This window comes from Halichoerus grypus, chromosome 1, assembly GCF_964656455.1.
Source record: "Halichoerus grypus chromosome 1, mHalGry1.hap1.1, whole genome shotgun sequence".
Classification (NCBI taxonomy): domain Eukaryota; kingdom Metazoa; phylum Chordata; class Mammalia; order Carnivora; family Phocidae; genus Halichoerus; species Halichoerus grypus.
Window position 1 is genome coordinate 201826087 of NC_135712.1, and position 71095 is coordinate 201897181.

At 48.2% G+C, this 71095-nt stretch overlaps 1 protein-coding gene and 3 long non-coding RNA genes across 5 annotated transcripts; 1 reads left to right on the forward strand and 3 right to left on the reverse strand.

Moving 5' to 3' along the window:
* Nucleotides 1-1347: 1347 nt before the first annotated feature.
* On the reverse strand, nt 1348-7947 carry LOC144380071 (uncharacterized). 2 transcript variants are annotated; one of them, XR_013443839.1, is made up of 3 exons: nt 7626-7947; nt 4164-4306; nt 1348-1539 (listed from the first exon to the last, which is right to left on the reverse strand). It is a non-coding gene; the product is annotated as an uncharacterized LOC144380071 (long non-coding RNA). The 2 variants fall into 2 exon arrangements; XR_013443840.1 differs by lacking the exon at nt 7626-7947 and having other exon boundaries at nt 4164-4431.
* A 121-nt stretch (nt 7948-8068) lies between these two features.
* Nucleotides 8069-14441, reverse strand: LOC144382864 (uncharacterized). The gene is made up of 3 exons (XR_013450353.1): nt 14287-14441; nt 11835-11982; nt 8069-9070 (listed from the first exon to the last, which is right to left on the reverse strand). It is a non-coding gene; the product is annotated as an uncharacterized LOC144382864 (long non-coding RNA).
* A 796-nt stretch (nt 14442-15237) lies between these two features.
* On the reverse strand, nt 15238-27888 carry LOC118538064 (uncharacterized). Its single transcript, XR_013450352.1, has 4 exons — nt 27830-27888; nt 26975-27572; nt 26600-26692; nt 15238-15714 (listed from the first exon to the last, which is right to left on the reverse strand). It is a non-coding gene; the product is annotated as an uncharacterized LOC118538064 (long non-coding RNA).
* A 67-nt stretch (nt 27889-27955) lies between these two features.
* On the forward strand, nt 27956-29795 carry TMEM158 (transmembrane protein 158). The gene has a single exon (XM_036095898.2). The coding sequence runs from the start codon at nt 28258-28260 to the stop codon at nt 29146-29148; it is 891 nt and encodes a 296-aa protein (XP_035951791.2). The 5' UTR covers nt 27956-28257; the 3' UTR covers nt 29149-29795.
* Nucleotides 29796-71095: the final 41300 nt, after the last annotated feature.

A 71095-nucleotide genomic window follows, 5' to 3' on the forward strand; every position in this document is an offset into this window, starting at 1 on the left:
AGTCTGGGAAATCTGGGGATTCAATAGTATTGATTCAACACCCATGAATAACAGCTGCTAAATAGACAGGGTGATCCAGCTGTCTGGATGTCAGGCTCGTTCTATCCCTGATTTAAGTACTTTGTGGGTACTATTTTCCCCAATTGAAAAAAAGAAAAAGAAACCAATTTGTCACCACTCTATGTGGGAAAGAAGAATGCCAGCAACACAAGGAGACAGAATTGCCACTCTCTCCTCTTCTCACAAAAGCCTATTGTCTCCACATCCTACTGCCACTTTTCCCAGCACCCTCCCTAGGCCTTATTTCCTAATTACAATCAATATTTTAGTTGAAAAGGAGACTTAATCATGGGAATAGAGCATGCATCTCTCTAGCTGTACTTACCAAGACAAGTTAATGGCATAATCTTCTGCTGGGTGGTTCATGGAAAAATGAATAAAAATAAGTTAATAACTGGGGCTTTTTCTGCCATGGTCCCAGTTGCCTGGCATGTCCAGGCTGGAAAGACAGTGGACACAGCTGGCAGAGTAACAAGCACCAAAGCTGTGGGGGGTTGCCACAAACCTGTCTGATGACCTGTTTCCAGAATGCATGAGGGTGTTGGGTTGGCGGCATGACCTGCACTTAGACTCAGCTTTGTCAAGAACTGACCATGACTTGGGCTGGCTCTTATTCTCCTCCACCCTGTTTTCACCTCTGTAAAATGGGAATAACAAAGCTTGCCTTGTCTATTAATGCATTCAACTAGTAAATATGTGCCAGCTGCCAGGGATAGCCCTTGAACAGACAGAGGCCATCTCTAGCTTCACAGAGCAAGCAACCTGGTTGGGGAGTTGGACATTAGAATCAGAAAGTTACACATGATATGTTTCATGATAGGGAAGTACATAGAATGATGGGAACCCAGAGGAAGGGCACTTAAACAGGTGGAAAGGTCAGGAAGGACCCCATCTAACCAGCCCCCCCCCACAAAAGTGAAGAAATTGATCAGCCAAGGACATATGAGAAGAGCATTCTGGGCTGGGAAGCATGTGTGTGTGGAGGAAGGACCTTGGCAAGAGAAATGCAGAGTGTATTAAGGAAGCTAAGGCTTTCAACCGACCCGGAAAGCATAGTGGGCAGAGAAAAAGAGGTGTTAGAGAGAACTGAGACTTTGAGACCACGTGGAGCAGAGACAACTTGCCCTTACTATGTCCTGTTCAAATTCCTGACCCAAAGAATCCGTGAGTGTAATAACAAATGGTTCTTGTGTGTCACTAAGTTTTGGAGCGATGTATTATGAAGCAATGGGAGCAAAGTATATAAGTTATTTTAATGAAGTTCAGGAAAAAAGTTATTTTTTTAAAGAGGTTATTTATTTATTTATTTATTTTATTTATTTGAGAGAGAGTTAGGGAGAGAGAGCACAAGCAGGGGGGAGAGGGAGAAGCAGACCCCCTGTTGAGCAGGGAGCTTGATGTGGGGCTTGATCCCAGGACCCCAAGATCATGACCTGAGCTGAAGGCAGATGCTCAACTGACTGAGCCACCCAGGCTCCCCTGGAAAAAAAGTTATTTTAATGAAGTTCAGGAAGTTAAACAGAGCAAAGGAATTGCAATACTTACAAAGCATTCATCCCTCTTGCCCTATGTCCCAAACACTCATAGTGGTGGTGTCCTAAAAGACTTCACTTCAGCTTGGTAGGACACAAATTTTAATTTTAATGCTTGTTTCTTTCACAGATACCAGGGAATCCTATTTAGGCCATAACAACTCATTAAATTCTTCTGCTCTCAACTCTCTAGTACCCTAAAACTCCTAAAACTTTCTCATTCTTCTGCTCCAACAGAACTCTTTCATCCAGGCTGCCTTTTCCCACCATCTTGGTCCCTTGAACTCTTCTCTACAAATGCATTTCCACCCAACATGCTCGTTTTACCTTGCATAGTCCTGTTGTACTAAGCAACTTTAGGAATTCCTATTATGCCATGGTTGCCTTTCTTTTGATAGACAACCCATATACTTTCGGTTTTGATCTTTAAAGCTGGAGAAGGGGAAAAAGTGATCTAAGAAGAAACAAAATCTGAATAGACCTATACCTATAAGATTATTGAATTTATACTTAAGGGGAGAAAAGGGGGTTTACTAGAAGAAAGCTGTAGGCTTACTGGTGAAGTCCAGCAAACATTTGAGGAAGGAATAATATGAATCTTACATAAACTCTTTCAAGAAATAGAGGAGGAAAGATTTCATTTCCTGAGGCCAGCATAGCTCTAATATCAAAAGCTGACAAAGACATTACAAAAGAAATACAGACCAATATCCCTCATCAGCCTGGACACAAAAATCTTTAAAAAATATTACTAAGTCAAATCCAAGAAGGTATAAAAGGAAAATATATCATGACCAAATGGAATTTAACCCAAGAACGCAAGATTTATTTAGCATTCAAAAAGTAGTTGATGTATATATTAGTTATCTCTTGCTGCATAAAGAAATAACCCCCAAAATTTAGCATCCTAAAGCAATGAACATTTATTCTCTCACTGTCTGTGGGTGCGGAATCCAGGTGCCTTTTTTTTTTTTTTTAAAGATTTTATTTATTTATTTGACAGAGAGAGACACAGCGAGAGAGGGAACACAAGCAGGGGGAGTGGGAGAGGGAGAAGCAGGCTTCCCGCGGAGCAGAGAGCCTGATGCGGGGCTCGATCCCAGGACCCTGGGATCATGACCTGAGCCGAAGGCAGACGCTTAACGACTGAGCCACCCAGGCGCCCAATCCAGGTGCCTTTTAATGGGTTCTCTGGCACAGAGTCTCTCATGAGGTTATAGTCAAAAGGTCAGCCAAGGTGGTGGTCTCATCTGAAGATCTAACTGAGAAAGGATTTGCTCCCAAAGTCACCCATGTGGTTACTCGCAAGATTCAATTCCTTATGGGTTCTTGGACTGAAGCCCTCAGTTCCTCTCTAGCTCTTGGCCAAAGCTCCTTCTATTCCGTGCCATGTGGACATCTCCACGGTTAGCTCACAACATGGCAGCTGGCTTTCCTCAGAGCAGATGAGTGAGGGAAGTCACCCAAGAGGGAAGCCCCAGTCTTTTTATAACCTAATCTCAGAAGTCCTGTGCCCCCAGCTCTCCTGCATTATATTCATTATAAAGCAAATCACTAAGGCCAGGTAATTCTCAGGAGAGGGAATTACACAAAGGCATGAATACCAGGTGGAGAGGGTTTCTGGGGACCATCTTAGAGGCTGCAGACCACATTGTAATTCACTCCCATTAACAGGATAAAAGAATTATGCCTCATTAATGAAGAAAAACTATTTGACAGAATTCAACACCCATTCAAAATAAAAACTTCCAGCAAATAATGACTAGAAGGCAAATTTCTCAACCTGATAAAGGGCATCTATGAAAAACCTAAAGTTTACATGGTACTTAGTGATGAAAAATAAATACTTTTCCCCCCCTAAGAGCAGGAACAAGGCAAGGATATGAACTCTTACCACTTCTATCCATCATTGTTTAAGAAATCATAGCAATTTCAATAAAGCAAGAAAAATCAAAAGGCATAAACACTGGCCAGGAAGAAGTAAAACCATCCCTGTTTGTAGACTCTATGATTGTGTATATAGAAAATCCTAAGGAATCTTCGAAAAAATTACTAAAACTAATCAGTGAGCTTAGCAAAGCCACAGAATGCAAGGTCAATATATAAGAATCAACATTCTTGGCATATACTGTCACAAATAATTAGAAAATAAATAATTTTTAGGATACCATTTATAATAGTATCAAAAAACAAAACATTTAGGTATAAATTTAATGAAAAATGTGCAAGACCTCTGCTAAAAAGCTATCAAAATTTTCATAGCAAATCAAAGACTAATAGATTAAAGGAGAAAAGTAATCACATGATCATTTCAATAAAGGCAGAAAAGATCATTTAACAAATTTCAACTCCTATTTATGGTCAAAAACCTAGAAAATTGGAGTAAAAGGGAACCCCCTTAAACATAGCTGCCAAAAGCATATGGTAAACATTCAGTTATGTACTGCTGGATGACAAACCACCCCAAAACATCATGGCTTAGAACCACAGCAATGCAAATTTTTCATGATTCTGTGAATATGGGCAGTGTTCTTCTGCTCCATGTGGCACTAGTTGGGGTCACTCACTCACCTGCTTCCAGACGGGGTGGGAAGGTCCCAGAAGAGTCTGGTACGTCAAGCTCCTCTGCATGTCCTGTCCTTCTCCATGTGCCTTCTCATCCAGTAACCTATCCCGAGCTGCTTTACACTGCCTCCTAAAGACTGGGCCTAGAACTGGCACAGTGTCACTTCTAGCATATTCCATTGATCAAAGGAAGTCCCAAAACAGCCTCTCCACAGCATCGAGGGGAGGGGAAAATAAACCCAGCACTTGATGGAAAGAGTGGCATGTTTGTACAGGGAGGGCAGGTGTGATATTGTGATTTATAATAAGAAATATATATTTGGTCTCTGTCTTTGCTTTTGGCCCAGAAACCAAAAAAGTCTTGGAATTTCCTAAGTGCTGATAGCTATTAAGGTGCCTTTTGTTATGTTAACAAGGTGACTTTTGGACCACACCTAAGGGTGGGGGAGGGGAGCTGGTTGCCATGAGAACCGACCATGTGATTAGAAGGTTGGAACTTTCAGTCCCAAGCGGGGCTGGAGGCTGAATCAATGACCAGTGGCCAATGATCTCATCAATCATGCCTATGCAGTGAAGCCTCTATAAAAACCCCAAAGGACAGGTTCAAAGAGCTTCCAGACGGTGAACCAGAACACTTCCACTTGCCACCCTGAGGGACCCCAAACTCTACAAGGACAGAAACTCCTTTGTTTGGGACCTCACCCTATGTATCTCTTCATCTGGCTGTTGATTTGCATCCTTTAATATCCTTTTTATTTTTTAAAGATTTTATTTATTTATTTGACAGAGAGAGACACAGCAAGAGAGGGAACACAAGCAGGGGGAGTGGGAGAGGGAGAAGCAGGCTTCCCGAGGCGCAGGGAGCCCAACACGGGGCTCAATCCCAGGACCCTGGGATCATGACCTGAGCCGAAGGCAGACGTTAATGACTGAGCCACCCAGGCGCCCTTTAATATCCTTTAAAATAAACCAGTAATTTAGTGAGCAGACGGGTCTCCTGAGTTCTGTGAGCTGCCCTAGTAAATTAACCCAAGTCAAGGAAGGGGTCATGGGAACCTCCAACATGGACTTCCCATTGACAGCTGCAGTGGAGGTGGTCTTGTAGGGCCAAACCCTCACCTGTGCAATCTGTGCATCTCACCCCAATGCCTTGGGGTAGAATACTGTCAGACCTGGGTCAAGCTGTAGGATACCCAGCCAGTACGGGGGAATTGCTTGTTGGGGTGAGGAATCCCCCCCTTTCCCATGCATTCACGCATTGAAATTGCAGAGCCCATTAGTAGGAATTGGCGGTGTCCATCTTGGAAAGCAATCTGCCACAACTGATGGATGAAAAGATGAATGAATAGATGAGAAAATAAGCCAATTGCCATTCTGATTAAAGAAAGGAGAGAACTAAACCCCACACTCCTCTTTCCTTTAAGCAGAGCATAACCTGGGACAGGTTCTTTATGTATTTCCTGGTCTGTATAAACTCCAGTATGGCATTAGCTTAATGTAAAATGGCTGACAACCTTTAGCATCTTCCTTTAGTGTCCTCTTGGTTCCGGCTGCCCCCTTCTTGCCCTCTGCTCCCATTTCATTTCTTAGTAACCCTCTTCTCCAAAGTTCAAATCTAAGGCTAGACTCTCTCATTTGTGGGCAAGGAGGCTATTTCCACTACGCCTACCTTAGGGGACCCAAAAAAATGAACTTCTAGTAGTAAAAAGTCACCAGTCTGGGAAAATTGTTTTTGAGAACTGGGTCCTTCCCACAGAGCCCTAAAATTTTATCCCACTGACAGCCCCACATCCTCCATTCAAAAGGCAAGTTCTGGGTCAACCCCAATTATTATGTGGAGTGCTGAGCCTCAAGCTTCAATAGTTATTCTTCAGTTTGACTTGAATCCCCTGACCATTCTTGTGTAGCTCTGGAGTTAAAATATAGTCGAGGTTTTATGCTATCTGATAAACCAAAAGCCCCTTTCTGACTAACAAGCCAGGAGCACACAGTATAAACACACTCACAGGAGGAGAGTCTGGGAGAACCAAGGGTCCCTTCTTTCACATATAAAAGGACAGAGCCTGGTCCAGGAACCCAGTGACTCAGAGCCATGGCACAAACCGATGTAGGAGTTTCTGTCCACGTATAGGATTTTCTTCCTTAAAAGGTGGTGTATGAAAGGGAACACGGAACAAACTAGCAATATTTCCTGGTATTTGGAGCCCAGACAATACCTCAGTGTTTTTTGTCCCGAGCATTCTGGAAAAAGATACACTGAGCGGACTCTCAGTATTGGATGACAGGAAGAGATGCCATGTGAGTCCTGCCTGCCCACAACATTTTCGACAGATGCCAGAGACTGGCCACACCAATGTTCATATATTTCACCGGAGAGAATGTGTGTGTGCCTCAGTGCCGGGGCTTTAATAATGTCCTCATTCCTTCCCCTTCTAGAAGAGAGAAATAATACATCATTTTAGAGCTAGAAGAGATGCTGAAGATTACAGTCCCTCATTAACAAGTGAGTTAATAGAGGCCCAGAGAAACATAGTGATTCACCTGAGGTCACATAGCTAATTTGAAACAGGGCAACAACTACAAGGCCAGTCTTCTAACTATAGAAATTGTGCACCACCTAAATATAAGTGGACACCTGCTAACACATTACTATGTATTAGGGCACAGAGAATTTGATTAAAATAAGCTTAAGTTGGGGCACCTAGGTGGCTCAGTCATTAAGTGTCTGCCTTCGGCTCAGGTCATGATCTCAGGGCCCTGGGATCGAGCCCCTCATTGAGCTCCCTGCTCGGCAGGAAGCCTGCTTCTCCCTCTCCCACTCCCCCTGCTTATGTTCCCTCTCTCGCTGTGTCTGTCTCTGTCAAATAAATAAAATCTTTTTAAAAAAAAATGAGCTTAAGCATACAGGGTCCAGAACTATGGTGCCCCATACATTTAGTCACTTGAAATGTGGTTACCATGATTAAGGAACTGGATTTTTAATTTTATTGAACTTGATCCATTTAATTGTAAATGTGAAAACTGCTACTTGATTCAGCTATTGGGAAACTTTTAGTCTATTTGGAACAACTTGGGCATGTATATCTATGTTTTTCAATATAAATTTTATAACTACAAATGCAGATCAAGTATTTCCAATGAAAATATAGTGATTGAATTGAGATATACTCAATGTGTAAGTATAAAGGTCACCCTGGATTTCAAAGACTTAGTATTAAAAAATGTAAAAGATCTCATTAATAATTCGTAGATTGAGGGGCGTCTGACTGGCTCAGTGGGTGGAGTGTGCAACTCCTGATCTTGGGTTTGTAAGTTCGAGCCCCACATTGGATATAGAGATTGCTTTAAAAAAAAAAAAAAGAAACAATCTTTAAAAAAAAAAAAGTAATTCATAGATTGACAGCATGTTGAAATAATCTTTTGGATACATGGGTTAGATAAAATATATTAATATCACCTGTTTTTTACTTTTTAAACATAGCTACATTTAAAGTGCATACGTAGCTTGCATTATATTTCTATTGGACAGTCCAGAGTCACATTTAAATCTCCACTCCACTATAGCACCAGCTCTGTGGCCTCAGGCAAATTCTCAGGCAGCTTTGAGAAGAGATTGTCTTCTCTGAAAAATAAGAGAGAGAAAGGTGTGAGGATTTCTGTCCCCTTTCTTTTCCTGTTTCTGTACCTCACTGTGTGATGACATGGCATCTGGGGCCATGGCAGCCATTTCTGATGGTGGAAAGAATCGTGTCCAATATACAAAGCATGGTAAGGAACGTACAAGGAAGGAAAGGGCCTGGATCCTCGATGCAGGACGGAATGGCTAAACTAGCCCTGGAATTGCCAACCACGAAACTTCTCATTAAGTAGGGAAACGAATTCCCTAATTATTTAAGTCACTATTCTTGTAGATGAAAGCACGTGACACAACAGATGTGTAAAATCATTGTGCAGTTAGGCACCTTGGGGATAAGATAAGAGCATGTAGATGCCACCATGATGTCTGAAGCAAAGGTGGGTCAATTCTGCATGGGTTAGAGCAACTGGAAATCAGAATATATGATGCCTGGGCTGAGAAAAGTTATGGGGCGGACATTTCAGCAAAGATGGCAGAGGGAGGGAAATCAGAGAGACAGGCAAGACCTCCACATCTCTCTGCATGGGGCTCATGCTTGGTTTCAGTGAGGAAGGACAGCTCTGTCTGCTACAGGCCAGGACCCATAGCTGGCCATTGTTTTATTAACCTCCCTAAGGCCTAATGAGATGTGGGCATTCAATTCAATGTCAGGACACCCTGTGATTAATTTCCTAAGAGTGAAATTGCCGCTTTGGGATGGAGGAAAGCAGAAAGCTGGATAAGGAGTAGGGAAATGTAGGTTTCAGTATGGTCTTTTACTACTTAATAGCTGGGTGACCACAAGCAATTCACTTAACCTCTGAGTCCCAAGCGTCTGAGTCCCCCTCATCCGGCATTTAGGATGCTTTGGGCTGCAAGTAACAGGAAACGCTAAGCAACACAGAAAATCATTCCTTCACATAACTGGAGGTCCAGAGGTCGGGTGCCAGTCAGCATACTCAGAAACTCCACCGTGTCACTCAGGATCCAGGTCCTTTCCATCACTGCACTCTGTGGTCTTAAGGGGTTTCATTATTGGGTTAGGAGCAAGATCACAGCAGCAGTGGCCAGAGTCATTTTCAGACACAGAAATTTCCAAGTCGACTCAGGAACAAAACAAAGTCTCCTGGAGACACGCAGCAAATTTCCTCTCCCTTCTCATCGGCTAAAATAGAGGCATGTGCCATTAACTAAGCAATCATTGGGAAGGATACGGGTTATCAAATCAGGATCTATCCTGGAAGCTGGAGATAGGAGTAAGACTCTTCTTCTGAGTCATATGAGGCAGAGGTAGATACTGAGAAAAAAAATAAACTTTTGTTAAAAGGCAAGAAGGTCACTATGAATATATCTTCTACAATACGTATAGTAAATGGAGACAGTATCGCCCTGGATGTTACATACAGAATGCTCTTGACTATCAGAAGGAAATAAATATTCTTTTCAAGTTCTGCAGAATGTAAAAGCCAAGGAATGAACAATGATAGGCCCAGAGGAAACCATCTGGGGACGTCACCCAGCTGGGATTGGACATTAGCCCAAAGCCTGCCCTTTGGCTGGGTTTAAATTTCCCCTTCACTTCACTGGAATGGAATGTGAGTAGACGACCTTGAGCTCCCTATTAGACTATCTCTACCCTGCGTCCACCTTACCCGGATTTCATCAAAATCCAAGACAACAGAGTCCTTGGAGCTGTGCCTCTTTACATTTTCAGCCCTAGGAAAGTTTTTTCCTTCTTCTTGAGATTTTACAAAATTCTGGATTCTGGCTTGAATCCATTACATTTTCAGTGTTCTCAGAAGAGAATTACTAATTTTTTCTTGAGAAAAATTCATCTGTCTCCAATTTGCACGCCTTACGCAGGCTGGAATGAGCCATCAGACACACCTCTTCTTTCACCCTGTGCTTTTAAGCAGGCCTAGACCTCCTTTTTGGGGTGGTTGCACCTTTAAGACTGTTTGCCCCAGGGATTTGTTTTCATGGTTGTGGTCCCTGAAGGTTCTGGACTAGTTTCCAGAAAAGAGAGGCCCATCTGGCCCAGAGAATACTAGGTGATGTCACTGTTCTTCTCTGGCCAAGCTCAGATGGGCACATTTTAATTGAAGATTATAAAAGTCACAAATACTCTCTCTGAGGCAGATTTCAATAATTGGGGATAAAGGTGGTGTTAAAAAGAAAACCACGGGGCCATAATGGAGCTAATTAAGCTGAAGCCCAACGTCACTAAACCAAGATTTAACACCTAGCTTAACTGCAGTTTCAACCCCCTCCGGAATGTAACCCTTACCCAGACACACTGGAATTTCTCGCAGGCAATCCTCCGAAAGACCCGCTACCCCCTTAGGACGGTGGTCTTGCCTAAACAACGCAGCCCTTGCTAATAAATTCCTTTTTGTAATGCTTTCTCTCTGCCTTTAAAATCCTTGCCTTTCCTGGTGCTCCCCTCTACTTGCTAGCTGAGCTGCTGTCTGGATCATGAATCGTTTAATAAAGCAGATTAGGGGGTGCCTGGGTGGCTCAGTCGTTAAGCGTCTGCCTTAGGCTCAGATTATAATCCCGGGGTCCTGGGATCGAGCCCCACATTGGGCTCCCTGCTCGGCGGGAAGCCTGCTTCTCCCTTTCCCATTCCCCCTGCTTGTGTTCCCTCTCTCGCTGTGTCTCTCTGTCAAATAAATAAAATCTTAAAAAAAAAAAAGTTTAAAAATAAATAAATAAAAAATAAAGCAGATTAGATCAACAAATTTACTTGGTTGGGTTGTTTTTTTTTTGTTTTTCATTTTTTAACAATGATGACATTTGATTGAACAATCACAATGTTCCCATTGCCATGCTAAATGGCTTACATGCCTTTCCTTGTTTAGTGCTTCCAGGAAACCTGTGGGTTAATATTATCTCCCATTTTATAGATGAAAAAACAGCCTCAGAGATACTAAGCAACGTTTCCCAGGCCACATGATTTTCACCCTCCTCTTCCTCCCCCCACCCATCGTCATCACAACAATCTCAGTCTAGAGGGGCCTGGGCTGTCACTGGAGGAGAGTAGAGAAGTGACCTCTTCTCTGGGTCTGCACTGAACTCAACATCTTGGTAGCAAATGCATCATATGCTTCCTCCCTGGAGTCACCCAGAACTTTCTCTACCCAGATCCATACCCTTGACTAAAAAAGTGTCCTTGACCAAACTACAGTCAGGCTCCTGTGAATCTTCTTTCCATTGAGGCCTCAACTTTTGGACTTCTGTGTCTATCTTTGCATGGCCCAAGCATTAAAAAGAATGCTATGAAGATAGTTTAGCTAGACTCCCCCACCCTCAACTTCTGATCACCCTTGAACCTTGATCCAATTCCTTGTCTAATAAAGTAGTGTCTGATCACCCGGACCTGCCTTCAGCAAGAATCGTATTAGGTCAGTTGAGCAAGGAATTACCCTACACTTTTAGTAATTTTCCAACTACTGACCCTTTCCACCCTGCTCCTTGGCTGTAAGTCCCCACTTTTCCTGATTGTATTCAGACTTGAGCCCCCTCTCTCTACCCTACTGCAAGACCCCGTTGCAGTGGTCCCACTGAATTAAGTCTGCCTTCCCATCTTTAACAAGTGTCAGAACAGGTGTTTTCTTTCACACCCTACAGGTCAACTCTGAGAATAGAAAAGCCCCAAATTATCTAAGTTGAACCATCAGAACCTCTGGGGAGAGACCCCCTAGCATCAATATTTTTTAAAGCTCTCCAGGGGGTTTCCATGCGCAGCCAAGGTTGAGAATCAATAATCTAAGGCCGAAGGCAATGCAAGATGGTCCTGTTTCATAAAAACTCAGTTGGTGATTCCTTGCTAGGCTGTCTGCAACATGGGCCATTTTCCAGGACCCTAAATGAATCTCTAATCCTGAATGACATGTTCAGTGTTATGAAACCTTAGTGTGCACAAGGCTCAGGTCCAAGGACAATTAATCCAATTACAAAAGACTTCACCAGAAGTTTCCTTTAAATTACAAGTAACCCCGACCGAAGCCTATCATTTACTTTACAGGACTCAAGTTTATAATCTTCCTTTCAGAACGTACCTGTGTGATTCCTTTATATCATGCACAAGGGCAGGCCAAGCTGATCTTTGCTGTTGCAAGTCAGGAGGAGCTCAGGCTGGTTGTGCAGTGACGGGAAGGAGGCAGGAGGGAGCTCCTGGGGGAGCTGGTCATGTTCTGTTTTCTTTCCCTGAGTGCTGTTGCATGGGCCTGCTCAGCTCTGAGTATGTTAGCTTTAACCAAAAGTTGACACATTGAACAGCGTGTAACTCAGAGTATTCTGGGATGTGTTCTCCTCAAACAAGGCAGAGGCTCCCACCTCTACCTCAGCTGGACATTTGAAAGCGCCTTTCCTGGCCAGTCTTTCCAAAGGAAGATGGCCAGGGAAAGCCACAGACTTCAGGTCAGGTAGCTCTCGGATCAAGACCAACCATAGGCTCTTGTTGTTATTGTTGTTGTTGTTGTTGTTTTAAAAATTTTTTTTTTTAATTTAAATTCAATTTAGTTAACATACAGTATCCTGTATTATTAGTTGCAGGGGTAGAATTCAGTGATTCATTAGTTGCCTACAACACCCAGTGCTCATTTCATCAAGCGCGCTCATTAATGCCCATCCCCCAGTTACCCCATCCCCCACCCCCTCCCCTCCAGCAACCCTCAGTTTGTTCCCTAGAGTTAAGAGTCTCAACCATAGGCTCTTCAGACATCATCCCCTAAGGAGTGTTTCTCTTGCTGTGTCCTGGGCAGGCAGGTCTCTGGGGAAGAGGTCATCTCAGACTACTGTGAAACCCCCCAGGGTGAGGGCCCAGCGCCTGCATAATGCATTTCAAGCTGAGGAGCAGGCAAGAATGTGAACACACACACACACACACACACACACACTCCTGCATCTGGGCCTCCACCCTAGGCCCACACAAACAGAATAGTCCACTCAACCTGTCTTTGTTTGCTGCATTCTTCAAGGCCCCAGAACACCATGATAAAAATAATTCCTTTTAACATGGTAATTTATTGCCACAATCAGCTTCTCAGCATTGTTTGCAAAACTGCCCTTGCAGGAACCACTAGCAACAGGACTGTCAGAACCCAGCCTCTGTCTCCCATTGACTGGGGCAGCTGGGAGGCCAGGACAATCTGTCCTGCACAGAGTCTGGGCTCTGGCTCTTTCCATGTTCTTGCCAAAGGAAATTAAGTGACCCCCTAACAAACCTAAAATATTATCCTTGACTTCACCCCACAAATTTTCCAAGACAGTTGCAGCATTTGCCGGGATGCTCCCTCCCCTGGAAGGCCTGGGGCAGCGGATCATGATGTCTAGAGATGGGGTCTGGAGGCAGATGGACCTGGTAATCCTAGTTTCTTTGCTAATATATTAGCACCCTGGCCCTGGCCAGGAGTCTCTCTGCACCTGAGCGTTCCCACCTGCAAACTAGGAATGAAAATAGTTCATTGGTGGAAGCGAAGCAGTTGTCATCTGGATGTGTCTGTGTGACATTAGCCCTTGTCCCCTTCCCGGACACCCCCACCCCCACCCACCCACACCTCTACCAGTTTCTCCTGGGAGCTCTTCTGTAATGCAATTCTTACACTCAGATGAAACACCTGCTTCTGGAGAACCTGACCCAACACAGTGAGAGGCATCCTGCATCTTGGATATGACTCTTGAGTCCCCTGCAGCTCCTCAAGCCAAACATGTCCAAGATAGAACTGCCCTCCACCTGCTTCTCCCACGGTCCTAGGTCTATCACCCAAGGCTCAGACCTGCTAATCATCCAGGATCCCTCTCCTACCATCACCCTCCACGACTGACTGATCACAGAATCCTACTCCTTTGGGCCCCTACATCATTTTCCTGAGAATGTCCACCTCCTGGTCTCTCCCACCACTGCCCAGTCTAAGCCCTCACAACCAGCCTCTTTGCCCCATCTGGACCGGCTCCGGCCCTCGCCCCACGCTGCAGTCCGCAAGCTTTCCTGAAACACCTCCTTTTCTCATTATTCTCCTGCTTACACCCTCATTTTTCAGGCTAGACCTCCACCTTCTTAGCTCAGGGCTGAAACCCTTGATGATCCAGCTCCTGAATCTCACCAGCCCCCCTCTCCTCACTCCCCCCCCCATGCACCCCTCCCAGCGCCACACTCATCCACCAGCTGCACCCGTGGCCCTAAATACAAAACCCTCATTCACTTAGTATCTCCTTTTAATCCCTCAAAGCTCAGCTCAGGCATCACCGCTTCCAGGAGGTTTCCAGATGCCCTGCGCTGATGAGATGGCCTGCCCTGTGTCCCCACAGCATCCTGCACACGTGACCATCACTGTCTTTCCAAAGCATGGCCTTCCCATTGCAAACCCCCTCACCGCACTTGTTTGTGTCCTGACTTATCTAGAAGATCTGGGAGGGGGGCGCACTGCTTCCTGTTGATCTCACTGCCTCCATCACCATGCCAGACACACATCAGCCACTCAAGAAGTGCTGGTTGAGCAAATGACATACGTAAAAGTTGCCGGCATGCAGTTGGAGTTGAAGAATCCCCCATTCTCCTCTCTTGTTCCTGTGTCCCCGCATCTTGAACGCACTTCACCAATGAGCTCTACTTGCCTGCTCTAAGCAGATGCAATCCAGGGCAGAGTCACATGTGATATTTGCATATGATTTGCCAAAATTTGCATGTAAGTGGCTTATGCCTGCAGAATCTAATCTCTGGCCATTTGAATTTAATGCTGAAGCCAGATCCTGGAGATTTGCAGGGGAGTTGTTCTTTTTCCCTCCCCTGATCTTTCCCTTCTCCCTTCCATGCCCACAGTGTTGCCCTGGCAAGTGGGGGCATCAGAGGCCTCGGAGGGGGGAGGAGATGAGAGATGAGAGGGAAACGGGCTGGAAAGAGGATGTATGTTTTGCTTTCATAGCAGGAGGAGCAGCGTGTGTATAAAGGATCCAGACCAGGCTGAAGGCAAAGGGGTCCTTTCAATGTGTCTGGGCTCTGCTGAACTGGGTCTGGGAGTCAGCTCCGCCCAAGCTTTGAGCCAATGGCTCTTTGGAATAAGAAGGGATCAGGGCAGGGTGAGGTGGGGTGATATCTTGCAGGAAAAACAATAGCACAGAACAGAGACTGGGAATCCAACAGGAATCGGGGCCACAGGCAGGCAGGAGAAATTAAGAGCCCCCAGAATGCCTAGAGACATGGCAGAGACATCAGATTGCCTACGATACAGGGACAGGTTTTTGAGGTGATTTTAATAAAATCCAAAATGACAAGTTGATACCAACACATGGAAGCATTTGGGGGGGGGCGGGCAGGTTGATCTGTGAGTGACAGAGGGTCTCCAAGCTATTGATTCTCATGTAGCTGGCGACACCTTCCTCCCTAGCTCTGCACCCTACCCATCACTTTCATTCATCCCCTCTGGGGCCACCCAGCCCCTCCCGACACCCTCCTCCCCTCTAGGATCCCCACCCCCATACCTCCCTTTCCCACTGGGATTGCAGTCAACGGCAGCCTGAGGCCACGTGACCCACTGTCCAGGAGCCAGGCAGAGAATCTGGGGGTGGGCATGGGGGGGACCAGCACCTTTACAGCACAGGGCGGGGGTGGGGGGATGTCTCATGGACAAATGGACACAATGACATCTTAGCAAGTCATACCCAGATAGCACAGTGTCCTAGGTAGCATTTGGTACACTCCAAATATGAAACCCCATGAAGTGCGCGCTGCTTCACACTCGCCTCACCAGCCTGCAAGGTGCCAGACAGATGCTTGCATGACGCTGAAGATGGTCACCGCGAGCCCAAACACTCCTGTGCTTGGCTTCCATTTCCTATCTGGCATCTAGGAAACGTGTCTTGCAAATCAGTCGTCTCAAGGAGCTAAGGTTGCTGAAGACCCCGAGGCGACGTTTTGAAACTGTTGTGCTCTGAAGTAGCCTGGAATATACAAAAAAGAAAAAAAAAATCACAGAAAGTATTTTTGGCTCCTGTAGTTCCCAAACACCGGAACTCAAAACCTTGTGCAGCCATCACCTTGATTAGCTGCTTAAAAATACGGATGCCAGGTCTTCGGCCCCGGAGATTCTGGTTCCATATGCCTTGGGTGAGTCTGACATCTGTGTCACTATCGGATTCCGGTAGGCAGCCAGAAATGAAACTCCCTGACTTAGACCATTAAGCTCTGCACTTGAGCGTATTGCTGACCAGAGATCAGTTGGAAGGGGGGCAAGGATCTCTGAAAACAAGGTTCCCAGGTGGGGAAGGGCTGTATACCCACCCAAACCATCTTCGGGTTTGTCATGATGCAAGAGCGGGGTTAAGCTTTCAGTAGAGTAGCTTAGGTGGGTATTCCTAACCATTTATTTGTTCTCTTCCTTCCCGTAGGGCTTTTGATACAAGGAGGGCAGTCTGCGCACCCTACCCCCAGCCACTTAGGCATTTGATGTTCATTAACCTTAATTAGTAAAATTAATCATGAAGCCTGCAGCGCAGGAAGGTTTATTTTTGTTTATGATGTATGAAACTTCCCAACACAGGTAGCGCGCCTTCTAAAGAAAAGCTCGGATTTTGGTCAAATTCTTTAATAAAGTACAAGAGGAGCAACGAAGTCTGGACGTTTTGGGTTTTGTCCAAACCTTTCAGGCCCCCTCACCACCGCCTGGTTGTTACGGTGCTCAGATGGGAAGGTTACCCTCTCCTTGCCGCTCAGCCCAGTTTAATTAACACCTACCCTTCGGTCCCCAACATCCTTTTAAACTGGCTGCTCTCTGCCCAGATAGACTTTTACACCTGTCTTAGCAATTCTGGGAGAGATGCTTTGAAGTGCCTTTTCAAAATCCCCTGTTAATGATCTGGTAATTATTGCAGTGACTTTTCAATGGGGTGTGAAGCGCTCAGCTAGCTGGGGCCAGGAGAATCCCAAGGCTCCAGAAGGAGAGACAGAGCAAGGGAGAAAGGGGGAAAATCCCAAGTCTGGGGCTGCCCCAAAGTCATAGGGGTGGCCCTCTCTGGCCTGAGAAGGGGCCCTGCCTGAGGCTGGTGCGGCCACCAGGAGTTCCCATTGGCAGGTGAGACAATGGAAGTCCTGGGACCAATCTGACTATAGAATGTGCGGAAACTACATGAATGACCCCCAACCCCTCCAGTACCTCAGTGGGCAAGGCCAAGTCCCACGGCTGACTCCAGGAGCCCTGCTCCTGCGTGCAGTCCTATCTTGTCCTCCATCCCCTCCCCCTTCTCTTCACAATCCACACCCATTTTAAGCAGTCAGGGCCAAGTCCAGAGAGGGCGAGCCAGAGCTGTTGACTGATGCTTTTTCTCCCTGTGCCTTCAGATCTCCTATACAGCTGCTGGGGCCAAATGAGGTCCAGCTGTACAGGGCACCCTCGACATCTGGAAGTCAAGTATACCAACCATCTCCACACCTGTGCTCCCCAACATCCTGCTTCCACTTGGGGCCAAGACAGGGCATGGGGTCTCTCACAGTCTGACCACCTCTCACAACCCAAGGAGGCTGCAAAACACAATGTGTCCTGACTGGCCCAAGTCCTCACAATGTCCGAGCTGGCCTTCTGTCCCCACCCCAAAAAAGAACACAAGCCTAATGGAGAACTGGCATGCCAGGCCCTAAAGACCCATTTGGCCACGGAGTTTTATGGAGCAGAGGACATCCTCGGGTGCCGGCCCCTTGTTTTTCCAATGAGACACCACAGGACTCAGGAAGGTGCCTGGACGTGCTCAAGATCAAAGCCTCATCAGGGAATGTCAGGGCTGGGACTAGAACCAGGTCCCCTGAAGCTTCTCCACCACTGTGGCTTTCCCACCAATGACCACCATTAGTCTGAGGTCTTCATATTTGCACATGTTGGCTTGGCCTCCCCCACCCCCAACAGAGAGCGAGGGCCCTGGGGCAGGGACAGCTAGGTCAGCCGTGCCCTTGGCCATCTCTGACATGCCCTTGGCACAGTGGTATCTGATTACAGGTGCCAGTGTGTTGATGATCCTTGATCTGGCTTCTGGGGCCCTGCACTCCAGCCCCTGTTGGCTCAGCCCTGCCCCCAGTGTGGCTCCCAGTGCTGGCACCTCCCCTGGCCCGAAACCATGGGAGTTGCCCTGGTTAGTTGTTGGAAATCATCTGTGCAAGCCACAGGGCCCCATCTTTAGTTCAGCAAACCCAGCTGATGGGTGGTCTAGGATCCCCTTCTCTGCTTCTCTGGAGAAACTGGGAAGCCGATGCCCCGGGCATAAACATTTTTATGTAACTTTTTCTACCTCCAATAACGATAGAATAATGTGTGACAAGATGCTGAAAACATTTTTCACCAAAATTCCTCTCAGGAAGAGTCTTTCATGTGTTCAGAAGAAATTCTGAAATGGCCCAAGCTAGAGGTTCTGAGTGTGCTTCCAGACCAGTGGCATCAGCCTCATCCAGAAATCACCTGGGACCTTGTTAGAGATGCGGATTGTCAGGTCCTACTCCCACCTTGCTGAATCAGAAGTGCTAGGGTGGGGCCTTCCAGGAGATTCTGGTTCAGTTAAGATCTGGGAAGCCATTTGTGGTGGAGGTAGGGAAGCTCAAGGACACGATCCAGTGGCAAAAACCAGGGCTCAGCTGCCTTACAAAGAGGAACGGGTCTGGTTACCTGCATGGCTCTAGTCAGGGGAGTCCCAGGATGAACTGGAGGGCGAGGGGAGGAGCTGGGAAAGAACCGGATTGCTCTTCATGACAGAAGGGAAGGGATTTTGAGGTTCCCTGAGGACATCTAGAGGGGAAGAGAGTGAAGACAGTGGTCTGGGTGCCACGTGGGAAAAGGCGAGAGTGAGACCCCCCATAACGGGGAGTATATTGAGGGACTGTCCACAGAATCACAAGCCCTATGCAATGCGACCTCCCCCCAAACTGCACAAAGCGTTGGTAACAATCATACAAACGACCATAAGCGCTTGGGGGTTCTAAACACCTTGGACACCGTGAGAGGGGCTCAGGTCAGCCTTGACACCATGCTAGGCAGAGAATCTGTAGAAAGAACTGTCATGGCCGCACAGTCTTTCACAGTGGTCAACATTTCTGCATTTCCATAACCATCCCCTTATTTGGGGACAACTGGTTTGGTTTCCAATTTTTTGCTCTCATAAGCAACGAAACCAGAGGGGCTGAGCCATGCTTGGCTAGGGTGGACAGGGCTGGGAAAAGAGGCCCGGCTCCAGGGTAGTGCTGGGGTTTTCCGTGGAGAGGTTCACAGCCCCCATCACCGAAGTGCAAAGCGCAGAGCAAACCCAGACACAATCAAGATGGCGACTGCCATCCAGGGGGCCAGTCTGGGTGGTGAGGAGAGAGCACAGCCAGCTCTGGGGGTCCTGGGGGCCACCCAACTTTAGGCAGGTAGTGACATGGGGGTTCTAATACCATGTGAGGGGACTGCAGGAGTCTGGCCAGCAGCCTAGGTACCAGAAAGCATGACCCAATGGCCCCGCTGGCCTTACTTGGACCACGGGCTCCAAGTTCTTGCCTACGCCCATGGACTTCTTCAGGACTCGAGGCTGGAATAGGTCCAGCCTGGGCTTCCAGCTCACACCTGGGTCTCATGGGGCCTGTCCCAGGTCCTAGGCAGAGCTGGAAGGAGCAAGGCTTAATTGCATCAGCACGGAAGCCTGCCGAGCGAGCCGACACTCTCAGCCCCTACAATCAATCCTCCACCCTGTAAATAGAGTTAGAAGCGCGACTCCAGCAATTATCAAGCCCATCATTTTCCTCCTCTTCGCTAAGTAAATTAAAAAGTCTTTCTGCTCTCACTTTGCAACCGGCCCTCATTTTTAAAGTGTGACTGTTAAAGCATTGCAAAGGACCAGACTTCGAGAAAGAGGTGCCACATCTGAGGCCCAGTCGGCCAAGAGGCTTGGCTTCCAGCCCTGGTTTTGCGGCCAATCAGTTTGTGCAAGGCCAGCACCCCTCTCTGGCCTCAGTTTCCCCATCTATGATGAATTTGGACTGGATGGCCTCTGGGATGCTTTCCAATCCTCATGGCCATGGGATTGCAGGTTTGCTTGATTGCTAGGGATGGGTCCGTGTAGACAGAAGTTCGCCTTCTTTTCAATCAGGACCTGACCCTCTCTCTGTATTTCCCACGCACAGTGATGAATCCTTGCAGGTGCAAATATACCAATTTTCATAGTAGTGGAAGAGCAGAGGAGGAGCCCCATTCCCACGTTTCTGGAAGTAAACCAGAAACATACTTATCCCGCACAGGCCCTGAACTAATTGTTCTACAACAATGACTTCTTTAACCTGCACAGTAGCACAGTTATTAGGCCCATTTCACAGACAAGAAAACTGAGACACAGCAGTGTCAAGTAGTGCATCCAATCCAGGTCTGTGCGGCTCCCAAGGCCATGTTCGTAGCCACAGCTCTCTCAAATAGAAAACCTGGAGACATTAGTAGAAAAAGAACAGATAGACCAAGGAGATAGGCCACCTTAACGCGAAGGGAATGCCAGGCAAGACACCTGCCTGAGTGTACCCAGGCAAATGACAGATGTCCCCAAGCACGTGTGAGCCGAGTGGGATGTGTGTGGTTAGAAGGCATGCGAGTCTTTGATAAATGTGTTCCAATGTGCCTGGCTCTCTCAAAAATGGGCTCCCGCTTCCTCCATCTCCTCCCTTCCTCTGGAAATGGAACACCAATTATTTTATTTGAAGAGAGTGTCTGGTGGTGTTTAGAAGCAGCATGAAGTAAATTTGTGTGATGCTCGTTAGTGGCTGATGGGGAACATCCAGTCGCCTTTGCTCTGATGACCCAGCTCTGTCCGCCAGGTTTTCCATACTGAAAACCTCAGAATTTACAATTCAAACTGCTAAATGGCATTCTAATTTTTCAGAAGGTGGATAAGAGAACCACAAAATATCACTTGCTTTAGGGGTTGTCTTTTCCCACCCCCCATCAAAAAAAATTACTTTTATTACCAAAAAATGTTTTCTGAAAATAGTGTCAGGTTGGTCTGACAGATGCTGACCCTGGACGTGTTTCACAGAAACTACTCTGCTGTCCCCATCAGTGTGGTTTTGTCGATATCCCCAGTCTTCTTTATCTTTCTCTTGAATATCTCTCTGAGTCATTGATAAATACATTATTTAAAAATCCATCAATGTCGGGGCGCCTGGGTGGCTCAGTCGTTAAGCGGCTGCCTTCGGCTCAGGTCATGATCCCAGGGTCCTGGGATCGAGCCCCACATCGGGCTCCCTGCTCCGCGGGAAGCCTGCTTCTCCCTCTCCCACTCCCCCTGCTTGTGTTCCCTCTCTCACTGTGTCTCTCTCTGTCAAATAAATAAATAAAATCTTAAAAAAAAAAAAAAATCCATCAATGTCAAACCCAGAGGCTCTCGGGTAACCTCAGGAGCCCCAGGCTGGATGTCTGCCCAGCCAAGCGGTCCCTGCCGAATCCCAGGTTCATGGCACCTGCTCCGTACCAGGCACCCTGGTGACCCTGGAGGCTGAGCAATGCATTTGGAGAACCGGAATCCGGAGCTTCATCATTAGGGATGCACTGGATTGAAGAAACAACCTCTAGCATTTTCAGTGTCGGTGGGATTTATGAGTTGGGACTGAATGCAGGGTAGATGTACTTGGAAGGCTGAAGAGATGCAGATGAGCCGGCTTTGCTAGCGGCCCAGCTTTCCCGCACCTGCTTCCTCATCAGTAAAACGGAACGATACCCTCCAACTCACGAGGTTGTTGGTGACGGCGGGGGCCATTGAGCAGGGCTGTGATTAAGAATGAGGGGTGCCTGGCTGGCTCAGTTGGTAGAGCATGTGACTCTTGATCTCGGGGTCATGAGTTCAAGCCCCACATTAGGTGTCGAGTTTACTTAAGAAAAAAAAAAAAAAGAATGAGATGGTCAGACAAAGTTCGAATCTTATTCCACTACTGTGTGACTCTGTAGAAGTGACTGAATCCCTTGGAGACTCAGTTTACCTCATCTGTAAAATGGCCATAGTAATCTCTTCCTCAGGGGACTGTGGTGAGGATGAATTTCAAGTCCTCGACACAGCGCCTGCCACACAGTGTCTGTTAGGGGACAACTGTCATCTGGTGAAGGTGCCAATGTCAGGCCAAGCCCAGAAGAGGTGCTCGAGCGCTCAGCAGGCATTCCTTTCCCCCTTAAAATCCTTTCACGCACGTACCACACGAGCACCATTTTCGTCCTCCTGGGTCTCTTTTAGACACTCCATCTTACCATAGCAGAAGGCTCCCTCTTCCCTCCACAAGTCCTTGCTGAAATCTTCCCAGAAACCCAGCATGATGCTCGGGTCTCTGGATAGAAAAGAAATACCACGGGTGCCTGGGTGGCTCAGTCGGTGGAGTGTCTGTCTGCCTTCAGCTCGGGTCATGCTCCCAAGGTCCTGGTATCGAGCCCCACATCGGGCTCCCTGCTCGGCGGGGAGTCTGCTTCTCCTTCTTCCTCTGCAGTTTCCCCCACTTGTCTCTGTCTCTGTCTCTCTCTCGTGTCAAATAAATAAATAAAATCTTTTTTTTAAGATTTTATTTATTTGACACGAGAGAGAGACAGGGAGAGAGGGAACACAAGCAGGGGGAGTGGGAGAGGGAGAAGCAGGCTCCCCGCCGAGCAGGGAGCCCGATGCGGGGCTCGATCCCGGGACCCCAGGACCACGACCTGAGCCGAAGGCAGACGCTTAACAACTGAGCCACCCAGGCGCCGCATAAATAAATAAAATCTTAAAAAAAAAAAAAAGAAATACCAGCAGTGGCCCTGCCCACCCTGAGCCCGGGGTGCCCACAAGCAAACAAAGAACGCACCAGACAGAATTAAGTCCAACTAACAGCTTGAAGCCGGCAACAGCAGCCTTGTCCCCGGACAGCCTGGAATTAATTGCCAAATGAATTGCACGGGCTGTAATTGTTGCTGGGGTTCTGCGGAGACAGACCCACAGCAGTCAGGAAGATTAAATGTCCACGCCCTGGAGATCTGGCTGAGGCACCCAGAAAGATCACGAAGCCTCATGCAAGCAGAGGGCACAGGATGGTTAAGGATCTCATCTGCGAACACTGGGGCTTCAGCTGCTCCTGCGACCGGTCCTCGAGTGTCCCATCCGAGGAATGGGATTTCTCAGGGACGCAGGCATGAATAGTATTCTTCCACCATTCCCTGGTGCGGCCCTCCCCACCCCAGCCCTTGACAGACACCGACCTTCACCAGTGACTCTGATGTGGCTGAGCCACTTGTTTCCAAGCCTTTCTCTTCTCTGTCCTATTTTTACAATTCTTTTGTGGCTCTTGCTTATTTCTCAGTCTAGAATGTGTGGGAACAATATCTTAATTCCACCCACATAATAGGAGAGGACTCACGAGTTACTGTACCTGCAGCACTCTGAGGCCATGGGATGAAAGGAATTCAAATAACCCAAAGAGATCTTTTTGTTAAGTCTTACTTCACAGGCGGTATGCGGGAAAAATTAGCTGACGCCGGGGAGGGGCGTCGGAAATGAAGAGAATGAAATTACATGCACCATTGCTAATTACTTTCTTTGAAGTCCTCGATGCTTGTTTTCTACCAATACAGTCCATGTAGAAAAACTCGCTCTCTGGATTTTAGGAACAAAACAGAGATGTCTGAAAGTCTTCCATTTGTCTTACAAAAATCACAGGACTGGGGGAAAGGGAAGGAGCCTCATTTGCCCTTCTCCCTCACATCCATAGAAGGAAGAGCTGGGCTCATCTGGAATGTTGCTAGTAATTCGGTTTGCACTGGCAAGTGCCCCTCGGCTTGTGCCCAGCAGCAGGGCTTGTGAGATCGGTTCAGCCTTCCACACCAGACTCCGCCCAGCCAGGTGGTTCCCCGGTGGGGCCTCAGCCCTGTGCGGGGGCAGGTGCGCAGGCTGGTAGGGACACAGCAGTCCTTGTTGCTGGGGCATCGGTGTGGCTCTGTCCATCTCAACTCCCTAAACCCCACCCACAGCCTGCTGGCCAGACCCACAGTCTTTTGAATTCACTCATTCGCCAACTATTACTGAGCATCTACTCTGTGCCACATACTGTTCCGCGGAACAAAATAGATAAAGCCCTGCTTTGGGGGAGGCAGGCATCCCAATAAAGAGACATTAAACAAAGAAGAAAGATGGACAGCGTGTCAGCAGACTGTGAGTACTAGGAAGATGTGCGGAACAGCGCACGGGAAGGTAGTGACGGGGACAGGGGCGATGGGTACTGTTTTACACGAGTGGTCAGGAAGGGCCTCCCTGGGGAGCTGCCTTTGCAGCAGAGAGCTGAGGGAGACATGGGAGCAAACAAAGGAAATGTCAGAAAGAACAGTGTCCGGGGCAGAGGAAACAGCAGGGGCAAAGGCCTTGAGTTTGGCTCAAAAGCAGAGTTTGCTCCGCGTGTTCCAAGAACAGCAAGGAAGCCAGTGTGCCTGGAACAGAGCCGGCGAGGGGAAGGGAAAGTGGTAGGAGATGGATCCGAGGGCGGGTGGGGGGGGCCACACACAGCACAGGAGCAGGTCTCTGCCTGTAGCTCAGGCAGCACTCTTAACCAGCCAGCTTGCTCAGTCAGCAACGGCGTGTTGCGCACCCCATGCCCCTGGCTGGCCCTCCCGGTCCCCTGCCGGAGGCTGAAGGGAAGAGTGCAAAGCAGTAACGGTTGCAAAAGGGGGTGAGACTTTAGTATAATTATCTTTTTTTTCCCCAGAAGTAATAGCTGCACATTTTAGAGAATATGCCAAATGGAATAAAGGATGACACAGATACAGAATATTAAAGAGAGCAGGTAACTGGGAGTATCATTGTTTCCTGTTTTCCAACCTTCATATAACGTGGTTATAATGTAATATATGAATAAGTTTATAACATATGATATATGTTTTTAATGTTTTTAGATACGTAACTCTTTTATTATTCTGTGAAGATAATAAAACATACAGATGAAATTTTCCCTTATTTAATGTTGCAAACCCATATTACTGTTTATATATGTTACAAACCCATATTATCATATATGGTACAAACCCATATTATCTCATATAAAAATACTGTATAGCTGATCGTGAATTAGGTGTGTAAGTCCAACAATGTATCCCTCTGTTAAAAAAAAATTATCCCAAACTTCAGCATCCTATGTTGTTTATCCTGAATGATCACAGCAGGATTTTGTCAACTGAACTGAAGGACTGGGAGAAGGAGATCATTGCGTGTCTAAGACAGCACTTTGGGGGGTGCCTGGGTGGCTCAGTCATTAAGCATCTATCTTCGGCTCGGGTCACGATCCCAGGGTCCTGGGATCGAGCCCCCGCATCGGGCTCCCTGCTCCGCGGGAAGCCTGCTTCTCCCTCTCCCACTCCCCCTGCTTGTGTTCCCTCTCGCTGTGTCTTTCTCTGTCAAATAAATAAATGGAATCTTTAAAAAAAAAAAAAAAAAGACAGCACTTTGGACTCAGTTTCCAAAACAATTTTCACCTCTTAGAAAACAAGTATTCAAGGATGGAAACTTCAGAGAAATTAAGAACAAATCAACTGAGCGAATTTCAAATATGGAAAAGAGTATGGCACAGAATATAAGCCATATTTTATATGTTATAACATGTTCATATGTGTTTATAAAACATGCATCTTTTTTAGAAAAAGATTTTATTTATTTATTTGAGAAAGAGAGAGTGCGGTGGGGGGGGGGGGCAAAGGGGGCGGAAGAGCAGAGGGAGACGCACTGCGTGTGGGGCCTGACTCGGGGCTCGATCTGACGATCCTGAGATCATGACCTGAGCTGAAATCAAGAGTCAGACACTTAACTGGCTGAGCCAGCCAGGCACCCCAAAACAGGCATCTTTATAAAGAAGCTCAACTGAAAATTTTTCTCAAGATAAAACAGACTTGCACCATATACTCTCTTAACTTCTGTTAAAAGGAGGAGCCCAGCCTCCGCACGCTGAGATGCCCCTAGTTCTGAGCCTCTCCCCTGTGCTAGGTACTTTTCTTGTTGCTGGTAACCCAGCAGCAAACAGGACGGAAAATAACTTAATTTTTATCTTTTCTTCCCAAATTCCAATTGTCCAAAAAGACAGCAAATCAATCTAGAAAACACATGCTTTTTTTTTTTTTTTTTTTTTAAAGATTTTATTTATTTATTTGACAGAGAGAGACACAGCGAGAGAAGGAACACAAGCAGGGGGAGTGGAAGAGGGAGAAGCAGGCTTCCCGCAGAGCAGGGAGCCCGATGTGGGGCCCGATCCCAGGACCCTGGGATCATGACCTGAGCCGAAGGCAGACGCTTAACGACTGAGCCACCCAGGCGCCCCTAGAAAACACATGCTTAATTGTCCCTCTGAATGAGGGTGAAGGTTTCAGAGTCCGTGGCACGTGCTGGAAAAGTGGGCAGAAGGCGGGTTGCCAGGACACGGGGCTATGGTGGTACTACTTTGCAGCAAACTACTTGGCGCCCCCCCCCGCAATAGATCTTTGTCTGCTCCCTCTCTTGCTGCCTTCCCTGCTGCCCAGACAAAGCCAGGAAGCCCCCACCCGTGGCTGAAACCCTAGAGAGTGTCACCCACTGCTCTACACGGTGGCCAGGCTTGGAATGCACCCCTTGAAGGCTGGGCCTCGCTCAGCCCTTAGATGACCTGCCGTTCTTGGGCTGATCGCTAGCCACACTGCTCAGTCCCTCTACTTGCCGTCAACAGATTCTGCTCCCGACACGCAAGGCTTGAAGGTAGAGTCATGTTTAATAAAAGCATGAAAAGGCACATTGTTCTTTCTGAGAGCACCGCTTCCCAGCAGAAAAGGCGTAAACAAAAGGGGAGTCCCATCCCCTCCGGGAAACTAACCATTTCTATAGAAAGCAAGGACCATTCCAGACAGCCACTTCTGGCAGGACCCGTAGTAAGCACATCATAGCAGCCTCCACCACGTGCGCACTTCTGTGGACAGACAGACAGACAGACACTGCGTTGGGCATATTTATCATAGCACCCCTCCTAGACAGGTACCACTGACCCCCACTGTTCAGATGGGGAAACCAAGGCCAAGTCAGAATAATGACTTGCCCAGCTCCAAAGAGGCCAGGTATGTTGGGATATTTTGAGGCTGTGTTCACATCTTTCTCCCCCTGGTTTTACTCATTGTTAGAAATAATGGACAAAGCTTCCAGAAACGTTATCAGCCATAATGCCTAGCAGTGTAGCTCGGATCAGGAAACTTACCTCTGTGAGGGCCATTTTGTTGGCTGCTTCTTGCATGTCCCTCCACCCCTTCCGTCTCAGATTCAGGAATAGCTGGTGCTCACGGAGCACAGTGGCTTCAAACCATAGGAACATTCCCTTAGAGGGGCTCGGTCACCTCCCCCCGCCCCAAGTGTAAGAGGCCAAATTACTAGGAAAGTGTTTTTAAAATATAAATCCGATCGTGGCTCCTTATTCTTGACAGACCTCCCCCAACCTGCTATCCTAACGGGGATGAAGCCCTTCACACGGCTTCTACAGACAAAAGCTCCGGAGGAGCGGTTTCCTGGGAGTGAAACTTCCCATCGGGACCCCTGGAGGCTCCCGTTCCCACCAGCCCCACCAGCCCATCTCCACCCAAAACTCCGTAGAGTTCTTGGCATTTTCCTCAGGGTGCCGCTTGCCCTGAGAGGAATACCAAGTGGCTCTCCTGTGTCGGAGGTGTATTAAAAAATAAACTCTGCAGATTTGAGATGTGAGATTTCTACCGTGGAAAGGTAGAAAGCCTAGTGGCCCGGAGTCCTGGTTCTGGCTTGTACGGTGGCCTTGGGGTGCCTTCTCTCGGCCTCAGTTTCCCCTTCTGTAAAACGAGAGGGGTCCCGGTGAGCACTGAGGCGAGACCTCGCAAGCTCACCCCTCCCGCGTGACTCGGGGATGGTCTCACTCCCAGGACGCAGTTCTCCCACGGCGCCTCCTCCCCCGCGGAGTCGGACGCGTGGGCCGGCTCCCCCGGCCGGGCCAACCCCCCACCCTCCCCACCCCGCCCCGCCGCTCCTGCGACCCCCCGCTCCGCCCCGGGCCCGGCCTCGCGCCCGCCGCAGGATCCCAGCCCCGCACCCCGCGCGCGTCCCGCCCGGCCCGCCGCGTGGAAGCCCGCCCTCCCCCGAGTCTCGCAGCCGGGCGGGCGGAGGGCGGAGGGCGGGGCGGGGTGGGGCGGGGCGCGCGGGAGGCGGAGCCGAGCCGGGGAATCCTGCTCCGGGCGAGCGCCGGGCCCTGCAGAGCAGCCCGGCCGTCCGAGGGCCCCTGCGCCGGGGGCGGCGGGGAACCCCAGACGCAGCCGGGCCGGGAGGGATCCCCGTGCCGGGCGAGCCGCCGCCGCCGCCGCCGCCGCCTCCGCGCCGCCCCCGCGGGCTGCCAGGTGCCGGGCGCGCCCCCACTCCGCCCGGCCGCCAGCTCCCGTGGTCCCGCCGTCCGCTCGCCAGCCCGTCGCCCGTGCGCCATGCAGCCGCCGCCCGCCCCGCGCGCGTAGGCGCCCGCCGCAGGCCATGCTGCTCCCGCTCGCCGCGCTGCTGGCCGCCGCCTGCCCGCTGCCGCCGGCCCGCGGCGGGGCCGCGGACGCGCCGGGCCTCGGCGGGGCGCCCCTCAACGCCTCCGTCAACGCGTCGTCCGCGGGCGAGCCCGCCGCCCCGCGGCTGCTGGCCTCGGCGGCTCCCGGGCCCCCCGAGCGCCCGGGCCCGGAGGAGGCGGCGGCGGCGTGCAACATCAGCGTGCAGCGACAGATGCTGAGCTCGCTGCTCGTGCGCTGGGGCCGCCCGCGGGGCTTCCAGTGCGACCTGCTGCTCTTCTCCACCAACGCGCACGGCCGCGCCTTCTTCGCCGCCGCCTTCCACCGCGTCGGGCCGCCGCTGCTCATCGAGCACCTGGGGCTGGCGGCGGGCGGCGCGCAGCAGGACCTGCGCCTCTGCGTGGGCTGCGGCTGGGTGCGCGGCCGCCGCCCCGGCCGCCTCCGGCCCGCCGCCGCCGCCGCCTCCGGGGCGCCCACCGCGCTGCCCGCCTACCCCGCAGCCGAGCCCCCCGGGCCGCTGTGGCTGCAGGGCGAGCCGCTGCACTTCTGCTGCCTGGACTTCAGCCTGGAGGAGCTGCAGGGCGAGCCGGGCTGGCGGCTGAACCGCAAGCCCATCGAGTCCACGCTGGTCGCCTGCTTCATGACCCTGGTCATCGTCGTGTGGAGCGTGGCCGCCCTCATCTGGCCGGTGCCCATCATCGCCGGCTTCCTGCCCAACGGCATGGAGCAGCGCCGGACCACCGCCAGCGCCGCCGCCGCCGCCGCCGCCCCCGCCGCCGTGCCCGCGGGGACCACCGCCGCCGCAGCCGCCGCCGCCGCGGCCGCTGCCGCCGCCGCCGCGGCCGTCACCTCGGGGGCGGCGGCCAAGTGACCCGGCCCGCTCCTCCCCGCGTCCGCCCTGTGGCCGCGCTCTCGGGTGCCTTTCCCGCCGGGAGACTCGGCCGGTGTGCTTCGTGCTGTGGTGACCGTTAGTTCTTCCTCCGGGGAGGGGGCCGCCGGAGGGGCCCCAGCGGCTTTGCCCAGCGACCTGCGTGCCGCACGCGCGTCGTTCCGGAAGGCAGGTGGCAGTCCTTGCGCCCGCAGGGTGGGATCCGCAGCTAGGAAGACAGAGAGGAGGGAAACGGGGCCCTTTCCCCTCTATTGTATCCCCCTGCCCTCCTCCCTCCCCGCACCCACGTGCCCTACATTCATGGCAGAAAATGACCAAATCCTGTGTATTTGTTTTATATATTTAATAACTGTTTTAAATGAAAGTTTTAGTAAAAAAAAAAAAATCAAATTGCTATTGCTGTAGTAAGAGAAGCTCTTTGTATCCAAACATAGTATTTGAAGTTAGTTGTTTTTTAATTTATTTAAAAGGGGAGGGGGCATGGGAAGGATTTCACACCCACATATTGTTACCGCTAAAAATGAACTTTATGAACCTTTTCCAAGTCGATCTATCCAGTGACGTGGCCTGGTGGGCGTTTCTTGTACTAATGTGGTTTTTTTGGCTTTTAATACAGACATTTTCCTCCAGAGATGCGTATGTAGCTTTTTTCTTTATTTGATCTAGGAAAAGGAATCCAAGAATTACAAGATGTTGCCCTGGAATGTGAGGGCGGGATGCTCCAAAGTTACAGAGGGGCTAGTGGAGTCTGTCTCCCCTTGCCTGTCTAGGACAGGCAGGAGATGGAAACTATATTACTTGCCCTGATGGTAACTGTTTTAGGGCTCACCAGGCTGCCTTCCAGCAACCACCCAGCCCCACCCCCCAGCCCCCCTCAGCCTCACTGACATTTGTCACGGTGGCATACAGAGTTTTATGTCATTTGTCTTTTTGTCCCCTGCCTCACAGTCTGTGAAACACCCAGTAAAATGCCAAAACAGTAAAATCAGTAATTCCCCTGAGCCAGGTATCTTTCATGGAAATGACTCATTTTAAAAAGCATGTCGATTTCCTTTTCATGTGTGTAAGTATCAGCCTATGAGCACATTTCAAAAGCTAGTTTTAAAACCTGCGTTATTATTTTGGCATTAATAGATTTTTTTTTTTTTTTAAGGTCAATTCCTGGTGGCTAAATAGTTCACGATCACAAGGCTTTCCTCACTCCTGGTTTCCATGGTATAATATCTGCTGGGCAGTAGTTTCAGATTCTTCCCGGTTTTCAGAAGAAGAATAAATGAAAAGTCCTTAAATTGACTCAATATAAAAACCATTTTAGGGGTGCCTGGGTGGCTCAGTCGTTGGGCGTCTGCCTTCGGCTCAGGTCATGATCCCAGGGTCCTGGGATCGAGCCCCGCATTGGGCTCCCTGCTCGGCGGGAGGCCTGCTTATCTCTCTCCCACTCCCCCTGCTTGTGTTCCCTCTCTCACTGTGTCTCTCTCTCTGTTAAATAAATAAAATCTTAAGAGAAAAAAAAAACATTTTAAAAGCCTCTTAAAAAGATTTTAAAAGCTACTTTCCCTTGCTCTATTTCCTCCCCATTTTTAAGTGAATACTTGACATTGTCCTAGAGCTATAGTTCTCAGAGTGGGGTCCCTGGACCAGCAACATCAGCTGCAGCAGGAACTGGTTAGAGACACAAAACTGAGGCCTCGTCCAGGACCAAGTGAACCAGAAACTCTGGGCAGGGCCCAGCAATCTGTGTTTTAGCCAGCACTCCAAGAGATCCTGATGCGTTTCAAGTTTGAGAACTGCTGTGCGCTAGCAGAAGGGAACCTCCAAAACGCGTAACCTCCTTTTATCTTGGCATGTCTCTATGATATCAGAGATCTGAGACCCCTTTTCCACAGGAAGCTGAAGGAGAGGTTGGGTCATTGCCCTGCACCTTCAACTGCCCATCTGGCTCTTTGGAATCCAGGGCTATCTCTAGCGGAGGCCAGCCATGAGAAAGGAGGAGGGGAGGGTGATGGCCCTCCCCTCCTCCCGGTCCAGACATTGAAGTTCAATGTAATGCAAACCTGCTAGCCTCGCAAGTCACGGTATATCTTCTTATGCTCCAAAGCAAGGTGGTTGGTGAGCTGCATTCTTTTCCAGCCCTGCGGTATCTAGCAGGAGAAAACCAATAGCTGCTAACCTTGGTCAATTTTCATATAATCACAGTATTTGTAATTCTGGAAGGCACATTAAGTATTCCTGGTACAACACACACACACTCACGCGCGTGCGCACGCACACACACACACACACACACACACACTCATTCTCCCTGCTTTTTCCCAAGATAGAAACTGAGGGCCGAAGAGGTTTTAGCATTTTGTCTACAATCACACAACTACATGATCGCAGAGTCAGAGCTGAGACCAAGCCTTGGTCTTCTGCCTTCCTAATTGGTATTTTTTCATCACCAAAAACTTCCTTTCCCAGAATGAGGAGCTAGCCACTCAAGGTCTGCTCCTGTGGCCACCCCCCAACCTCCCCCACCCCATCACTGTCAGATTCCGTGCAGCCATATGCCCAAAGAAACCAGAGAGCATTAATTTTAAATGAGATACTCAGGCACTTAATAGAAAAAATAAATATATTTGTATGTGTATAATATTTGCACATACTATATGCATACATGCATACATACCTACGATGGGCCCTAATGAATACTTTCTTAGAGTGGGCTTGGAATATCAACATCTATTGCTGCAGGGCGCCTGGGTGGCTCAGTCGTTAAGCGTCTGCCTTCGGCTCAGGTCATGATCCCAGGGTCCTGGGATCGAGCCCCCCATCAGGCTCCCTGCTCTGCGGGAAACCTGCTTCTCCGTCTCCCACTCCCCCTGCTTGTGTTCCCTCTCTCACTGTGTCTCTCTCTGTCAAATAAATAAATAAATAAATAAATAAATAAATAAATAAAATCTTTAAAAAAAAATATCTATTGCTGCAACAATAGACCTTCCTAAAGGGACATTTTCAGAACTGCTCATGGACCCCTCATGTATGTGTATACACACATACCTATTCTGCATATATAAAACCGATGGACTGGTTGATTCCTTTTATGCTGACTTTGGCTGCTCTCTGGGAGCCAGAACTGCAAGCAGGAGGCTACGAAGTAAGGACGGAGCCAGTGTCCTTTTGGTCCCTGTTTAGGTGGAATTGCCCACCGGGCAGAGTCCGTCGGGCCCAGCAGGTGCAGCAGTAAGGTCTGTGCCCTCTGGCGATTTTGGCTTGCATCATCTCAGTAGTGAAACACGTCCAAGTATGCATTTTACTAAAGGCCAGTCAGTATGTGTGCGTGCGTACCAAACCCCAGGTTCCAGCCCATTCTTCAAGCCTCCTGAGGGCAGCTTTGAGCTGCTAGTGACACAGCTAAGTCCCCAGGATAAATCATCACTCCCAGTTACTTTTGCCTCTCCTGAGCTAGAGTTTACCCCTGAGGAGGATGCATACCCACCCTCCAAAATCCAGCCACTGCTGTAGGCTGCCCTACTGAGTTCTCTATGTTTATCATGCGAGCCACCCCTGGGCTGGATCCGAACACCCTGGTCTCCCCTAGGGCCTGCGGCAGCTGAAGAGAACCACCCGGTCCAAAGCCACACCCCCTTCCTGGGGCACCGCGTCCAGTGACCAATCAACATAAACACCTGGCCCTTTAGGGAGAGCTCTGAAGGGTCCTCCCACCTTCAGAACTCCTCCCAGCATTGGCTGAGTCTTCCATTGAGACTCCAGGGAGGCTTGGCTTCTCCCTCTGCCCACTCCTGCCTCCTCCCAACCCTTCCCTCCCGAGGGCTGTTAATCCAGGAGCACTCCCTAACAAACCTCCTGCACACTGATCTCTAGCCCACAGCCCGAGTCTTCGAGAACCCAACCCAGTGATGGGCAATTTACCCAACGTGATGCAGAATTATTCCAGCCTCCTCGTCATTAGGAACAAGGAACATCCGAGGAGCTGATCTCATAGTGATTGTCATTTGTATCCTTTTACCCAGATACCACGTTTCTACTTTTTCTCTTCCATTTGGGTAGTTCTCTAATATCCACAATCAGCAGTGATAAGGGCAATATCCCCTAATGCCAATGCTTGTTTAATCATCACGCCTCAGGGACACCTGGGTCAGCTCGGGTCATGACCCCGGGGTCCTGGGATTGAGCCCCACATTGGGCTCCTTGCTCAGCGGGGAGCCTGCTTCTCCCTCTCCCTCTGCTGCTCCCCCTGCTTGCTTGTGTGCGTGCTCTCTCTCTGACAAAAAAATAAAATCTTTAAAAAAAAAAATCATCATGCCTCCTTGATACCCATGTCAAAAGAAGTCTGTTTTTCTTCCCTCTCAAATGATGGCATCAGTCAGGATACGCTGGGTGACAGTGCAGTACTCTACCACCCGACGTCTCGTCAGCTTAACACGAGAAAAACGTATTCCTTGCTTATGCCATGCAGCCAAAGTTGGCAGCAGTTCTGCCCTCTGGAATCACTCAGGGATCCAGGATGAGCGTGACTTTGACCTGACAATGTGGCCACATCACCTAGTTAGGAGGAAGGAAACTCTGGAGGATCTCACACAGGTGATTCAAGGCTCCAGCCGAGAAGTCACATCCTGTTCGCTCCTTGACTGGAATGAGTCATATGGCCCCACCCAAAGACAGAGGAGCCAAGGAGGTCGTGTTTCCAGTCCCCAGAGGAGAGGAGAACCTGGCAGCAGGAACAGCATTGACACCCAATACCTCTGTGACCCACAGGCCACCTAGAAGAATTCCAGGACTTGCTGAGTAGACAAAGGGTTCACCCCAGGAGTGCCATCCTGAGACTCTCCTCCTGTGATCCCCATATCACCTGCCCACACTGGTGCCTAGACGGCTCCTAGGGATTTTATAAGTGAAGGAGATTTATCAGCCTGGTAGCTGTTCCAGTGTTTGGGCAAAGTGGGTCCCCAAAGAATTCAATCTGGAAGATTTGGACAGAAATGCACTCTGGATCCCATGATGTAGGAGTCATCTAGGGAGCAAGGCGGGAGAAAAGTTAGAATGAAAATGGGGAGAAAGGAATGGAGAGGTCAGAGCAGGCACCCGTCTCTCCTGGCCTAGCCCCTCCCCCACTGCACAGAAATGGCTAATTCACTGACATTCGGGGCAAGAAGGGGGCTGGGCTTCACTGTGCCATTTCTTTCCTTTCACTGGGGAGAAATCATCCATTTCCCAGCTAGGAGAGGTTTAAAGTTATAGGGACTGGGAACGTTAAGAGCAAGCACTGACATCCAGTGCATGGCCGAGCCTTTCCCTGGGAACACTGGGAGGGAACGTCACCAAGGAGAGGACGGGGAGGGCAGAGACCAGAGCCCCAGACCCACCCGGGTTGCTGTGGGCCAGCTGCTATGGTACACACCTCGCAACTCGTCCTGGGTGCTCGGGGAGCCGTCCCCTGCCTGGTCTCTTGCTGGTGGCCCTTCTGTTGCCCCCCCACTTCCACCCCAGGGCAATCCTCGAGAGACTGTACCTTGGCCTTTCCTGGCTCTGCTGCACCTCTCCTGGGGCATCTCTCCCGGTGCTACTTGACCTTCTGGGCGGCAGCGTGGGAGGACCACTCCAGGAGCACCAGTGAAACAGAACACAGGCTTCCTACTGACCCGCTATGGGCAGGCGCTGAGCAGGCATCTCCTTCTCTCCTTGGCTCTTCCCTACTCGGTCTTCAGTTTTAGGGCAAATTGCTCCACCAAGTCAGCTCATACTCAGCATCTGCAAACCCCAGCGTCCCCCAGATCTTCCTTGCCAGGTCTTGGTCTCTGGGACTCCTTGTTCTCTTACTCTCTGTCTTCCCTGGGCCCTACCCTGAGGACAAGATTCCTACTGGTCTCTAGCTCTCAGAAATCTTCAAGAATCCCCTCTTCTCTGGGCCTACACCCTCGCAACAGCTCTGAGTAACTTCTTCCACTCCCCACCTGGCAAGCCCGTCCCTGCTCAGCTCCTGAGGTTTGCTCCAAAGACAGGGGTTCTCCTAGCAGCAGACTCCTTAAGGTCCACAGCCTCCTTCTCCTTTATCTGCCTCCTGAGAAGCCCCCTTTTCTCTCATCCCTCTCTTCCAGCTATCAGCCCAGCCTTGGCATCACCCACACCAGCACTGACGTTCGGCAATTTCTGCTGCACCCGGGACAGGACCGGGTCCCGTGTTTCGAGGAGGGTGAGGATTCCCTGTGGTCCCCCTAAGGACGAGCGGCATGCCTGCTGCGCACCCAGGACAATTAAAGCTCTCTCCTTGCCGTGCCCTTAGCATCTTCCTGCTGTTCCCACTGCCTGAGTATTCCCAGAACTATCTCCTAAAGTCCCGGGGTGAACTTCTGTGCTGCTGAGGACATGTGATTTTCTGCGCTTGCATAGGAGCGGTGATGAAAATCAAAATAATTCGCATCTTGCTGACCCCAAAGACCCCATTTGGACTTTGCATACAAATTGTCTCTCACTAAGCTTTTCTGTCACTCGAGGAAAAACCTACCTCCATTTGGGTGCCCACGAGGACCCGCTTTTTTGCTCTGTGACCAGTGTCCTTGCTGAGCTCCTGAGCAGTTGCGTCAGACTTCCTGAGGTCTGCTGCGCATGGGGTGGAGGGGCAGCAAGATAGCCGACCACTTAGCTCTCCACCCCTCCCAGGTTCGACCCCTGGACTGCAGGTTTGAACCCCGTTCGGAACTTTAAGGAGCCCCCATTCCATGGCTGTGAGGCAGCTTCTCTGAGTTCCTGCCATTCCCCAGCAGTGGGAACGCAGTGGTTCTATGCCCAAGGATCCGATCGTGAATTCCAGCCTACCTCTTGAGTTTCCTTCCTTGTACATACGTTAGCCATTCTGGACTTAAAAGTCATTATGCATGCTGTGTCATGATCTAGAATAGTGATTTTATCATTAGAGTACCTTGGAATCTTATTTCAAAATATTTTATGATCATAGGTGTGCTCTGGTTGGGGTTAAATTCTGTGGCTCTTCTAGTAAGAAAGATGCTGATTTTCTGACCTTAGGCTTTAATTATACATTGTATCATACATACATCACCTCCCATGTTCCTAGAAAACTCTGCAGCTGCTGGAGGAGAACGACACTGGCAACAATAAGATTATTTGTAATGGTTATTTGGGACTGGAGTGGTAAGGAGAAGTAGAAGAAAAACAAGAAGTAAGAGGAGGAAAGAAAAAGAAAATTAAATGCATCAGCTTTAACAACAGAAAGATGATCCCCCCACCACATCCCATCCCCCTCCCATACACACACACAAAGTAAAAGACCCCATAACATAAAAACGGAGTGGGTGGCCCGGAGCCATAGCCTGAGGCAGGTGAAGGATGGAGAGTAGGAAGGACATTCTGGGGACCAACTCAGGGATGGCCATTGGCTGGAGCACCTGGGGACAACGTTGGGAGCAGGTTCTGCTGGCTTCCCTCCTACAAGAGCTACTCCCGAGGGGAAGGCTCCATCAACTGTCCTCTGCCCCCAAATAGTTCTCCCTTTCAGCCCTGGAAGGCTCGAATCACCAAGTTCCCAAAGGCATCTCACCCAGCCAAGGTGCCCACACCTAGCTGTCACCACCTCCCCAAGAGGGTGCTTGTGTTAGTTAACGCGTCTCAGAAAGGACACTTTGCTACAGAGCATCATCTTTGCACCCTTGTTTGAACACAGATCGTATATAGCCATGGTAGAAGGATCAGAAACGTTGATAAATAAAAAAGAACAGAAAGAGAGCTCATCTTTCCACTCCCCAAAACTATGCCCTGCAAGCATTTTGGCACAGATACTTCCAGCCTATTTTTACACATGTATGTGTGTCCATGACTAATTATTTATATTAAAAACTGGAATTACACTGTACTTAACTGTTTTTAAAACTTTTCTTTATTGGGGCGCCTGGGTGGCTCAGTCGTTAAGGGTCTGCCTTCGGCTCAGGTCATGATCTCAGGATCCTGGGATCGAGCCCCGCATCGGGCTCCCTGCTCAGCGGGAAGCCTGCTTCTCCCTCTCCTACTCCCCCTGCTTGTGTTCCCTCTATCGCTGTGGCTCTCTCTGTCAAATAAATAAAAAACTTTAAAAAAAAAAAATTAAAAAAAAAAACAACAACTTTTCTTTATTATACAAGTGCTACACCATAGAAAAAGAAGAGAATACCTTCATAAGATAAATGATCAGTATCAATCAGCCACAAAGCCAGCGCCCACAAGGGACCGTGGCTAATATTTATTGACAGATGGCGAAATGCATCTGCTCTATTTTAACCCTGGGACGCCTGGTATATAAAGGCTGATTCCCAACATGTGGGGCAGAAATTGGCCCTACAGGATATTGAAACCTATCCAAGAGCCAAAGGCCTGATGGAGACAGGGAGTGTGTGTGTCGGGGGAGGGGGGTCTTCTATCTTTCTCATCCCAAGTTTATCATCTCCAGATACACATCAAAGCCAGACCAAACTTCCCATCCCTCCTGGAGCAATGTGCCTGCTTTGTGTCTGAGGTTCCAGATGAGGCTGATAAGGAACACAACTTTTGAGGATGAACAATGTGATTCATCTCCTCGGGTCATAACCACAGAGCCGCCATGTATTGTCTGGGTTTATTTGATGTCTTTGGTGCGAAAATGAATTCTGAGATTCAATAAGCAGGAAGGATATTACTCCTGTAGAATGCTGCCCCAAAAGCTGTCACAGCTCCAAATGGCCAAGTCAAACCACACACAGATACTCTGTTGTAGGGGCAGGTGCCAAAGACAGAAGACCCAGAGAGAGAACTGAGATCCGGCCAGAGGCAGGCGAATCGGCCAAAGACAGGAACCATCGTACTTCAAAATGTATTCAGCACCACTCACGATAATTGGATCCTGATGAATCTTGTCCAGGATTGGGCTCCCTAGAAGGCGAGCCTGAGGCGGAGAGGCTCACATGTGGGATTTATGGTGGGGTGCTCTCTGGAGGAGGGGAATGAGGGAAGCAGGACGGGGCAGGGGAAGGAGCAAAGTGAAGATGTGGTCTCAGCTGGGGTCAGCTGTGGCCTGATGCCATGGGAGCTCTGGGACAGGAATTGTACCACTGTGGTGCCCCACCTTAAGGCACCATCCTGGTCTTTTGTATTCCCGCTTCCGACAACCACTGGCCAAGGTCTGGTGCAGGGGCTACGCAGCCTCCCTGGCAGCCCCCACTCAGCTGGGCCCCGTTCTCCAGGGAAGGAGGCAGCCCAGAGATGTTAGCAGCCCACCCTCCCAACAGCTGGGGGACAGATGCACAGGCGCGTCAAGGGAACCCGGGAGGAGCAGCCACAGGATTCACTGCCCCCCTCACCTTGCCCCTGAGTCCCATCCCAGCAATGGCGGGGTGGGGCAGGGGGATGAAGCTCAGCTTGTTGAACCCCAAACTCCCTGTCCCACTTGTGTGCTGACCTCCGGGCCTTTGCCAGTCTCAAGTGCGGTCTGGCTGGTTGGCCTTGCCTCTGGGTGTCCTGCCTACTTGTGCCAAGGGAGGTGGAGCTGGTTCTGTCATGGTGGTGCTCCCTGGTGAAGTCTGACGTCCCTGCCTCTGCCTCTGCGTTCAAGTCCTGACTCCCCAGCACCTGCCGTATAAGGGGAGTCCTAGATTTAGTGCTAGTATTAGCATTAGCCTTAGTATTACATACAGGGGGGCTATCACCAGGGGAAGTGGAATCTGGGAGCACAGTCCACACTCAGCTGGAAGAAGGTAGACAGCTCCCCCTAGAGATCGTCCCGGGTAATTCTGTCTCCCTACAGAGTCCTGATGGGCTCTGGGCAAAATGCTTATGTTCTACCACAAGGGTTGGCAACCTTTTTCTGGAAAGGGCCAAGCAGTGCATATTTTCAGCTTTGTGGACCATACAGTCTCTCACTACTCAGCTTGCCGTTGTAGCTCAAAAGCAGCCATAAATCCCATGTAAACGGATGAGTGTGGCTCTGTTCTAGAAAACCTTTATGGAGGGACAGGGAAATGTTAATTTCATATAAATTTCACGTCACGAATTATTTTTCTTCTTTTTTTAAGATTTTATTTTTATTTATTTGACAGAGAGAGACAGCGAGAGAGGGAACACAAGCAGGGGGAGCGGGAGAGGGAGAAGCAGGCTTCCCGCTGAGCAGGGAGCCCGATGCGGGGCTCGATCCCAGGACCCTGGGATCATGACCTGAGCCGAAGGCAGACGCTTAACAACTGAGCCACCCAGCCGCTTCATGAATTCTTTTTATTATTTTTTTCACCCATTCAAAATGCAAAAATTATTCTCAGCTCACAGGTTGTACAAAAACAAGCCCATGGGTCCTTTGCTGCAGTCTGCGGACCCATGCTCTATACAACGACAGCCAGACAGATGTGGGTCGGGACTGGACCAACACTCCGCTGATGACTCTGCAAGGTTAGTTAATCCTTCTGAACCCCAGTTGTCTCATCTGTAAAACAGGATTGACAAGAATATCTACAGAGACTGTAACATGAGGCTTCGCCATCAGAATAGGGTGAGCCACGCCGGGCATCCGACTTGAAGGGAAGAGATTTTAAAATGTGTTCTAGGGGCGCCTGGGCAGCTCAGTCGGTTAAATGTCTGACTCTTGATTTTGGCTCGGGGTCGTGGGATCAGGCCCTGAGTCAGGCTCTGCACTCAGAACGGAGTCTGCTTGTCCCTCTCCCTCTGCTCCTCCCCCTGCTCTCTCTTGTGCTCTCTCTCTCCAATAAATAAATAAATCTTAAAAAAATTTTTTTAAATATGTTCTCTTCCCGTCTCTTTTATTTTTTATAATTTAATCAATTTACTTCATATAAGTGTGATGATACTATGGACTCTTCTGTGTATGTCTACTTTTGCTCAGCACATCCGTGAGATTCAACTACGTTGCTGCGCTTTTCGCTGGTTTGTTTCTTTTTATTGCTGAGCGGGATTCCATTCCATAGCTGGACCACAGTACATCCATCATCCAGCTGATGGACACCTGAGCTGTTTCCAGTTTTGAGTGACTTTATTAAAGCTGTCATGAAATTTTACAGGTGTGGACCTATGTTTTCATTTTTCTCAGGTAATACCTAGAAGTAAAATTGGAAGTCATGGGGTAGACATAGGTTTATGCCTGTCATTATAAGAATTCCATTTTTTCCAAAGTTTTTGTATCAATTTACACTCCCATCAGCAATATATGAGTTTGGATTGCTCCAACATCCTCAACATTTCATGTTGCCGGTCTTAATTTGAGCTCTTCTAATGCATGTGTAGCACTTTCTCATTGTAGTTTTAATTTGCGTTTCTTGGATGACCAATGAGATTGAGTTTTTCGTTTAATTATTGGCCATTCATATATCTTCCTTTGTGAAGATTCTTTTTTTTTTTTTTTAAGATTTTATTTATTTATTTGAGAGAGAGAGAGCATGACGGGGGGGCGTCAGAGGGAGAAGCAGACTCCCTGCTGAGCAGGGAGCCCGATGCGGGACTCGATCCCGGATCTGTTCTCTTAAGATTTATTTATTTATTGGAGAGAGAGAGCACAAGAGAGAGCAGGGGGAGGAGCAGAGGGAGAGGGACAAGCAGAACTCCAGGATCATGACCTGAGCCCAAGGCAGTCACTTAACCGACTGAGCCACCCAGGTGCCCCCTTTGTGAAGATTCTTATCCACTTTTTAGAAATTGGTTTGCCTTCCCCTCATTTTTGAATCCAACCCAAGGGTCTGACATTTTCCCAAGATAGAGAACCATGCACAGCCTTGGTTGGCGCTATGGCCATCAAGTTCGGAGTATCTCTGCAGTATTGGCTGTCCAAATTCACCCGCTGGGAGTTTCATGGTCCTCCAATGGGAATTTGATCTGATATATAAAATGTAGGGAACCTGGATCGCCCCGAAGAAAAACATCAAATCTAAATGTGAGGCTCGGGAAGCTGGGATGATGGGAAACATCCGGAAGCCAACTGGAGTGTTACAAAGAATTAAGAAGTTCAACCCCAAAGAAACAAACCTCAAAATCTTCCCTTCTGACCCTCTGGGTAAATGATTAAGTGATATGGTGAGAAAAAGGACGGGGAAGGACCTCTGGGAGACATTGCTACCTATAAACTCATGAAAACGTGCCTCTTTAGCTCAGACCTGAAATAGGGGAAGCGCCGTCTTGGTCACTGACACCATCCTCTTTCCCCAGTGTCTGTGACCCGGGAGGTGTCTCTCTTCCCCATCACTGGGAACACCACTGGGTTCTGGCCACTCCAGTGAGGGCCCTGTTGCACGGACGCACTGACCCAGCGTCAGAGGATCCTATGGGGCCGCAGTAGACGTGGCATAGGGCCTGCCTGGCACAGGGTGGGCACACACCCTCCGCAGTGGGAAGTGGTGTCCGGTAGAGAATGAAAGATGGATGCAATCTGGGCTGGAGGTTGGGACAGAGGACCCAGAGGGGAGGCACATTCCTAGCAAGCCAGGGGGCCCAGAGTCTGGGGTCTGGGGCAGGAAGAGGCAGAGGCCCAGGCAGGAAGGTGGCGGGGCTATAGAGGTAAGAACAAGGTAGGGGCACATTGTGGGGCAGGGGAGGCAGCAGGCAGACAAGAGGGCGAGCACCCTGACCAGCTATACATGCTTCCTTCCCGCTGAAGGAGGACTTGCTTGGTTCCAGAACCTGAGTGGTTGGGGGGACTCTGAGGCGGGGCCAACCCCTCCCTTACACCCTTCCCCCCTCACTGCGTAGCACCTGCTAAAGCCAGCCAGCCAGGCTCCGTGCTAACTACAGAAATCTCCCATCTAGCCGCAGGAGAACCCTATGAGGGAGTTCCTAGCGTTCCCTGGATTTGCAGATAAGGGAACCAAGGCACAGAGTGGTTAAAGTAACTTGCCGAAGCCCTAGGGTTGCCAGAATTAGCAAATAAAAATACTGGGTGCCCTGTTAAATTTGAATTTCAGATAAACAGCAAGTAATTTTTTAGCATAAGTATGTCTCACTCAATATTTGGGATATACTTGTACTGAAATAATTATTTGTTGTTTACCTAAAATTCAAATTTAACAGGGCACCCTGTATTTTATCGGCAAACCTACTTTATTTTAAAGATTTTATTTATTTATTTGAGAGAGAGAGCATGAGCAGGGGGGTGGGTGCAGAGGGAGAGGGAGAAGCAGACTCCCCACTGAGCAGGGAGCCTGATGTGGGGCTCAATCCCAAAACCCCGGGATCATGACCTGAGCCAAAGGCAGATGCTTAACCGACTGAGCTGCCCAGACACCCCTGACGAGCCTACTTTTTTTAACTGCTCTGCCAAATAATTAAGATTAAGGCTAGCAGTAACTGCCATGGGCTGAGGACTCAGGACATGTGTCCTCTCCCTCTCCAGCGGCACCCAGCCTCACCTCCCGCCCCAAGACAAGGAGGAAGGAGAGTCTCCAAGAGTTTACGTCGCTTGCTCAAGGCTACTTCACTGGTGAGAAACGGAACCAGGATCAAGGCCAAGTGTGTGGCTCTAAAACCCACCATGGGGCAACAGGATCTAACCTCCCCAGGTGTAGTAAGAATCCCAGATTTTTGCCATCTTGGGGTCCTAGAGATGTGCCCACAGCAAGCTCTCCAGAACACTCTGTTGAATTGAATTACAAGCAAGAATCTTATACTCCTGTGGTTTCCTTCCAGGCCCATTCCAGCCCAGACTCCGAGAGGCCCCTAGGACCTTCAGGGTTTTGTTTTGTTTTGTTTTTAAGCCTATAGGCATTTGGGCTCTTGAATTCTATTTTTGTTTTTTAAAGTTTTATTTATTTATTATTTTTAAGAAATCCCTACACTCAACGTGGGGCTCGAACTCACGACCTTGAGATCAAGAGTCGCATGTTCTTCTGACTGAGCCAGCCGGGCGCTCCCGGGCTGTTTTCTTTTTAAGAGCCCCATGCCTCCTTGAGAGCTGGCATTCCTACTGGGCACACCTCCAGGTAGACACCTGCAAAGAAACAGCAACTGCCCTGGGCTGGTTGCTCCTGAAACCTCACCTGGATTAGAGCCCTTGGGGGCAGACATGGGCATGCCTTCCACCCTGGGCTGCCTGAGAGCCAGCCCTGAGAAACGGGAGGAATTCTGGACAGCGGGAGCTGACGCCCAGGAGGGCCTCTCTCTGCTGCCTTCCACCCAGGGTTGGGCGGGGGGGCGCTGAGGCACCTCCCAAGGAGGCAGAGGAGCAGGGATTTACCTGAGTCTGCATTTGAGTTCAGCATTTCACCCCGTGAGTTTAGTTTCCTCATCTGTAAAAGGGGGAAGGTAATACCAACGATGCAGCAGGAGAGCTGGGATGGATTCCTTCTGAAGAGCCCACGGGTGCTCCCTGGCATGGACGCGGGCTCAGTGAGTGGGATGTATTACTGCTGATGTTTGAAAATAAGCCAGAGCACCCATCCCTGACCTTTTGGAAGCACCCTCTCTCCCACTGCCTGGAGTCTGGCTCACTCTGGGGGCATTAGGGATGTGGAGGGAGGGGTATCTCAGGGATTGCTGCCTCCCCCTTGACAACCTGGCTGAAATGGGGAGTTCTGGCACCTGCAGGCTCAGAGGGAGCCACTGCGTGGAGAGAAGTGCGTGCAAGGTTCCTGCTTCTTCAGTGTGGGGAGGGGGCTCCAGGTTCTCTTCTGGCCCCGCGAGTCTTTCTCCTGTGGAGAAGGCAGCAGACAGACAGGGCCTCCTGCAGGAATGTCCCAGCCCCATCTCATGCAGCTCCCCAAGCCCTTCTAAACATAGATCCAAGACCAGAATGGTGACGGGGCTCCACGAGAGCCCAGGTTCATTATAACTCACATCTACCTCATTCAGGAGCCCCCCCCAATCATTCTTCTTTAGTCAGATGAGATGGCAAAATCCCTCTAGACTCACTTCAACCTGCCGACTGCACTCAGAGGGAAGCCAAAGACCTGGCAACATTCGACATTTGAGCTCGAGGAGTGATTCCTAGAGAATGGAATGAGAAATGGGGTCTGTCAGCGGGGCAGAGGGGGTGGGCAGTGAGCCACGTTCAGATACTGGCCCTGCCATTGCTAGGCCTCAGTTTCCTCGTCTGCAAAATGGGAAGCATAACAGTACCTCCTCCTAGCTATTGTTGTAAAGATTTTATTTTATTTTTTAAGATTTTATTTATTTGTTTGAGAGAAAGAGAGAGAGAGAGAGCACAAGCAGGGGGAGCGGCAGAGGGAGAGGAAGAAGCAGGCTCCCCACTGAGCAGGGAAGCCCAATGCGGGACCCCAGGATCACAACCCGAGCCGAAGGCAGACGCTTAACTGACTGAGCCACCCAGGCGCCCCTTGTTGTAAAGATTTTAAAAGAGTTTACACACCAAGCACATGTAGGCGCTCCAAAAACAGTACTGGTTGTAGCATGACTCCAAGTTGGTGAACCATTCTCTCGGTCCATAATTAGAAAGTACTTACTGAGTATCAGCATACGCTCAGTAGGCCACAGTGAGCCTGGGCGCAGAGTGGAGATCCGGCAGGCCTTGGCCATGCTGTCATGGGACACACAGACTGTCCTTGTCACCTCCGAGGACCAAACGTTAATTCCATGCTTGTGGGTAATTGGTGGGAACATGTGTATGTTACTCTCACTATTTGTGGTTCTCGAAGCATCACCAAAGGGTGTCAGTGACAGCGGTGGCCTCAGGGGCCTGAGCAAGCCGTCCTACGGGAGCTGAGTGCCTTCTTTGTCTCTCTCTCTTTCCAAAGTGCATCACTGGGTGTAGATGTCAAGGAAAGCTTACTGCCATCAGGATGAATGGATAAACAAAATGTGGTATAAACATACAAGGGAATATTATTCAGCCTTAAAAAGGAGAGAAATTCTGGGGCCCCTGGGTGGCTCAGTCGGGTAAGCATGCGACTCCTGGTTTCGGCTCAGGTCGTGATCTCAGGGTGGTGAGATCAAACCCAGCGTCAGGCGCCACACTCAGAGCAGAGTCTGCTAAATTTTCTCTCTCTCTCCCTCTGCCCCTCCCCGCTCTCTCTCTCTCAGATAAATAAATAAATCTTTAAAAAAAAAAAAAAAAGGAGAGAAATTCTGACACCTGCTACAACATGGATGAACCTTGAAGACTTTATGGTGAGTGAAATCAGCCAGTCACAAAAAGACAAATACTGTCTGATTCCACTTACATGAGGTACTCTGAGTAGTCGAAGTCATAGAGACAGAAAGGAGCATAGAGGTTACAAGAGGCTGGAGGAAGGGGACAACGAGAGTTATTGATGAATGGGTACAGGGTTTTTGTTTGGGGTGATGAAAAAGTTTTGGAAACAGAGTGGCGATGGTTTCAAAATATTGTAAATGTAATTAATGCCATGGAAAAGTGGTTAAAACGGCAAATTTTATGTTATATATACTTTGCCACAATAAAAAATACTTTAAAAATAATGATAATCAAGGAAAGGCTTATCTGGCTCCAACTGAGAACTGAACATGGGCCATAAAAGATGAGAGTTGTCCTCCACCCAGTAGAGTAATGAAGAACCCCGCTCCCTGGGGGCAGCCCCACCCACCCGCCCTGCCCCGGGCTGCTCCCCGCCCCCCTCGCCTACAGCTGGGGCTCCTCTTCTCCTGACCTGGGGCTGTGGCATTCAGGGAGAAGAGCTGAGCAGACCCTCCATTCCTGCCCCTCTTGCAGGAATGAGCCCCTGGGTTTCCGGCTCCTGGTGGAGCAGACCCTGTGGTGGGCAGCTCCACGATCCTCGCAGGCACGCCCGGAAGTGAGTGAGAGTGGGTCGCAACTTCTATTGCCACCAATTCCCTCTTCTTTTCTCTTGGGTCCGAATCGTGCAGGAAAAGAAAGATTAAACTATTCCCTCACTCTCCCCTGCCACGGAGAATTATTCCTTTTGCTATTATTCCAAGACTCCCGAAGAGTCTCGGGGGCTGGAGGCACCTGTGGGGCTTGGATGGAGCTCCTTATCGGGAGCAGACCCAGGGCAGAACATAAAAGATTCAGCCTTGGCATTTCACAGATGGAAACAAATTTCTGCACCGTCATGGTCGGGCTCCGAGAGCAGGCATCTGAGCTCAGGCACAGGAGGAAAAGTCCCTAGAATCCTGACCCAGGCGGGAACAGCAGCACCTGCTCCCAGGAGACCAGCGCTAGTGTCACCTGACATCACCTTAGGAGTGGTTCTCACGCTCTGGGAGCCTCAGTTTCCTTGTCTATAAAATGGGGGACACCAAACCCCTCCTTGTGGGGCCACTGGCTTCTAGCACCCCCACAGCACACAGTGTATCTGTAGCCCCTTCTAGTTTATCAGCCATGTCACACTTTGGGTGGAGAAGGGGGGCTTGGATTGGACCCCGGATGTGTCCTATTATTCATCGTGATTGTTTATTGAGATGTGACTAGTGCCGCACTCTGTTCTGCGAACCTAAAAATATGCATACAGAAGATTTTGGCGGGCCCCCACCCATACCACCTCCCCACGCATGTTGACCCAAACTTCCAAACGCGGTCATTTCTGAATCCATCCTAGGACGCTCTCTGGCTGCTGGAGCCCACTGGGTCCAAGCTCTGAATAAGCCAGAAGAGCTGAGGCATTCAGGCACCCCAGGAGTAACTTCGATCAGGGACTGCTGGGAATCCGTGTAGACAAACCCCAGCTCCCTCACCCCTCGGGCTGGGTAGTGCGGAGAAGGACAGAGGGCCCGGCGGCCCAGTGACAGCACACACGTGGGATATGCCGCCCCCGCTGTGTTCCTCCCCTCTCTCTTCAAGTGCTATGTCCTGAGATTCCGTCCCAAATAAACTACTTACATGTCAATCTCTCAGGATCTGCTTTGGGGGAACCCAAACTCAGATAATGCATCATCTCATTTTTTTTCTTTGCAAAGAACCCAGGGAGGTAGGTCCTTTGATCTCTCCTCTGCAGGTGAGAAACTGAGGCCTAGTGACTTGTAGCAATGCGTCTTAGGTCCCATGGAGGTGAAGCTGGAGCTTGAACGTTAGCATCTGGCTCCCGCGCCAACAGCCAAGCCCTCCATCACGGCAAGCCAGCAAATGCGCCCAAGGCAGTGGCTTGCCAGGGAGGTCTGAGGCTGCAGAGGGTAAATCTCCACCCCCTAGCCCCAGCCCCTTTAGCCCCCACCTCCACTGACACCAGCTGTGCAAAAGCGAAAGCAAAGGGTCGGAGAGAAAGAGCGCCCACCCCGTAGAGCACCCACCACCAGGTGGCGCCCTGCTCAGGAGGCCCACAGAGAATCCAGATGCAAGCACCAGGTGGTGATTAGATCTGACCCAGGTGCTGGGAAGAACCAAGGTGTTCCAGAGGGCAGGACCTGAATTTGGAAATTTCTCAGATCTCTCAGACCTCCCGGGGCTTCTGAGGTGTTCAAGCAACACCACACACACACACACACACACACACACACGCACACACACACATTTCCCGGCTATTAGCAGTAGAGGGCAGAGTACTCTTGTCTCTGAAGCTGCCCGGAAAGGGCAGTGTTCTAGGAACCCTCTCTGTGGTCACACGGGCAGCACCAAGCCCCATCTCCATTCAGCCCCCTGCACTGTGGGACATGGACACCCCCACTCTGCTTCCTCCTTCCCCTTGACCTGGGGTGGACCTGGAGTGTGGGCCGGAGGCGTCTGGTGCAACTGCACAGTTACTCGGGTTGAACTGCCCAGCATACCAGCCTCTGGCCTCACCTGTGTTCTGGGAAGAGCAGCGGGGAGGCACAGGGAAGCCCACTCCCCATTCTCTGAGGTGGTTCCAGCCCCCACCCCGAGAAGTGACCATCCGTGACTTACAGGGATCCCACCTGCTGTTCAAGTTCGACTCCCGGCTGATGGGCCAAGGGAAACGAGTCTGGCTTTATTTTTTACTTAATTCACTGTTCAAACCAACTCAAATTCCTGAGTACACCCACAGAGCCTGCTATTTTTTCAAATTTATTTTAACATGTAAAAATGTGTCACTGGCTGTCGTGGGTCAGGTTCCCCAAGCAGACGTTGAGATGAGCTTAGCGTATAAGTGATTTATGAAGGATGTGTCGTCCCCCGCTCCCCGGAAGCCCCGCCAGGGTACCATCTCAGGCAAAATCCCAAGGAGGGTGGTGGTTTCGGTTTGGTCCCATAGGGGGCGCTGCAGTGCAAGGGGCACTTCAGAACCGCCTCCTAGGGCCTGCTCTCAGGGCAGCTAGACAAGACTTGCACATTCTCACACCCAAGTCATTTGTTCAGGGTCACCCCAGAGGGGTGTAAATTCTCAGATGATACCTCCCCTAATAGCCCAAGACTGGATGTCCAAAGAAGAGGCACAGGGACTGGCTATTGGAAATGATGATAGGGACACACACACACACACACACACACACACCACTAGACCTAAGGGATCTGGGCAGAGCATCAACCTTGTCCTGTAAACCTCTCTTATTCCATAAGGGATTCAAGATGGCTTAACAAAATTAGGTACAATACAAAGAAATGAAGATGATTAATTGTTGGAATTGAGGCAACAGAAAAAAAAAAAGATAAATGGTAAATACATCCAGAAGGAAACAGAATATTAAGATATGCCTAGATAAAAATCTGCAATATTGGTACTGAGCTTCCCAGCAGCCAAAGCAAAGAGGGAAAATTAACCGAATGCAAGATTTATGATGCCTATAGGATTTAGGCCCTCTTGGTGGCCCCAAAGTTAAGACTTTTCTAAACCCCAAGTCCCTGCATACGAGAGGGTCTGGATAAGAGCTGTCCAATGGAAATATAATGCACAAGACAAGTGTGATTTTAAAATTTCTAGTAGCCACTTTTTAAAAAGAAAATTTTATTTAAATTCAGTTAATTAATATATAATGTCTTATTAGTTTCAGAGGTAGAGGTCAGTGATTCATCAGTCTTATACAACACTCAGTGCTCATTACATTACATGCTCTCCTTAAAGCCCATTACCCAGTTACCCCATTCCCCACCCACCTCCCCCGCAGCAACCCTCAGTTTGTTTCCTATGATTAAGAGTCTCTTATGGTTTGTCTCCCTCTCTGATTTCATCTTGTTTTATTTTTTCCTCTCTTTCCCTATGAACTTCTGTTTTGTTTCTTAAATTCCACATATGCATGAGATCATATGATAATTGTATTTCTCTGATTGACTTATTTCACTTAGCATAATACCCTCTGGTTCCCTCCACGTTGTTGCAAATGGTAAGATTTTTTTGATGGCTAAGTAATATTCGTGTGTGTGTGTGTGAGAGTGTGTGTGTGTGTGTGTGTGTGTATACCACATCTTCTTTATCCATTCATCTGTCTATGGACATCTGGGCTCTTTCCATAGTTTGGCTATTGTGGACATTGTTGCTATGAACATTGGGGTACATGTGCCTTTTCGGATCACTGCATTTGTATCTTTGGGGTAAATCCCTAGTAGTGCAATTGCTGGGTCATAGGGTAGCTCTATTTTCAACTTTTTGAGGAACCTCCATACTGTTTTCCAGAGTGGCTACACCAGCTTGCATTCCCACCAACAGTGTAAGAGGGTTCCCCTTTCTCCACATACTCGCCAACATCTGTTGTCTCCGAATGGTTAATTTTAGCCATTCTGACTGGTGTGAGGTGGTATCTCATTGTGGTTTTGATCTGGATTTTATGCCAGGTGATGTTGAGCATTTTTTCATGTCTGTGGTCCATTTGTATGACTTCTTTGGAGAAATGTCTGTTCATGTCTTCTGCCCATTACTTGATTGGACTTTCTGTTTTTTGGGTGTTGAGTTTGATAAGTTCTTTATAGATTTTGGATACTAGCCCTTTATCTGATAAGACATTTGCAAATATCTTCTCCCATTCTGTAATTTGTCTTTTGGTTTTGTCAGCTGTTTCCTTTGCTGTGCAAAAGCTTTTTATCTTGATGAAATCCCAATAGTTCACTTTTCCTTTTGTTTCCCTTGCCTTTGGAGACATGTCTAGCAAGAAGTTGCGGCAGCTGAGGTCAAAGAGGTGGCTGCCTGTGTTCTCCTCTAGGATTTTGATGGATTCCTGTCTCACATTTAGGTCTTTCATCCATTTTGAGTCTATTTTTGTGTGTGGTGTAAGGAAATGGTCCAGTTTCATTCTTCTGCATGTGGCTGTCCAATTTTCCCAACATCGTTTGTTGAAGAGACTGTCTTTTTTCCACTGGCTCTTCTTTCCTGCTTTGTCAAAGATTAGTTGACCATAGAGTTGAGGGTCCATTTCTGGGTTCTCTATTCTCTTTCATTGATCTGTGTCTGTTTTTGTGCCAGTGCCATACCGTCATGATGATTATAGTTTTGTAATAAATCTTGAAGTCTGGGATTGTGATGCCATCAGCTTTGGTTTTCTTTTTCAACATTCCTTTGGCCATTCGGGGTCTTTCAGGCCCCGAACAGGCCCATAATCAGCCTCCATGCATTTGAGTTCTTTCCAAATTTCCTCTTTTGATTGAGTTCCAGTTTCAAAGCATTGTGGTCTGAAAATATGCAGGGAATGATCCCAATCTTTTGGTACTGGTTGAGACTTGATTTGTGACCCAGTATGTGATCTATTCTGGTGAATGTTCCATGTGCACTCGAGAAGAATGTGTTCCTATGGGTCATTTGGTCATCATACAAATTTTAGGATTATTTGTTCCTGCTCTGTGAAAAAAGTTGATGGTATTTTGATAGGGATTGCACTGAATGTGTAGATTGCTCTAGGTAGCATAGACATTTTAACAATATTTGTTCTTCCAATCCATGAGCGTGGAATGTTTTTCCATATTTTTGTGTCTTCCTCAATTTCTTTCATGAGTGTTCTATAGTTTTCTGAGTACAGATCCTTTGCCTCTTTGGTTAGGTTTATTCCTAGGTATCTTATGGGTTTTGGTGCAATTGTAAATGGGATCAACTCCTTAATTTCTCTTTCTTCTGTTTCATTGTTGGTATATAGAAATGCAACTGATTTCTGTACATTGATTTTATATCCTGCCACTTTGCTGAATTCCTATATTAGTTCTAGCAATTTTGAGGTAGAGTCTTTTGAGTTTTCCACATGGAGTATCAGGTCATCTGCAAAGAGTGAGAGTTTGATTTCTTCTTTGCCAATTCGGATGCTTTTTATTTCTTTTTGTTGTCTATTGCTGTGGCTAGGACTTCTAATACTATGTTGAACAGCAGTGGTGAGAGTGGACATCCCTGCCATGTTCCTGACCTTAGGGGAAAAGCTCTCAGTTTTTCCCCATTGAGAATGATATTCACTGTGGGCTTTTTGTAGATAGCTTTTATGATATTGAGGTATGTTCCCTCTATCCCTACACTGTGAAGAGTTTTAATCAAGAAAGGATGCTGTAGTTTGTCAAATGCTTTTTCTGCTTCTATTGAGAGGATCATATGGTTCTTGTCCTTTCTTTTATTTATGTATTGTATCACATTGATTGATTTGTGGATGCAGAACCACCATTGCAGCCCAGGAATAAATCCCACTTGGTAATGGTGAATAATCCTTTTAAAGTACTGTTGGATCCTATTGGCTAGTATTTTGGTGAGAATTTTTGCATCCATGTTCACCAGGGATATTGGTCTGTAATTCTCCTTTTTGGTGGGGTCTTTGTCTGGTTTTGGGATCAAGGTAATGTTGGCCTCATAGAAAGAGTTTGGAAGTTTTCCTTCCATTTCTATTTTTTGAAACAGCTTCAGAAGAATAGGTATTTATGCTTCTTTAAATGTTTGGTAGAATTCCCCTGGCAAACCATCCGGCCCTGGACTCTTGTTTGTTGGGAGATTTTTGATTACTGCTTCAATTTCCTTGCTGGTTATGGGCCTGTTCAGGTTTTTTATTTCTTCCTGTTTCAGTTTTGGTAGTTTATACTTCTCTATGAATGCATCCATTTCTTCCAGATTGCCTAATTTGTTGACTTATAGTTGTTCATAATATGTTCTTATAATTGTATTTCCTTGGTGTTGGCCATGACCTCTCCTCTTTCGTTCATGATTTTATTTATTTGGGTCCTTTCTCTTTTCTTTTTGATAAGTCTGGCCAGGGGTTTATCAATCTTATTAATTATTTCAAAGAACTAGCTCTTAGTTTCGTTGATCTGTTCTATTGTTCTTTTGGTTTCTATTTTATTGATTTCTGCTCTAATTTTTATTAATTCTCTTCTCCTGCTGGGTTGAGGCTTTATTTGCTGTTCTTCCTCCAGCTCCCTTAGGTGTAAGGTTAGATTGTGTATTTGAGACCTTTCTTGTTTCTTGAGAAAGGCTTGTAGTGCTATATACTCCCCTCTTAGGACTGCCTGTGCTGCATCCCAAAAGTTTTGAACAGTTGTGTTTTCATTTTCATTTGTGTCCATGCATTTTTTTAATTTCTTCTTTAATTTCCTGGTGGACCCATTCATTCTTTAGTAGGATGCTCTTTAGTCTCCATGCATTTGAGTTCTTTCCAAATTTCCTCTTTTGATTGAGTTCCAGTTTCAAAGCATTGTGGTCTGAAAATATGCAGGGAATGATCCTAATCTTTTGGTACTGGTTGAGACCTGATTTGTGACCCAGTATGTCTCTATTCTGGGGAATGTTCCATGTGCATTCGAGAAGAATGTGTTTTCTGTTGCTCTAGGATGGAATGCTCTGAATATATCTGTGAAGTCCATCTGGTCCAGTGTGTCATTCAAAGCCCTTGTTTTCTTCTTGTTGATCTTCTGCTTAGATGATTTGTCCATTGCAGTGAGTGGGGTGTTAAATTTTCCTACTATTATTGCATTATTATCAATGTGTTTCTTTAATTTTGTTATTAATTGGTTTATATAATTGGCTGCTCCCATGTTAGGGGCATAAATATTTACAATTGTTAGATCTTCTTGTTGCATAGACCCTTTATTATGATATAATTTCCTTCCTCATCTTTTATTACAGTCTTTGGTTTAAAATCTAATTTGTCTGATGTAAGGATTGCTACCCCAGCTTTCTTTTGATGTCCATTAGCAAAATAAATAGTTTTCCACCCCCTCACTTTTAATCTGGAGGTATCTTTGGGTTTAAAATGAGTCTCTTGCAGACAGCATATCAATGGGTCTTGCTTTTTTATCCAATCTGACACCCTGTGTCTTTTGATTGGGGCATTTAGCCCATTTAAATTCAGAGTAACTATTGAAAGATATGAATTTAGTGCCATTGTATTACCTGTAAAGTCACTATTGCTGTATATTGTCTCTGTTCCTTTCTGGTCTACGTTACTTTGGGGCTCTCTCTTTGCTTAAAGGATCACCTTTAATATTTCTTGCATGGTTGGTTTAGCAATCACAAATTCTTTTAGTTTCTGTTTGTCATGGAAGCTTTTTATCTCTCCTCTTTTGAATGACATCCTTGCTGGATAAAGTATTCTTGGCTGCATATTTTTTCTCATTTACACCCTGAATTTATCATGCCAGTCCTTTCTGGCCTGCCAAGTCTCTGTGGATAGGTCTGTTTGCCAGTCTAATGTTTCTACCCTTGTAGGTTACAGACCTTTTGTCCAGAGCTGCTTTCAGGATTTTCTCTTTGTCTCTGAGATTTGCAAGTTTCACTATTATGTCGAGGTGTTGACCTATTTTTATTGATTTAAAGGGGGCTTCTGTGACTCCTGGACTTGAATGCCTGCTTCCTTCCCCAGATTAGGGAGGTTCTCTGCTATAATTTGCTCCAATATACCTTCTGCCCCTCTCTCTCTTTCCTCTACTTCTGGGATCCCAATTATTCTAATATTGTTTCACTTTATGGTATCACTTATCTTTTGATTCTCCCTCGTGATCCAGTAGTTGTTTATCTCTCTTTTACTCAGCTTCTTTATTCTCCATCATTTTGTCTTCTATATCACCAATTCTCTCTTCTGCCTCATTTATCCTAGCAGTCAGAGCCTCCATTTTTTATTGCACCTCATTAATAGCCTTTTTGATTTTGATTTGATTAGATTTTCGTTCTTTTATTTCTCCAGAAAGGGATTCTCTAGTGCCTTCTATGCTTTTTTCAAGCCCAGCTAAGCAAGCCCAGCTAGGATCTTTATAATCATTATTCTGTACTCTAGTTCCAATGTCTTACTTATATCCATACTGATTAGGTCTCTGGCAGTCAGTACTGCCTCTTGTTCTCTTTTTTGAGGTGAGTTTTTCCATCTTGTCATTCTTGCAAAAAGTGGTTGCTTTTTATTTGTAGAGTTGCAGCTATTCTTTTCTTAGATCTGCAGTTGAGTTCGCAGGTGTTCAGAATGATTTGATAGCTATCTAGCTGAATTCCTGGGATCAGATGAAACTAAGGTCTCCTACTCCTCCACCATCTTGGACTATCTCTAGTAGCCACCTTTATAAAAAGAAAAAAGAAGGGTGCAGTCAGTTAAGCATCTGCCTTTGGCTCTGGTCATGATGATCCTGGGGTCCTGGGACCAAGCCCCACGTCAGGCTCCCTGCTCAGTGGGGAGTCTGCTTCTCCCTCTCCCTCTGCTGCTCCCCCTGCTTGTGCTCTCTCTGTCAAATGAATTTTTAAAAATCCTAAAAGAAAGAAGAAAGAAGCGGGCTCTAAAAACTCCACAATGGGAAGGTGGGGGGACATGTCAAAGGGACACAAGAGCAAATTGAGAGAGCTTCCAATGGCCAAAGCTAGAACAATTTGAGCAACAACATGAGTAAAGTAGTATTGGATAAAAACATAAAGAATAAAATAAATATCCATAAGGCCATATTGATATTAATAAATGATTGAATAAACAGATATCTGGGGGAGAAGAAACAAATGTCCCCTCCAGAAAACCCATTACCCCAGTCTAGTCATGAGAAAAAAATCAGACAAATTCTCACTGAGGGACACACTATGAACTATCTGATCAGTACTCCAAAACTGTCAAGGTCATCAAAAACAAGGATAGTCTGAGAAATTGTCACAACCAAGAGAAGACTATGGACACATGGCAAATAATTATGATGTGGTATCCTGGTTGGGATCCTGGGACAGAAAAAGAGCATTAGGTAAAAACAAAGGAAATTTGAATAAAGGATTAGTCAATAATAATGTATCAATACTGGCTCATTCATGGTGACAAATATACTAATGTTAAAATATTGATAATAGGGAAACGGGACGTGGGGCATATGGGACTTTTCCATATTATCTTTGCAATCTTTCTGCAAATCTAAAAGTATTCTAAAATTAAAAGTTCATTTTTAAAAAGAAGTAGGTGACATTAATTTTAATAACATATTTTACTTAATCTTATATATCCAAAATATTATCATTACAACCATTATCAATATAAAATATTTACTAATGGGGTAACTTACATTCTTTTTTCATACTGAGTCTTTGAAATGTCATGTGTATTCTACACTTACAACACATCTCAATTTGGATGCTAAATTGTCATTGGAAATATTGATCTGTATTTAGTTAGGTTTCCTAAAATTTACAGTTAAAAAAATAGATTCACATACTGGGGTTGTTCCAAACATACCTTAAAGTTTTCCAATACCTGAATCAAATATCAGTTTTTAAATTAACGAAAATTAAAAAATAAATTAAAAATTCCATTCCTTAGTCATACTAGCTCAATAGCCACATGTGACTAGTGGCTGCCATATTGGACAATGTAGGTATGAATAGCTAATGATAATCTATTCCAGATTTTCTGGAACAGTCCTGATTCCAAATATTCTTTTCCACTGTCCCTTAACTATGCCTGACCTTGTCAGGCTGGGTGGGGATTATTAGTTACCATATGTGAGTGACCCAAGTGACATTTGGAAACTTGGCATGGACCATCCTTCACCAGAACCTCCAGTAGTAACTCTCCCCTCAGTCAACTTGCTCTGCTCTGTCTTGATTTCCCTGGCTCCAAGGAGGATAGCAATGCCTTCTCCTATTCTGTGTGGGACCACACCAGAACAAGCAGTTCCAGAAGGCAATTTGGCATTACATATCAAAAGCCTTGATGGGGCACCTAGGTCAATTGGTTAAGCATCTGCCTTTGGCTCAGGTCATGATCCCAGGGTCCTGGAATCGAACCCCATGTTGGCTCCCTACTCAGTGGGGAGTCTGCTTGTCCCTCTTCCTCTGCCCTCCTCCACCCCCACCCCACCCTGCTGGTCTCTCAAATAAAAAATTCTAAAAAAAAAAAAAGCCTTGAGTATCTGTGTAACCGCTGTCGTAGGAGGTTCCCTTCTATGAGTTTAACCCAAGAAAGTAGAAAGATGTGCAGAGATTCATGAGCAAGCATTGTTCAAATGGAGATGAGTTTAATGAAAACCAAATTGAACATCATCTAACTGCCCAATAGTTAAGTACACGTGTTAACTAAATGACAGTGCATCCATCCCAGCAAATGTTATGCAGCCATTAAAATCATAAAATGATGTTAGGAGGAAAAACAATAATGTAGATATTATAGGTCAAAATAGTCAATGAGAAAGAGGCTGTAGTTCCAGGATGACAGATTTTTATCAAAATTAGGCCAGCCCCTCCCCCCAACAGCCCTTCCCCTGGACAGTTGCAAAACAGGTCGGGCTACGGAGTGAAAAACACCAGAGCAACTGTTATTCTGGGGGCAAAGACAAGGTCTACAACAAATCAACCCATATCTGAGCTGTCAGCATCAATAATATGAAAAGTCCCTGGCCCATTGTCCTTTATCCCATCTCAGTGAGCCCAGTGCAGAGGGCCCCCCCCCCCCCAGCTCTGTGGGCTGAGGGAAGGAAAGTTATGTCCCTGGGGAGAAATAAACACAGGACAAAGAAGAAGATGATGATGATGAAGAGACACTGTAAATCCATGGTCTCAGCACTTTTGTTAACTGTGTTAGTATAAGCGCTGGGCAGTACAGAAATCCTTGCCAAATCCTGGGCATGTTCTGTCCCCATTTTAAGGCACTTAAAAGCACATGAGAAAATCTGATTTATTGGAGATTTGTAACCAAACATTTAGAGAAGTTTAACTGATCATACTTCGGTCAATGTTTAAGCACTCGGGGAAATCAAATTTGTTAACTTCATATATTTTCATTTCGGCTGTAATGACTCCTGTGAACGTTTAGAACTGTTAATTGTTTAACGGTAATAGAGTAACAAAGTGGCAGATATTCCTTCCCACAAGCAAAAGCGCCTTATACATTACAGAATCCTGTCCACAAACAAGATGCACAAGTGTGCAATCACAATAACACACGCAAACTAACAACATGTATAGAAAACAGACAGGAAGGAAATACACCAAGATGGTAACGCTGGCTATCTATGGTTTGTGAGGGGATGGGTTGATTTTCATTTTCTTTTTTATAATGTTGTGCCCCCAACTCTCCAAAATGAAGTCCTATTACCATTATAATTGGGGGGGAAATGAAGTATGTTACTCTAGAAGTCATGGGTATCTTGTGAAGGTGGAATTTGCACAGACGTGCAAATCCCAGTCAGCTCCTGAGGCCCCATTTCACTGCAGGCAAAAGACTCTTGTTCTTGCCATTATGGTATCTCAGGGTCTCCTGGGGTAAAATCACCTCCTTTTGGATAATTACTTCGTCTTTGGGTGTCTCCATCGCTGCAAATGTTTTCCTTCTCCCTCTTCATTCCAAGATGGCAACTGGTTGCAGGCGAAGCTTTCTTATCTTCAGATCTTATGGCTCAATTATATGATGGCTGCAGGTTGGAGGCTCTGCCTGGCTGCCTTGGTCTTACCTGGTTCTCACGGAGGCTCTTGATTCCCAGAGGACTGCATGGGAAAGCCACTGGATTCCCGTTTGAGAAGTCCATCCTGCAGCTTTGGTCACTTCGCCACTGGCCATGGCAATGTCCTAGTGAACTCCCCAGGTAGCACCCTAGCTACTTTTGGGGTCCCCCTGTGGCACACAGGAATTTCTAGACCTCCTCCACATTTCATGCTTGACCATACATTATGAACCAGGGATGCTATCTCACACCCAAGCATCTCTCTCAATCATTTCTACTCCATGACTTGGGCGCCATGATGGATTCAATGTCAGGCTGACCCAAGGGCTCCTCTGAAAGATGGGAAGACTCCTTAGGCTACACCCAGAGAGGTGGGGGCACCAACCCTGGTGTTCTTCAAGCCCTTAAAACTGGGTGTTTCTACCTTCCCTTCCCCTGGGGCTGGATCCTGATGGATAGACTTAGGAAAACCAGCACCTTCAGAACCTGACCCCTGCTTGCCTTTTCTTGCCCTGTTTCTCATTTCTTTCCCCAAGTCACAAAATAGCTGTTCTTCCTGTGAGATAGAAACTTCCCTTTTGTCATATCTGCATTCTGCCCTCCTCTATGATTCACTAAATGATCGCTCAACTTTTCTGAGCTTTGATTTTTTTTTTTTTTTTTTTTTAATGTGCAAAAACTCCAGCCTTGGCAGTTTTAAGAAAATACTTTCTCTCTGAAAAGTCTAACTTTCAAGACCATTGTCTTGCTATGGGGTTTTAAGGCTGCTTCAAAACTCAAAGCAGAGAAATGGCATCTTTGATTCACACTGTGGCCACCTTCCTCTACATTAGAGAGGCTTGCCTTTGCCTCCTGGCCCGTGCTTATTGGCACAAAGCTGTAAGGAGGGAAAGAATGGACTACGGAGAAATGAGAATGCAGTAGGTGATATTCAAAACATTATCCCATTGCATTATTTAAAAACAGATATCAAGGCAAACAAAACCCAACGATAAATATCACTTAGTATCTATCAAACAAGGAAACGTGTTGTTAAAAACCTTCATATCTAATGCTGGTGAGAATGGGCTAGGCAGGCCCTGGCGAGAGTATACATCTGTGAAGGCAGTTTGGAATCGAATTTAGCAATACATATCACTAGCAAACTCCAAGTTGAACAGATAATACCCTTTGCAGGAACGGATGCTCCTGGGAAATAGACCTTTCCCCATTTTCAGGCAGAACACTCATGTGCTGGAGTTGTTTTATACCATCCCTTACACCTGCTGAGTGCACAGGTATGTAGCCAACCTTCAAAACATAGGAGATATAAACCCGCTCACCCCTCCTGTGAGAACGGCAGAGGGCACCTGGTGCCCAGCAGAGCCCTTGCCCTGTGAGGTTGTCCTTGTGGGGACTCGGGGGACCGGGGAAGCCTTACCTCTCTCTCTGGAGGCAGGCTGGGGTGCCTCCTGTTCTCTGCCACTATTTCCAAACCAGCATCACTGCAGAGACTTTACTTCCTCCACTGATGTCTGTTACATCTTTCCATTGGACATATCACATCCTGTGGTCATATAGGTCACAAGGGCTTCTTGATATGGGCTTCCCAAAAAGACTGTCTCGGGGGCTCCTGAAAAGACTGTGCTTCTACAAACAGTCAGGTCAGCAAAGTCTTGAGCTGTAACCATGGGAAATATTGAAAACTAGATCCACCCCTGCAATCAAAACAGTTTAATCCACATTCCTACCAAGGCCTGCACTGTTGTCAGCCCCACTGGGGTTCCCAGAAATGCTTCATCATCCCTGTAAGATAAACCAGCACCTAAGGTAATAAACCCCGGGTCAGTGAGTGTATTTCCTGGTGTTACTCTGTCATACTCATTTGATCTGTTCACTGAGCAAACAGCTATTCACTGAACACTAGCTAAATTCTCTCTCTCTCTCCCTCTCTCTCCCTCTCTTTTAATTCTCTGTCTTAAACTTTGTGGAACAGGGTACTGAGGTGGAGGCCAAGCCCTGCTTTTGGATGACCTGGATGATGAGAAGGGAAGTGGGTGAAGAGGTGGGCCAACCTGACTCATTCTTTTATGTCTTGAACAAATAATTCTGCTTTCTTCAAGCCAGAAGTCTGAATTCACCTTGGAAGGAAGTCTGCTTCTTTGGGGGGAAAAAACTTTAATGGATGTATTAGTCAGGACTTTTTTGATTGTCAAGGGCATAAACCTATTTCAAACCAGCCTGGGCCAAAAGGGGAATTTGCTGGATTAAGTAATTCAAGCCCAGGCAGTGGGACCTGCCACAGGGGAAATCGGAGCTAAGACTCACTGCTCTCTCCCTCTGTTCCTTGTGCTTGCTGTTCTCAGCTCCTTTGCTTCCCCCACCAGGACAGAACCAACTTCACAGCCACCCTTCTCCTCGTCCTGGCTCCCCACTCCTGCCCATTCCAGAAGAGATCTACAGAATGCCTACCTTTCATTCTTTGTGAGGGATAGAGAAGGGTGAAGCAGTCCCAGCAGTGACAGTAGCTGAGGGCAGAGGTGAGGTAGGGGGCAAAAGAGAGCATGTCTATGTCTCACAGGCTCCACAGAACCCCAGGAGCTGAGGTGAGGATCAGGGCTGCCATGGACTGTTGTGTAGGTTATGCACTCTACAACACTAGGTATGCCACATGCTGGTGGGGGCTGAACCAATCTCTCTGGAAGAAATTCCAGTGCATTGCCCATGCTGAGAAAACAGACTACAGATGACACAAGCCACAGACATAAGCAGGGGATGCAGTGACAAGAGCCAATACCCAAAGATGGGTCAGATAAGCTATCCCTCAAACAAGACCAGTGGGAAGCCGGCAAAGGACAACTCTGGGGAACCCTCCTCAACTGCTCTCATACTGAGAGAAAAAGACTAGGGAAGAGGCCTTCCTGAGGAGACAGGACTTCACTAGGGAGTGGGAACTCCAACCTGGCTGAAGGACATAGTTGGATAGGAAGGTTTTGGTGAAGTTTTTATTAAAGGGTCAGAAAAGTACATCAATCATAGGTGGCCAATTTGATGCATTTTCATGATAAAGTAAACACACCCATGTAATCAACACCCAGATCAAGAATCAGAACTGACCAGCACCTAGAGTCCCCCTGAGTCAGTTGTACACCCTTCTGTATGGATGATATACTTCAGTGAGAGCTTCAGACAGCGTAGACTAGTTCTGCCCAGTTTCTAACTTCATACAATAGAAGATACAATGGAAGATACAGCCCCTTTAGTGACTGGATCCCGGGGCTCACCGTCATGTTCGTGGGGTGTGCCTGTCATGTGTGCGGGACCCCACCTGTCATGGGATGCATGGCGGCTCATGCATCCCCACCGCTCTGTGGCATCTCATGAAGCGAGTATGCCTGTCCCAGTCAGCTCAGGCTGCCGTCACACAACACCACAGATTGGCGGGCTTCCACGACAGACATCCATTCTGGAGGCTGGAAGTCGGAGATCAAGGTGTCACAGGGCTGGTTGCTCCTGAGGTCTCGCCCCACGGCTTGCAAGATGAATGCCTTCTCGCCGTGTCCTCAGGGCCTTTCCTCTGTGTGCACACGTGTCTGGTTATCTCTCTGTGTGTCCAAATTTCCTCTTAGAAGGACACCAGGCAGGGGAGCCTGGGTGGCTCTGTCTGCCTTCAGCTCAGGTCATGATCTCAGAGTCCTGGGATGGAGCCCAGCATCGGGCTCCCTGCTCAGCGGGAAGCCTGCTTCTCCCTCTCCCACTCCCCCTGCTTGTGTTCCCTCTCTCGCTGTGTCTCTGTCAAATAAATAAATAAAATCTTAAAAAAAAAAAGAAGAAGAAGAAGAGGCACCAGAGAGGGCCTCTCCCTCTCGCCCTCCATCTGCCTCCCCCTCTCCCTCCCTGCCCCCCCGCCACCATGGAAAGACACAGCAACAACCTAGCCATCTACAAGCCAAGAAGAGAGCTCTCACCAGAAACCAAATCCGCCAGCACCCTGATCTCACACTTTCCAGCCTCAAGAACTGTGAAAAATAAGTTTTCTTTTTATTATTATTTATATTTATTTATAACTGAAGCCCCCAGTCTGTAACATTCCGCTATGGCACCCGGAGCTAATACCAGCCCCCCTTTCATATACTTATTGAATGTTTTAATATCCTCATTGGAAAGTGCCAGTTCAAGCCATTTGTCTATTTTCTGTTGAACACAACTATGGATGTGTCTGAGTTCTTTATATATTTTGAATCCCCCGTTGGATATATTTATTATAAATATCCTCTCTCGGTCCGTAACTTCTTTTTCACACTGTTAAGGGGTATCTTTTGATGATCAGAAGTTCTCCATTTTAATGCGGTTCCCTTTTTGCAATTTCCCCCTTATGGTTAATGCTTTTTGTGTTACATTTAAGAAATCTTTCCTTGTTCCGGAGCCTGTTCATTTTAAAGGCAATTTCAAGTAAAAAAGAAATGAGGTTTCAAAGCAGAATGAATCATTTAGGGAGAAAATTCTCAGTAACAATTTTATGTACATCTGAGTTGTAATGTGAAATTTCTAACGCCACAACATCTATTTTAGACTTAATTAGATTCTGAAAATGAAGTTAACCGGGTAGACACTTTTTAAAAATTAATCATGGAAGAGCAGGGCTGGAAGAAGTTAAAAAGTCTTGCCTGCATCAGTTTGATTCAGATCTCCAGGGAGCCCCTCTCTGGGCCGGGCTGGCTGCTGGGAAGTAGGAATGTGAACAGGGAGGGAGTGGCCCGGTCTGCAGGGCCTGGGGTCTGGCAGGGAACGCAGTGTGCCCTAAATCATCAGATGTCGATGTCCAGGGAGAGCTTTTGTGTCCCAGGCACCGCATAGCCTCAGAGGAGAAAGGCACATCTGCCTGAGAAGGGAGGCTTCCTGTGGATATGGAGGGCATTTTTTGTCAGGGAGAGTGATGTGATCCGTGGTGTGTGTTCACAAGGGGCTGGATTTGAATGGAGCACATGGAATCTGCCTTCCGAGGCCCCTGTGTGCCTCACTGACCAAGACTCCACAGCAAAACTGCCAGATATCCCTTCCTAAGCCTGTGATGGCAGCAGGTGACCGGCTAGGAGATCTGGGATCCTGGATCCAAGGACCAAAGCCAGGACACCAGGTGGGCTACATCCGTGACTCATCGCCTAGATCTGCTCCTTGGGGGAGTAGGTGGATTTTCAACTTACCAGGGGAAGACCCCCCCCCCCTTGCAGAAAAGTTGGTTTGGAAGCCCCAGACATATAAAGAAAACTAGGAAAAGGAATCTTCCCCTGCTGAATCCTCCAGGAAGATAATTTCCTGCCCTTTCATATAACCATGTTTTGATTGTAAACGCCTTGCTTTTTATTTTTTATTAAATTTTTTACTGTTATGTTAATCACCATACATTACATCATTAGTTTTTGATGTAGTGTTGCATGATTCATTGTTTGTGCATAACACCCAGTGCTCCATGCAGAACGTGCCCTCTTTAATACCCATCACCAGGCTAACCCATCCTCCCACCCCCCACGCCTTGCTTTTTAAATAATGCACACCTGGCCAAAGAAATACGTTCGGGACTGGTTGCAAAATGAAACAAAGATGCTCGGTGGGTACAGGAAGAGGACAGGCTTGATGAAGCACCAGTTGGAGCCAAGGCTATTCTAAACGCTTTATTCATATGATCTTGTTTTACCAGAACACAAAGGTAGGGTATAATGTTCGCCATTTCACAGTTTCCATGAGCAAACAGAGATTCAGAGACGTTAAGTGCCTTCCCCAAAGTCACACAGCTCAGAGGATGACAGCCAGAAATCACACTTGGGTCTGAGCTCCACATTCTCTGGCTAGAATTACAAGAAACAAAAGGATGCCATGCCTGTGGGGCCTGGTTGTTTCACAGCTACCTAAAAAAACGATAAATAGCCCAGGGAAGAGAGGGTGGCAGCCTGGTGTGACTTCAGGGGACCTAAGTGATTCCACAAACAGGTCTCTTCTGGCCTGAAGCATCTGGCTTCTCTATGAGTCCACCCTTCCTAACAGCCACCTGGGAATGCCCTTGACTCTCTGTTGTCCTGCCTCTGAAGGTCCCCATCCTGACTTTCCCTTTCCCAACATTCTCCAGGCTTCTGAATAGGATCTCTTTCTTGTTGATAAAATAATAACACTTATTATAATTAATTTTATTATTATTATCATTAAAGTCTTTGATTCTAGGCCTGTTGCTTACTATCATCCTTAACTGGGCTGCATGACAATTGGCGATGAATCGCTCACAGGCGATTTGGGACAGTCCTGACACGCCCGAGGGCTTGGAAAATATGCCTGAGAGGCTCTGCTGGTCTCCAGGTCATTTTTAGCTCCGTGGGTTCACCCCCAAGCCTTTCACACCCCCTGTCCTCCTCACCCGCTCAGCCCCCGTGTAATTAAGTATCTCACTGGTGTGTGCAATGCTCAGATCAAAGAACACACGGGATGTTCCCATCAGCCAAGTGTCCCCGAGCCGCCCTGCATCCCCGGCAGCCTGCTGATGGATTTCTGCACTGTCTTCCCTCTTGAGAACTGTTAGCTCAACCCCTTTTCTGGGAAAGGCTGACCCAGCAGGGAAGCAGGAGAGCTGGTGAGGCTTTCTGTCTGAGGCGCGCTGCATATTAAACAGGGGTCAGGAAGAAATGAGCCTGGGAGAGGAGTGGAAATTCAAGCAGGTAGGGAAGGTGGCTAAATGCTGATCAGGAAGGAACATAGTCACAGATGCAGGCTGTCTTAAAAGAAGCCGGACTTGGAAGAAGGCTCAAAAGGTGTTATGGCTGTCTGTCTTTTCCAAAGACGGAGGCAATAATGTCTCGCAACCCTCCCCAACACCCGTGTGCTTCTAGAACCTTGCCCCACCCCTCAAGAGGTGGGGTCTAATTCCCTTCTGTTTGACATTAGGTGAGGTTTGGTGACTGGTTCAATATGCTATGTGAGACTTCCCAGGCTGGGCCATATTCTACCATATTCCACCTGTAGTCCTCACTTGTGTGGGTTTTTTTTTTTTTTAAGATTTTGTTTATTTATTCATGAGAGACAGACAGAGAAGGAGAGGCAGAGGGAGAAGTAGGCTCCCCACAGAGCAGGGAGCCCGACGTGGAGCCCGATCCCAGGACTCCGGGATCACAACCCGAGCCAAAGGCAGACGCTTAGCCGACTGAGCCACCCAGACGCCCTGTAGTCCTCACTTGTGAAGCCTTCAACCAACTGGAAGCATTTCAACCCCCCTGAGGCCACCATGCTGTAAGGAAGCCTAAACTAGGCCACAGGGAGAGGACACACAGAGGCCCTGACCCCACATGAAGGGACAGAGGTGACTGGCCAGCAGCCTACCCCTCCAGCCACTGTCCAATGGCAACCACGCAACCACGTAAGAGACTGGGCATCCTGTGGCGGTGTCCTCCAGGACCTGCTAACGTACTGTGGTTTCTACCCCTGCCCACCTTACTTCCTGCCCCAGCTCCCCCTCCTCCTGGTCAGGAGTCATTGCTAACAAGGCTGTCTGATGGAGCCTCCCCACTGTCACTGACCAATATCGGACACCAAGGTGCAGACCACGGGCATGCCCTCTGTGGTTCCGGGCCTCCCCACAGCCAGCACCCCAACCCCATGGTGCTCCCTGGCCCCGGGGCAGCTGTGTTTGGATTCAAGTCCTCAAACACTCTCCCTTGAGCAGCTTCTGTCTCGAATCCCTTTCTTTCTCCTGGGTCAAAGAACAGGTGCCACAGCATCATCCATCCCACAGTCCTTGTGTCTCGTCCAGCCCATCCCCAAATAAAACTCGTCCCTCCTCCCCTCCACACAGATCAGAGCTCCCACATATCCAAGAGACGCCGGGTTGGAGTAGAATGTTTTTGGAGCATCCAGGCCCTGCACAGCCCACCAACCCTGCTCTCCTAACCAGAAACATCTCAACCAATGGCCTGGTCTCCACCGTGCACAGCAGACCTCGTGGAGCCAGAAACTGAGAAAAGCACTATTTAAATTGCATTTCAGTGAAATGAGGGTGAAGGAATGGAGACGGGCTGGCTTCCAGTTCCGGGAAGCTTTCCTGGTGAGTTTTCTGGGATCCTCGTTGCAAGTTGCATTTGAGACTCGCAGAGACATCAGTACATGATGGGGACCTAGAACTACAGGGTTATCTGCAAACTATTCGGTTTTTAAATGCATGCAAACGGTGCCCTGCAGATGGAAATGACTCTACAGTGGCTCCGAGCGGGTTATCCGAGTCAAGGTCTGCGTGATTGATTGCATCCCTTGGTGGGAGGGCATCTCCATTCTTTCAGGGCACCAGGGGTCCGAGAGGGTTACTGGGACTGGACCGGACGTTTTGTAAACCCATGCAGGACAGAATCTGAGCCAAAATCTGCAGCTGTTTCCTTCCCACTTGGAGTGTGTAGACCAGACACTAAAGACAATGAAACTCTTCCTTGAAACTCTTCAGAAAATTAAAGACATGGAAAAGAAATGCAAAGCAAAGAGAGCTTTAAAGAATCCAAGACAAGGAAGGACACGCTTGGAGTTAGAGAAGGGCGATGGAGGAGGAACTGGAATGGAAATGCCGAAGCAGAACGGGCTGTGATCAGACTGCAAGTGAGACCTCATCAGAGTCTCCACGGGCGAGAAGCAGCGTATTCAACACACTTATGCTCACGGCCACTCAGATAGCACTTCCCCCAGCCTCTACCTGGCCCGAGGCTTTTGAAGAAATAACCAGAATGTCCTAAGAGCAGGGAAAGCTGTCTGGCCCAGCATCTCTTTCCTCCCTTTCCTTGGCCTTGCCCTCTGTCCGCCGCTCCCCGCCCCCTGTTTTCATGACCCGAAGACCAGATCATTGATTGAGTCTCACTGTGGCACACGGGGCTGCCCACGCCATCACTCCTCCAGGGAAGCCCACTCTTGTCCCCGTAGCCACCTCCCTCTGTGACAGCTACATAGTCCATCCGTCCCAGCCAGTGTTGGCAGTGCCATGCCCCTCGCCCGTGATTGGTTTAGGCAGGAACACATGATATAATTCTGTCTGGGGAGAAATGAGCAAAAGTTGATGGGGAGCTCTGGGGTGCTATTTCGTCGCTGGTTAAAAGAGACTCATGGCAGGGAATGCTGTTGGGTCCCCTCCTGCTGCTGCTGGGACTGAGGCGACCAGACTGGGATGAAGCTGGGCTGAGTTTGGAAAGAAGCTGGGTCTTCAGTAGTGTCATTGAGCTGCTGAATTCTCTCCCTTGGAGACATCCACACTTGGGTATTTTTATTGCGAAATCCACTTCCAGTTGGTATCTCGGTTGCTTGCGTTTGGAAATAGACTCACTGACATAACCAGTTCACTTTCACTCCCTTGCATTCTTCCAGCTCCTGCCCAGTTGCCTTGGGGAAAGAGGGTATAGGTGCTCTGTCTCGTTTCCATTTCTTATTCCTTTTGTGAACCCAAAGATGACTCTATCGATTGCTGGTGAGTCGAGGTGACAGCTCAACCTTGTGCCTCTTCCATAGAAATGAAGACTTTTATTTATTTTATTTATTTTTTTAAAGATTTTATTTATTTATTTGACAGAGAGAGAGAGAGAACCCAGAAGGAGAGGGAGAAGCAGGCTCCCCGCTGAGCAAGGAGCCTGATGTGGGACTTGATCCCAGGACCCTGGGATCATGACCTGAGCCAAAGGCAGACGCTTAACCGACTGAGCCACCCAAACACCCCAGAAACTTTAATTTTAAATCTAAAGGGGACATCTAACTCCAAAGCTCAGGCTCTCATTTCAGAGGTCACAGATACATTTGAAAATCTGGTAAGAACTAATAAGGAGTGCCTTAGAAAAATGAGTGTCTACACACAACATGCCCATAGGCTAAAGCTTTCAGAGAGACTCAGAAATCACCATTGAGAATCTCTACAGTTGCAAGGATGGCCATGGTGCTGTGTGCCCAACCTATCTTAGATGTTCTTATTCAAGAAATGGGATGGTAAAAATTTTCTTTACCAGAATTCAGGGGAAGGCTATAAAACAGAGCACGGGGTCAGGGGCAGGTGGGGGCATACTGCTCTCAATGAGAGAAGTCATAGGAAGACGGAAGTGTATTCTCCAAGGGTCTGTGGAGTGGATGGCGGGGTGGGGGGAGGAGAGAAGAATTCTGGAAGACAACCTAGTGACAAGGGGGATACCTGGAGCCCCCCAGACAGCAGATGGCCATGGTGCAAGAAACTCTTCTGGATAACCCCCCAAATCTTCAGGGGCGTCTCCAAACCTCCAAACCCATGCAATATGGGGAAAGGTGGGGTTTCCTATGGAAAGTAGGATGGGCTAAGGTTCATGTCTGGGATCAATGTTCACCAACACACACAGGCATGGAGTGTGGGGACAGAGAGCAGCATAAAGACAATGCGTTAAAAAAGAAACAAGGATTCAGAATTGGAATTTTCAGGAACTATAAGAAAAACTCTGAATCATCTAACCTATCACACAGACACGCCAAACCCCCTGGGGGTCAGGGAGGCCCCAGTGGTATTTGAAGCACACACAGCCCTGAGTTAAAAATGTACCCAGAGGGACAACAGTTGGCAAGTAACGAGCTAGGGTCCCAACTCATTCTCAGATCCATCAAAGTAAAGACATTTTCAGTGTCCCTTGTCTTCACTACTTCACAATATTACCTTCTGGTTTTATCATCACGGTGCAAGAATTCAGCTACGTTCATTGCTCTTGCATGATTATTAATTAAGAGTCTGTTATTTGTGTAAGGGATTCAAGGTTTCAGTGTTCAGATGCTGACATTCCTCTCTTCTCCCTCTGGGATCTCACACCAAAGGAGCTGTGCTCACCAGGGAGGAGAACCAACTGGGAAATCAGGTACTGCTGTGTGAATCCAGGTGACCAAGGTTTTGCCTGGAACGTGCCCAGTTTGTATCTATTTTCCCAGGGTCAGTAGGAAACCTCCCTTTCTCTTTCAAAATGCCTGATTTGGGTGATGAATTCTATAGGGGCTCAGCTGGGCTCTGGTATCAGCTGGTCGGCGGGGGTGGGGGGGGGCGGCAGTTCAGATTAGCAAACCTACATGGACACCTGGTCCTCACCTCTCCACCCCCAGATCTCAGACACCTGGATCTGCAGCCTTTATCCTGGGGGGGAAAGTGGACCAGAAAGAGAGGCCAGCCTTGGCCTTGTCGGATGTGAGTCCTGCATGGGGCAGAAAGTGAAAGAGGATGGGTGGGCCTACCCTGGGAGAAAACATGTTTTGCTCCGTTGTACTTACCACGTGGGGATGGGAAGGGCAAGGGGAAAATCACTGCTGTGCCCTCACCTCTGATGGCAAACCGTCTTTCCAGCAATAAAGTGATTAGTTGTGCCAATCAGATTTCCTAACGCTCAAGGATGAACAGGAAAAGCCAGTGTATGAAGGAAGAGAGGGACGCAGGCCCGGAGTGTGGGCCCGGTTCTGGGAGGGAGATGCCTGGCTCCTCTTGGGGTAGCCCCAGATGTACTGACACGGACCCTGGCCTTGGCAGACGAATTTCGTGGTTTCTGCAAAACTAGATTTGGGCTTCCCAGGCTTCCTGAGTGGGCGATGCCTTGCAGTAATGGTCCTCGGTCTTCGATTCAAGGGTGTTTGTTTTTCTTGGAATCCAGGGCGCCCCCACCTCTGCCCCCACCCTGTGATGCAGGAGACCCCAGCAGGACTAGCAGTGCGGTGTGGTTATGAGCTCCTGAGGAGACCCGGGCAAGTCCCTTCCTCTCTCTCTGCCTGGTTTTCTGTAGCTGGACAGAGGCTGACTTCCACACGCACTACCTGGGGCGGGACGCAGGTAGAACGGGGCGCGGTGGCTCATCCAATGTCCCTGACCTGTGAAAAATCTGGGGAGAAAGGATGATTATAAGGACTGTGGAATGGGGTGACTGTTGCTGAATGCCACAGGCTGAGGGCAAGTCATCATCAGTTCAAAATGTGAAAGCCAGAGGGCCTCCTCCCCTGTGGCCAAAGGGTGGAGGGAGCCGGGGAGCAGCTGAGGACCTCATTGTAAGAGCAGCAGGACTTCAGCCTAGAGAGACTCAGGATGGGATTCTGCAGGCACATAGATTCTGCAGGCACCTGTGATTCTCCTGAAAGCCCGGTGCCTACAAGAATGGTTGACCACCCCCTCATTAGAGGGCGCTCCTCCCCCTCATGAGGGGGTGCAGAGCCTCCTAGGAGACAGAGACCTTAGGAAGAAGGGTTTGCCCTCCTTCCAATCTGTCCCACCTGCCCTCTGGCCACCAGACCTACAAGGAGGGTCAAGAGTCAGCTTAGCTTGAATGTTAGCAGAGCTGCTTTGTTTGCGCTGGGAAGGGAGGAGACGGACTGTGTGTTGGGGAGCTACAGGTGTCTGCTGAGACACATGCCAATCTGGAAGATTGTGCCTGGAAGGAGATCCTCATGGCGCTGGATCAAGACGGTCAGAATATAAGCCCAAGGAGGAAGAGTTTTGTCGATGTGAGCACAGGATTTAACACCCAGAGAAGGTCCTCGGGGCTTGAACTGATACCCTGCCAAGATGACTCTTTGGAAGCTTGGAAAAAGCAATGCCCACATTAAGTGAACCTGACATGCCAAAACTGCTGTGGAAGATTCTAGAGAAATGGATCAAAGGCCTCAGGAAGTGAGCAGCTAGAAAGGATCTAATATATGACACTTTACCCCGCTCCCCCTGCCCCCAGCCGATTAAGTTCCTTGGGAAGGCCTGGAGATCACTCCCTTTACCAACGCAGTAAGAAATGCTCTGGTGGAGGCACCAGAATTGACGCTTAGTGCTGGCTGTCCACAGCAGGCGGAGGAGAGATGTAAGAGGAACTATTACAGACCTGGGTTCCCTAGTAACAGTGGGGATGATGGGATCTGGGGATGACAGAGGTCAGGTGATAGTGCTCAGCCATCAGAATCAAGGCGGGAGTGATGACCATCGTGGATGACGAATTTGGAAGGGCAACCAGGAGTGCCTGACTATGGATATGCATAGTGAAGACAATGCTCCTGTGCATAATGAAGATGGACGGGCAGCTAACAGGGGTATTGCTTTATATACATATAATCAGAAGTGACCACGGATGAGCAGAAGGCCAAGGTCAGCCACTTCACGTACAGTCACGATCCCTTGCTCAGCTTCCAGACTGGAGCCAGTTCTTAGACTCAGAACCCATCCGGGGATCTGGCATAAACAGGGCCAGAGGGCACAAGGGAGCCTCATGCGCAGGTGGCACAGACCTCGAGTTCCCCATCTCTGCTGTGCTCGTGTCTCAGCTGACAGAAGAGGAAAGGCCTGAGCCTGGATCACGCGTGGGC

What these genes read in the sequence shown, in the direction of transcription:
- TMEM158 (XM_036095898.2), top strand. Translation starts at nt 28,258, where the DNA reads ATGCTGCTCCCGCTCGCCGCGCTGCTGGCCGCCGCCTGCCCGCTGCCG.